At 47.3% G+C, this 60,314-nt stretch overlaps 4 protein-coding genes and 2 non-coding genes across 13 annotated transcripts; 3 read left to right on the top strand and 3 right to left on the bottom strand.

The window, feature by feature from the left end:
- Positions 1-898: 898 nt before the first annotated feature.
- On the bottom strand, positions 899-21,947 carry LOC125717981 (beta-1,4-mannosyl-glycoprotein 4-beta-N-acetylglucosaminyltransferase-like). 5 transcript variants are annotated; one of them, XM_048991422.1, is made up of 6 exons: positions 21,764-21,947; positions 21,037-21,169; positions 20,157-20,180; positions 6,904-7,150; positions 5,341-6,584; positions 899-4,666 (listed from the first exon to the last, which is right to left on the bottom strand). In XM_048991422.1, exons 4-6 carry the CDS (start codon positions 7,147-7,149, stop codon positions 4,558-4,560), a joined length of 1,599 nt encoding a protein of 532 aa, XP_048847379.1. In that variant the 5' UTR covers position 7,150; positions 20,157-20,180; positions 21,037-21,169; positions 21,764-21,947; the 3' UTR covers positions 899-4,557. The 5 variants fall into 5 exon arrangements, with proteins under 5 accessions (XP_048847379.1, XP_048847377.1, XP_048847375.1 ...); XM_048991420.1 differs by lacking the exon at positions 20,157-20,180 and adding an exon at positions 21,458-21,551 and having other exon boundaries at positions 21,764-21,945; XM_048991418.1 differs by lacking the exon at positions 20,157-20,180 and having other exon boundaries at positions 21,764-21,945.
- Positions 21,948-24,354: 2,407 nt separating this feature from the next.
- On the bottom strand, positions 24,355-30,650 carry tab1 (TGF-beta activated kinase 1/MAP3K7 binding protein 1). 2 transcript variants are annotated; one of them, XM_048991984.1, is made up of 11 exons: positions 30,530-30,650; positions 29,630-29,760; positions 29,397-29,550; positions 28,777-28,863; positions 28,429-28,567; positions 28,035-28,151; positions 26,900-27,011; positions 26,425-26,566; positions 26,054-26,267; positions 25,754-25,904; positions 24,355-24,564 (listed from the first exon to the last, which is right to left on the bottom strand). In XM_048991984.1, the coding sequence occupies exons 1-11, from the start codon at positions 30,557-30,559 to the stop codon at positions 24,372-24,374; spliced, it is 1,470 nt and encodes a 489-aa protein (XP_048847941.1). In that variant the 5' UTR covers positions 30,560-30,650; the 3' UTR covers positions 24,355-24,371. The 2 variants fall into 2 exon arrangements, with proteins under 2 accessions (XP_048847941.1, XP_048847940.1); XM_048991983.1 differs by having other exon boundaries at positions 29,630-29,763; positions 30,530-30,638.
- A 1,919-nt stretch (positions 30,651-32,569) lies between these two features.
- LOC125718404 (synaptogyrin-1-like) lies at positions 32,570-46,973 on the bottom strand. Of its 3 annotated transcripts, XR_007384826.1 has the most exons (5): positions 46,448-46,973; positions 37,526-37,763; positions 36,268-36,413; positions 33,618-35,456; positions 32,570-33,541 (listed from the first exon to the last, which is right to left on the bottom strand). XR_007384826.1 is itself a non-coding variant. In XM_048992250.1 (4 exons), exons 1-4 carry the CDS (start codon positions 46,544-46,546, stop codon positions 35,235-35,237), a joined length of 705 nt encoding a protein of 234 aa, XP_048848207.1. In that variant the 5' UTR covers positions 46,547-46,973; the 3' UTR covers positions 32,570-35,234. The 3 variants fall into 3 exon arrangements, 2 of the variants coding, with proteins under 2 accessions (XP_048848207.1, XP_048848208.1); XM_048992250.1 differs by having other exon boundaries at positions 32,570-35,456; XM_048992251.1 differs by lacking the exons at positions 32,570-33,541; positions 33,618-35,456 and adding an exon at positions 35,793-36,147 and having other exon boundaries at positions 46,448-46,972.
- A 1,682-nt stretch (positions 46,974-48,655) lies between these two features.
- On the top strand, positions 48,656-52,878 carry rpl3 (ribosomal protein L3). Its single transcript, XM_048991443.1, has 10 exons — positions 48,656-48,715; positions 49,460-49,652; positions 49,946-50,114; positions 50,521-50,656; positions 51,224-51,410; positions 51,509-51,669; positions 52,022-52,123; positions 52,210-52,305; positions 52,386-52,505; positions 52,766-52,878. Exons 1-10 carry the CDS (start codon positions 48,713-48,715, stop codon positions 52,808-52,810), a joined length of 1,212 nt encoding a protein of 403 aa, XP_048847400.1. The 5' UTR covers positions 48,656-48,712; the 3' UTR covers positions 52,811-52,878.
- Positions 51,039-51,132, top strand: LOC125718548 (small nucleolar RNA U83B). The gene has a single exon (XR_007384849.1). It is a non-coding gene; the product is annotated as a small nucleolar RNA U83B (small nucleolar RNA).
- On the top strand, positions 52,559-52,689 carry LOC125718544 (small nucleolar RNA SNORA54). Its single transcript, XR_007384845.1, has one exon. It is a non-coding gene; the product is annotated as a small nucleolar RNA SNORA54 (small nucleolar RNA).
- Positions 52,879-60,314: the final 7,436 nt, after the last annotated feature.

The raw sequence follows: 60,314 nt of genomic DNA on the forward strand, positions 1-60,314 counted from the left end.
GAGTCATTATGTTTAATTAATTAAAAATGTACGTATAACAGATGGCAATGGTGCAGTTTAGGCTCATTAAAATTATTTACCAGATGCTCAGTTCACTGCCTCAGCGCATCACTGCTCTGTTTCATGTCTACCTGCCGGATGGCACACATTAAAACTCCCCGTTCGCTGATGATCTGCTGACTGTAGAATTTTGCCCCAAGGGAAAATAGTCCATGGCCAATTTCTGGCAAGATTTAACCCCCCCCATGAATCAAACTATGCTATCAGTCTAATTGTTATTTGCTATTCGTGATTCATCAAATCAAATGTAAGACCAGGTGATGATATTGGGTGGCAAGGTGACAACACCCATCTTGAAGGTATAGTGTGCATTACGTTACTTCACCTTTTTTAACATCATCTATGTGAAAATGTGATTATACTGCCATCTAGTGTGGGAAGTGTCTAAAACAGATTTTCGACTGTTTCTATTTCACAGATGAAATGGTTTGTTGTTACCAAATAAAATGTTGCGAAATGTTGACTCTACAACGAACATCATGCAGTTGACCACACGCGCACATACGCGAGCACACGCAAATACAAACATGCACACACCAAGGACTGATAAAGTGCGATGATTTTTCATGTGAGAGGCTGTGCAATATTCCAATACTGTCATTTCCGCTGCTATGTTTGCGATCATACAATTTCTGCTGCTGCAATAATGCGAATTTCCCTTTTTTGGGATTAATAAAGGTCTGTCGTGTCTTAAAAAGCTAATATAGATGAAAAATAATCATAACAAGATGACACTAACCAAAGAACTATTCTTTTTGCTGCAAATGTAACACTAAATACTTCATTGTCAATTAAATGGCCACTGAGCCCTAGGAACAAAACGAAGACACATAAATAATACTGTGAAAAAATGTTAATTTATTACATATATTTTCTGCAAATCATTATTATCAAGGTTAACACACAGCTGGTCCTGGAAAACAGGTTTTTTGCTTGAACTCAGTGATTAGAAACTGGACACTGATGCAGCACAGGACAATTTTACCCATTCTGTGTTAAAAAATTATAGAAATGAAAAAGTATTTCTCTTTTTTCTCCTTTACCATGCGACTGCTGGAGTTGTTTTGACCCCATTATAAAATCCTGGCACAGGCTCCCCCCTTTATTTAGGTTCCTTTGGTCAAAATATACCAGGAAATTTGGTACCATTGTACAGTTTTCACAAGTTGGACTCCGGAAGTCAAACAGAGTAAGAGAAGGATGACTGACCCCCTGTAGGATGCCGGATGATCAGTCTCCATGTGCTTATGTTGGTTTGTTTGGCTCAGTTTTAAGAGGGTAACGTTTGAGCCATAAGCTCTTGGTCTAACCAACCTCAGTTGTATTTTCAGTGACCCAGACACGGCTGAAGAATCACGAGGGACTCATGACGCCACGAGAGTCAGCCGAACCATTTCAGGCTGAAGTGTGGAGCTCACTATGACTGGCTGACGGGCTCTCATTCCCGCTTCCACCCTGGGTGAGTCATAGAAGGGTTTCTGAGGCACAGCAATACATAACGGAGCAACGACTCCCTTAAAGCCATCTTTGAAGTACAGCTGGAGTGCAGCATTGATGCTAGTGGGTACAAGCCACAATATAACAGATGCAAAACAACACCCTAGAGCAGGGTAATTAAACTCATTGCCCAGGGGCTGGCGTAAGCAGACTTTAGAACAAAATCAGTCTCTGGATACTCATCATAAAACAAGTCTAAATCTGTTCATGAGTTGCAGATGTACTTTTTGCAAACACAGATGCACAGCCATGTTGTCTGCAAATCATCTGAAGTGGGTGCAACTTTACATCTCGCATTATGAGACATGAAACCAATTGCTTGAGTAGGCCGGCACACCCAACAGGGTGCTGGATTGAGTGTTAACTCCTTTGTTACCAAGTCAGCCAAAGTTTGACTGGGGAGCCCAAGCACTCTTCATACAGGGAGTAACCATCCTTGAAAATGGGTTTGGCAGACCTGGCAACAAATCGTGCATGTAATTGGAAAGTGTATATGCTCTGCTTCGCTGTTTGTTAAAGGGTGTATTTTCATAGAGCACTTTGCTCCTCTACCAAGTGCACACTGGGACAGCCACACACCCCTTTGTATTCCAGGCTGCTGACATGATCATCCCTCTATAGTGGCAGCATGTGTAATCACAGCTCTCAGTCTACATCACTATAACTGTTTGTATAACTCAGTCTACGTCACTGTGACAGTGTAAATCACTGTCAGTGTAGATCAGTGCATCGTTCCTGTTGGTCTGTCACTGTAGTTTTATTTATTACATCTGTTGGTCTATATCACTGACTGTGTACATCACTGTAACAGTGTTTGTAATTAAGCCTTTCAGTCTATGTCATGGCGACAGTGTGCAGTGTAAATTGCAGTCAGTGTACATCAGTGCATTGTTCTTGTTGGTCTGCATGACTCTGACAATGTACAACATTGCCAGTGTACAGCAGTGCATCGTTCCTGTCAGTCTGGGTCACCGTAGAAGCGTTTGTAATTACATCTGTCAGCCTATAGAACTGTGACAGTGTACATCATTGTTAGTGTACATCAGTGCATTGTTCCTGTCAGTCTGTGTCACCATGACACTGTACATAACGGTCTGTGTACATCAGTGCATTAATCCTGTTGGCCTGTGTCACTGTAACAGTGTTTGTTATTGAATCGGTCACTGTCTTTAATTTTATGTCATTGTGTCTCAGTGTCACCCATTGCTGTAGCTGCTGGTCAATGATCCACAAGGTGTGTAAACTGCCTTTGTTACATAATAATACACTCGTGAAACTAACAGGATCAAAACTATGTATAAATCCTGCCTTTGGACAAACAGCTGTTTCTGAGACTGAATTCTGGCAAGAACTCTGCAAAGGCACCAGGTCACTCTCTGCTGTAAGGTCAAGCATTTACAACACGGCAGCAAAGGGCTCATCTTCTGTAAGCGAAACCCCGAGATCCTCTTCACAAGGAGAGGCTGCTAGGATCTTAAATTCCAAAGTTTCCAAATTCCACGTTCCATTGTGGGTTAAGACATTATTAGTACAAGTCACTATAATCAATTATTTGCTAAATCAACACCATGACAATGGCATCTAACAAGCAGACTGATGCTGATGGACACTTTTGGCGAGACAGTGAAGGACGTTAAGATCCGGTGGTTATTTATGGCTGAACGTGAGACACATAATACACAGGAGTGGAATGTGGTCAGTCGGGACGGTCTTGTTAACCTTGTGTGTTTTCTGCTTGACTTCTCATGTTACATATTTGATTTTTTCCTCTTTGAAAACCCAGGCACGCTTCAACAATAAATTATATCAAGAACAAAATCGCATCACCATACCAAAAAAAAAAAACTGACCCCCTCAAAAAAGACAATACACAAGAAATCTGTATACAATTAGTTGCAAGAACCACGTTCCTCCTAAATATCTTTTTGATTTTTTTTCAGAAATTTGTTCATAAGAAAAAATAAAAAGAGTAAGTAAAGCCATCCAAGCAAATATTTGCTTTTGTGGCACCTGGATTTTTTCATATGAATCAATCTGCGTAATTGGACACTCAGATACACATACAACGGTAACCAGGGAAAAAAAAACAGATAAAAATCAGTGACAAGAGTATTAAACAATAATGGGCGTAAACAACTTTGAAGTCCCAACGTCGAGTTTGCAGTGGCAGACAATGGCGACTAACGTATTGTGTATTTAAGAGAGTAGATGTTGCTTTTCCTCTACTAATTACACTGTTTAAGGTGCATTTATTACTCAGGGGTGTGACAACTGAATGGTTAATTGGTATCATGTTAATCACCCACAGGTTGATTTATGTACCAAACTTTTAAAAATACATTGTGCGATAGGAGTATGTTGTAACGCAATATTTTAGGTGACAAAGGAGCCGTAAACACACTGATCAATCTGTGGTAAAAACAAAGAAAAATAAAGAAACAAAGCTTGAGAATTCACGCTTGATTGCAGAGAGCACGGCCCTCGGCTCAAAGCGGATGAATCCGCCTCACACTGACGATTCTTTGGCAAGAATTTAAAAAACCAGCGATAACTGTATATTGGTCCCAGGTAATTATGTGCATTTATTTACAAGCAATTTCATCTTTTTGCACAAACTTTTTTCTTACTACAATCCCTTTTCATAAAAAAAAAAAAAAAAAAAAAAAATATTCCCAATTTACGACAGTGGTGTGTCCCTGAAACCCCGGCTGTGCCCAGCCTTGGCGATGAAGGCACAGCCTGCTGCCATCGCAGTGGCAAGCTGGGCGCCGTGCCCTCCTGCACAGGGCTGTTTGGATTTCAAGTGGAAACTGCGTAGATGAGCAGCACACTGTGTAACTTCACTGGGAGTCCTGTGACGGGCTCTTCCACTGCGCGCCCCTCTGACACTCGAGGCGGCAGCAGTGTATACTGGGCCGATTACAACCTTCCGCAGACATTCAGTGTGATCTCAGGGCACTACACTGCATTAACTGCAGCCGTGAGCTTGTGAGCCGTCTGTCATTCTCTGCCACGTGCATGAGGAGCTGCAGCCTCGGCTGACCGGGCAGACAGCAATGCATCTTGGGAGGCCATCCATGGAGTCTCCCTCTGGGGGTCTGTGCCTGCTCTGGGGAAACAAGACAACACTTGCAGAATGAGAGTATTTTACTCAAACTTGCCCTGCCCCATATTTCCCTTTTGCTTGCCCCCCCATTCCTCTCAAAGTATCTTATATGCCGAGCATAACTGAGTCTTTACTCTCCCATTGCTGGTTTTGTTGCCGTTATTCTTATGATTAACTTGCAGTGTCCAGTACTGTAATGATTTTGCTTTTCTAATAATACAAAATGTCCCGCATACAAAAAAAGTATGTGAGGTAAGTGGACACTTTGTAGTCAATGTAAGTGAGAGACTACCAAGTAATAATGCATAAAAATATATTTCACTGCACGAAAGTCAAACTCAATGTACAAAAATGTATACTGTTGGTCTTTGACTGGGACAGCAGGAAAAGGTCAAACAACAGTTTGACACAGATGTACGAAGGCAGGACCCCAAAAATAAGGTGATAAGGGATAAGACTTAAGACCTGGGAATATGAGGGAGACTCCTGCTCATCTGGTCCCAGGAATCATCCTGTCTTATCAGGCACTAGCCTGCATTTACAAATAAATCGATGGGCACAGCAAGGCAGAACAAGGAGCAGAATTCAGGGGCCAAAGAGCTGAAAGCCCTTCCTTCACCCAGCTGTATCACAAACTCTTTCACAGGATACCAGACCCCTTCCCTCGTGTCTGTTACCGTTCAGTCAGTGCTCCCTTTTTGGCATATGGGTTCTCCAGCATATAGCGATAGCGGTCATAGTTTTCCAGCAGGTATTTTGGAGCATACATGGGCTCCTTGGCGTCAGAAGGCGGATATTCCTGAACACTGCCGTCGAACCAGCCCCCGGTACGGATCAGCTCCCGGATGTAGTTTAGGTCCCGCTTGTCCTCGAAGTCCCCCCAGCGAGGGAAGTCTCCATTCTGGGCTGAGACGAGCTTATGGAGGATGCCCTCTGGTGTAAAACACCATGAACAGTGCCAGCCAGCAAAGTGGACCGGGCTCCCGATGGACCACTGGACCAGAATGTGACCAGTCTCATTCTCATACTTGCGGAACTCCGGCATGGTGTAATAGTCCCGCCGCCTCAGCTTGATGCCATCACCCTCGTAGACCGCGCCGAGCATTCGCACCGTGCACCCGGACAGCACCTCCAGCGAGCCCAGCTGCTTCCAGAAGAAGCCGTAGAGAGACTTTCGCATGTGGAAGGCGAAGGGCTCTGTCCAGCCATCAAAGAGCTTGAGGAAGAGGATGCCCTCTTGTGCGGGGATCTCGTCTGCATCATTGATGATGAAGACATCATCCGGCCTCAGTCCCCTGACCCGGGACATCCCATTGCGGGTCAAGAAGGTGCGCAAGTAGTCGTCAGCAATCCAGCCGTCCTGCCGCCCACCTTGCGGGAAGTGGTCCAGGAAGATGTAGAGGATCTTATGTCGTACGTAATCATAGGTCCCATTCAGGAGAAGGTGCAAAAACTGCAGAGGCCGCCCCTCACCGTAAGCCGTGAAGTTGGACTCGCACACCAGGAAGAGGTCCACCGCTTGGGCTAGCTCGTGGAAACGGACATGTAGCAGGTCGAACTCGTGGTTGATGTTGATGGCGTTGATGATTCGCCGAGGGACCTCCCTGGGCGTCAGCCTGTCTTTTGTGGGCAAACTGGAGTGGTACACCATCGTGGGGACGCCACAGTAAGGGCCGTGCCACCCATGGCGACACACACACTTGACGAGCCGCTTGCCCCGCTTGGCTTTGCCTGGGAATGTCGGCTCCTGTTCCTGGTGCTGTAACATCCTCCGCTGGCTCGACACCATTTGGTCCTCCTTCGGAGCAGCTGTTTCAGTCCCCTCTCGGAAGCACAGGGCTCCTGCTTTGGTGCGCACAAAGTATGACGCCGTGTCGTCTTGAAGCTTGACAATACGCTGGTGGAGACTCCCAAACAGCTCCTTGGAGTCAAAAAGAGTTACATTTGTAGAGTCATGATTCTTCACCACGGACACCTTATCAGATAGGGGGGGGGCTGGCCTGATTCCAGAAGGAACACTGGGACACCAGGGGTTCGCATCAAAGTTTCTCTGTCCACCCCTGACCAACCCACCCATCATGACAGAGACATCAGAAGACCGGTCATTTTTCATCTCTTCTTGACACAAAAAAAAATATATGAAAACATGAAGATAAATACAAATGTTCGCACTTGATTTCTCTTTTACAGATTATCAAGTCTTGGCCGCGTTAGCATAGTGTTACCAGGTGCTCACTCACCTCTACCTCCATACTTCTCTGGACGTCCATATTGAATGACTCACTGGGCTGAGTGCTGGTCAGGGGAAAGGGCCGGGCTTTCCAGAAGAGGCCGCTGACCATTATGAATGACTTGATGTTGGGGTAGGGAGCGGAGAGTTCCCGCAGCACAGAGACATAGTGCAGGGCCTTGTAGTAGTGCAGGAAAGAGACGACGCACAGGCCCACTGTGCAGAGCAGAAACAGCCTGTGTCGTCGCATTTTCATCCTGTGCAGAGAACAACAAGAGTGCAGTCAGTCAAGTGTCTCCTGATGTTCTGGCTAAATTGTAGCAAAATCATATATATGAAAACACCACATGTATATCCAGTGGTGATTGCTGAATCTTTTGATAAATGAACCCTGCCTGCAATATGAAAGCCACCCGAAACTACCAATGAATGTCGTGGTTTTTGATCCTTCCCCGCCAAATCAGAAGTCAGAGGTCCGCTTGTGTAGTATCCAGAATTCAGTCTTTATTGCAACAATGAAGTTACAACCAAGGCCGGACATGTAAAAGTGTGTCCAGTACTGTTTTACACCAATTTTTATATAAGTTCTTATCATTTAACAATATCTCGTCACCTAAGCGTCATCATTCCTTCAGCCATTCACAATAATTGTTTTTTCCCTTAATCCACACCCCTAGGTGATACGTTTGTCCATCATTTCTTTTACCGTTTGGTCTCTCGGCTGAACATAATGGTGGCGCAAGCAGCTACACTTGTTTTTTTTTAAAAATGCTCAGCCATGAACTTCTGGTGAACTCAGGCGAATCCCTTCCTTCAGTAGTAAACCTTAGCAGTTTCAGCCATTTACACATTGTCTAACCAAAAGGTTGATAATATATTTGTCCTTTAACATAGTGATAAAATATACCTTAATAAAAGTGAATATTCATAGTGTCACGCCCAGCTCGTACGATCCTCGTGGTTGCCACGCCCCCCTGATTATCCACGTGTGCTTCCCTGATTGTACCCAGCTGTGTCTAGTTATTTTGCTCCGGCCTGTCTATTTCAGTCCGTGTCGTACCTCAGTTCCTTGTCTGTCATTGATGTTAAGTAGATGTTCGTGCTTTTGTCCCGTCCTGCCCTGCCCTGCCCGTCCTTATTAAACCCCCAGTTTAGCCCGATTTGTGGCTCCTTGCCTGCTTTCTGCCTGCCTGTACTTTACCCACGCTCACCCATCGTGACACATAGCTACTTTATGTTAGTCCTGAATATAACAGAAACTCAGACTAACAAAAGGTGCAAATACACTCAGTTGATTACATTGTGTTGATTACATTATAATGTTTACATTGTAATGATTACATCATGGATATTTGGCATACTTTTTAATAATATCATAATACTTGTATTCTACGTTATATAGTGCTAAATAATATCCCATATGAACTCAATGCACCACCACGGTCTAGCCCAGACCCAAAGATAGCCCACTGCCAGCTCAGTGCAAGCGGTCTTCGGGAAAAACACAGGGACACGTTTTCAACCTGGGGTAAGCCAAGGAGCTCCGTCTGTGACCTAACATTTATGTGGCCGGAGAAATTCCTGGAGTGCCGAGACCCGGTTGTGCTCTTTCCATCACCGTTGAAGTAACTGGAAGAAACGGGGCTTGGTCACCATTTCACCCGAGATACGCGTTGGGCAACACGACAAACATGTAAACCGGTTCTGTAAGACGCCCGCACCATCCATGGAAAACCCTTCAGGGATGCCATCTTTCCAGTCACCGGAATGCAGCAGAAGCCCTAATTCACCTTCAAAATCAGGATTGTGCGTTACTCTTGGGGCAACTTATCACACAGTTTAGCTGACCAGGTACGTGCCACCTACGATTTTGTGCTGTCGAGCTTCGCTGTAAAAAATAGTCCAGGCAGTCACCACTGTGCCCTACTAGCAATTATAGCATTTCCTTGTATTAAAATCTCCTCATACTACAGAACTGCTAAAAAACTAAGACAATATTTAAGAGGTCATGGTGGCTGTACAAGGGCAACTCGGCTCGCCGACTTCATTTCGTAATACCAGCAAGACACACATAGCGACTGGCAGTAAACGCAGGACGCCGGAGTACACTGGTTATCTGCGACAGCCAACAGCGAGAGGCGTATCGCACACGCACAGTGAACCAGAGCGACTCCTTAAGAACACAGGCAACCAGCCAAGTATTTGGGGAACTTGGCAAATGCCAAATGGGGGGAGGGTGCCACCCTCCCCCCCATCTTCAGCCCTGCCTTCCTGACTAGCATGCATGCATGCATGCATGCATGCATGCAGCATGGAGATAACCAACTGAAGTGGAGTGGCATGCTTCCGGGGAACACCGAAAACAGGCAGAGTGTCTCAGGATGGAGGAGGCTCACTTCTGCTTTAACACAGCTGGTGAAATAAGGCACCCTTCTTTTCTTGCCGTTCTGAAACAAGGAATCACAGTGCTTTCATCCTTTTTTCTTTATTTTTTTTTTTATTAATTGCCTTTGGGCAATTTAAACGGTCTTCAGCTAGAGCAGTATTTCCCAACCCAATCCCCAAACTGTGGGCTTCTGGCAGGGAGGAGAAACACTGACAGGGTGGGAAACGCCGCTCCAGGGCACTTAAAGCACAGATTTGTAGCAGAAAAACTCAGAATCCATTCCTTTCATACTCATGTCTTTAGGGATTCATTTTTACAGTCCACAAGCGAGTGTAAAGCTTTGCATACCAGGGGTGTAACAGACAAAATATTATCAAAACTGCAAACACAAACTAAGGCAATGTGTCTGCACAACAAAACATGCAAATACAACATTTGCACATTGTAAAAGTAAACATGCAAATTTGAAGAAAACAATAAATTGTCTGGCAAAGTCTCTACTATAGAGTATAATAATTTATAATAATAATAAATTTTTTTATCCCAGTCTGAATTTCTTGGAAAAAGCACCTTAAATGCCATAGGAAGACTGATTTTGCCTTGTATTAGTCGTACATGCACTCGGATGTTGTCGTCTCATAGGAGTTAGCATGGATGCGTAACACATCTAAGTTCCGTATAAATGGAACCAACAGACAATCTTGGTCTTATCAACCAGGCATACTCTCTCTCCAGTGCAGGTGTCATTTATTGGGAAGCCAAAACGTTCCCAAAACTACCGATTTAAGTGATTAGGGAAGGTCAGCAATAGTAACTGACTTACAGTAACAATTAGCATAGCGTTTTCCCAGGCGCAACATCTACCTGTAAATTTAGGTTCTACCCGGGTCAATGAATGTATTCTTCATTTGTTCCATTATGAGTACTGAACCAAAAATGATTTACAGCGAATGTGTACCATTACAGCCCAATTTCATACAATTATGGATTGAAACAGACATAGAAATCGGGTCTTTTAAACTGTATAACCAACTTGCAGTATAAAACAAATGCAACCTACCACAAAATAATAATGAGAAATATAATAAATCATTCAGAAATAAGTCTAGCAGCATACCAAATGCAAACCAAAGTCATAACATTTAATATGTTAATAGGTGATTGGAATTTTTAAACAAATCACTTTCTTTTTAGGTAAAAGAAACTGAGCTCCAGGAGGACTTGCTGTTGTTTAGAGAGACAGGATGACAAAAGACGTGTCTTCTGATACAAACGATAACAAGATTGGCCTGCAAAACCTGCAAGGTTTTGTTCAACTCCACGTCACGGTGATTTGCAAGGGTAAACCAGAGCAAAACCTCTGATTGTTTGATAACAGGTATGCATTCAAAGAGAAGCAGGACCATAAAGAGGAACCACAAGTTCCTCATGGTCAAGCCAGAGAAAAATTTTCAACAGCTGGGTGTCTGCATGTGTTCAAAAGTGGATCCCAACTGTGTCGCAAAGTCAGTGAGAAGGAACCGAAGAGATGGAATTCAGAGCGATGCAGAATAAAGTTCCCAGTGCTAATGAAGCAAAGCATTTCTCAGCCTCTCTTCGTACTGCTCCACGGAACTCTGATTACTTGTGATTACAAGTAATTTCTTGCCTGCACCTGTGTCCTTTTCACCAGCCGTCTGCCTGCTCATCCCCGTGCGAACACAAATCGCCAGAGCGCGACCTCAGCCTGAACAAAGCGATCTGGAGTAAAAAAATGGATCCCACCTTTTGCAGCAGAGCCGAGACACCAGCCTGCGGACCACATTCCGCAGGATGTGCCGGCCGGTCACAGCTCTTCCGAGGACAGCATCCCCGTGTGTCAGCATGGGGGCCCAGGCGCAGAGCGGCCTCTCAGCATCCGCGCGCTGCCTTGGTCACAACACACAATGCGTCCCATTCTGCAAGTCTGGTCCTGCTCCCGCCTCTCAGATGTCACACTTTCTCAGATTCTCTCTATGCATACAATAGCTTCCTTCTCTGGCAGGCTGGCTAGATACAACCTCTCCCCGCCCCCAGACACCCCTCCCTTCCACGTTGCCCTCGTAGGTTCTCCCAAGCATAGCCTACTTTTCTTGAGGCACAATCAGATGCAGAAAGGAAGCCACACACACACACACACACACACACACACAGATTTTGAAAGCACAAAAAAACGAGAGTAGGAGCAAACTTGAGCTCCGCTGTCATACCTGGCAAACAGGTACAGGCATATCCCACTTGGTCTCAGACACAGAAGTTAGTTCGCCACATGACCTGAACTTTCGCGTCACTTGGTAAACTGGACGGCCTTGGGCGGCGTGAAGCCGCTCTTTTGCTTAATGAAGCGCGACCAAAGCCCGATCTGCCTGTCCACACATTTGGCTGACAAAGAAAGGTTGTAGGTTTATCCACGCAAAACACACCACTAAGCAAGGACAAAACATCTGACACACGCGCACGGGGAAGCATCAACTGGGGCACGCAAGCCGCTTGACACAAAATGACAGTGTTGACTGGAAAAACACAGTGAGCCATCTAGTGATGACGGTAGTCATGGATAAAGGGGATATGAACTGTCAATGAGTCTGGCTCTCATCCAGCTGCAAGTATTGTGCGATTAAGGAAACGAGGTTCTTTTTATGAGAGGTTCAGTGGAATCCCTTAGCCTTGTGCCGTTTGACCTAAATATAGGCCTGAAGATTTGCTGTGGAAATCGGCATGTTGCATTTCGGAATCTGGAACCAGTTTTTCTCCTATTTGGCATAAGACAGACATACATTTATTGACTCCTCTCTCCTGCCTGCAGTTTCTGCATCATTGGCATTAAGCCATTTCAGCCCCACCCTGTCCAACCCCAGGAGGAGGAATGCCGCAGATCAACCTGCTTCTTGCATGCATGATTGTGCTTGTTGTCCTAACTGGAGATGCAACCTGGGACAAATGCCATGAAGATGATGCAAATCTTGGAACACATGAGGGACAATACAATGGCATGTGGCTTGCTGGGGTGAGCCTCTATGCCTGTGATCAGAAGGTTGTCGGTTTGAGTCCAGCCTTGGCACATCTGCGGGTCCTTGAGCAAGACCCTTAACCTCCAGCTCCCTAGGTGCTCCTATGGGTGTCTGCCCTTCGTAGCCAAGTTGCTCTCATTCACAGAGAGCAAATCAGGGGAGGCGTGAGATCAATAAAAGGTATCAATTATTATTATTAACACTATTATGACAGGACAAACCACATGATTCATGCGTGTTTGGGGGCTGCAACAGTACTACAACAAAAGCAGACCCATGTGAAACAAAGCAATTTCAGTCTGCACAACATCCCAGCCTAGTCTGTATCTCTCACTCCATTGTCAATTATCCATCCCAGTGGGTCTCAACCTAGTGACCATATGTTGAACTAAAAACTTGTACAACTGATCTTTTCTAACCTGACAGCTAACCTAGTAAAAGAAAACTTCATATATCAGACTGCTAAAAACACTGCACTTTTGTCTTGGCATAAAAACACACAGTCCACAGATGGGTTGGCCATGTTATGATGGGAGCCAGGACTCGTCCATAAGCAAAAGAAATCATATCTTGTACCAGAAAACTGGCAAGTAATGTTGAGCCATCCGAAATCTTTCCTGATGGTTAGTTGCTAGGAGGAAGGTGAAAACACTCCAAACGTACGTAAATGGCTGAATTAAATTACCTGAGCTTTTCAAAGACGCATGCAGGTATATAAGACAAAGGAGGAAGTCAGTTAATCCGGTGGCCATTCCAGAAAGAATTCCTTCAAAACAAAGGAAAGTGGACCCCATTGAACCATGAGATGAATGTCGACTACTCCTTGTAGACAATGCAACCCTAAACCCTTAAGCACTGCCGATACAGCATATTTCAGCTGAGACTGTAATTAAGGTAAGGTTTCACATACACAGGAAACCCAAAAGGTTCCTGCAGACCAGCATTTCCATCTGATTTATTTTCTGCATCATGGCTGGTCAACCAGTCTTTCTGGAGATCTACAAGAGCAGCTTAGGGGCAGCATTAAGGAAGCAACGTTAGGCAGCCCGGCTGAGCACCAACAGATACTCCTGCGGTCCGTGACTTTAATATCGTTCCAGAGGAATACAAAACAGTGGGACAAATGGAGCTATTTTGTTTTTTTGTTGTCAGCGTTTCCTTGTCCTGAACCAAGTTCACCCTGTGAGTTATTGTATGGCTGAACTTTTATAATGAATATTATGATGGGGTCCAGAGCATGTATGAAAATGACACGACGTCCTGAATTGAAAAGCTAAATCCGTAAAAAACACTAATGACTGCATTACACCAGCAAAGCGCTCCTGTGACATGAATACTTCAGCGGGAGAGAACGTGTCGGGAGAGAATGTACAGCTTCGAAAAGATAAGGAATCTCTGTGTCTGTGACCAGAACGTTGCTGGTTCAAGCCCAATCTCAGCACGTCTGTGGGTCTTTGAGCAAGGCCCCTAACCCCCAGCTCCCTGCTATGGAGGGCAGCTCTCCACAGCCTGCTCGCTCTCACCTACAGAGAGCAAGTTGAGGGAGGCCTAAAGAGAGAGAATTTCCCCACGGGGATCAGTAAAGAATCAATTTTCATGTTTTTAAGACTCTGCATTGTTAGATCCTGGTTTAATCCTAATTTTGCAGGCAGAAGGCTACACTGCGAGGCAAGCTGCTTTCAGGCTCAAAGTTTCTAAGACAGCAGTACACAAGAACAAGGTGAAGCAGGAGACACTGGGAACGACCAGAAACCAGTCAGGTAGACGGCAGAAGCAATGTACTAATGCCAGAGATAACTCATCTGACAGTTGCTCATGAATCAGAGGATGACATCAAGTGACCTTCCAAAGGAATGGTAAACATTATGTGCAGGTGTGAAGTGCACTGCTAGGACATCAGTGCATCGTTCGCATCAAGCTCCTAGAAGCAGGACTGAAGTCCTGTAAAGCAAGGAAGAAGCCCTTCATCAAAGAGAAGCAGGGAAGAGTCAGGCTGGAGTTTGCAAAAAAAATAAATTCACCCACACACACATACCTTTTTTTTCTTCAAATAAGATATAGGATGACAATACTGAATATCAAGCAGCAAACATTTTCAATAGAAGCCAACAGCATTCCTTCTTGGTTGTCAACAGCACGAGAGCTTCGGTGGTGAGATTAAATACCACGATTAAAATCAAACAATTAAAAATTACTGTGTCCCGCGGAGAAGCTGACGGAGGGGAAAGGCCAGGAATCATCGTTACTTGGTTCGTTTCATTTTAAAAACTTGACAGACGAATTTTGTAACTGGCAGTTTGTTTCACTATAGAGAAAGCTAAAGCCTTAAAATGGGGAATTTTTCCAGTTAAGTGCACTTTCAGTGGCTGTCAGGCTTCTGTTTTCAGAAGCCTTTTGCAGTTTTTCTGTCCTTAAACACTCACCTTCTGTCATAAACTGAGACAGAGAAGAGTCTGCTGGTAGATACGCTGCCCGTAGCAGCTTTACTTAGATTCATGCAACATTGATACAGGCAGAATTTATTTTTGTCTTTAGTCTGAGGCTTCTGTCTGGATACATTTCTACAATGAACAGCTGTAGTGGTATATTTGGGGGGTGGGTGGTAACCCTGTGTTTGCATTTCATTTTTTTTTTTGCCATAACTCCATTTTGAATGGGTCTGATATCTCACACAGCTTTGACTCGAAGGCAAATTAAATATTGGGGTGGGGGTCGTCCCCAGAAGTGTCAATTCACACCCAAAAAGATAAGAGAGACAGAGAGGAACAGCCCAAATCCATAAAACCACAGGGGCTGCTTCTAAGCTTTGGCTAGTTAATGATCATTTTTCAGAAGAGTGGTGCAGGTCTGGTCCAGTGGGGGCAGCTGAGCTAAGCTGCCTTCCCAGCCACAGAGAAGGTCCACTGCCTTTTGTGGTCCCGTCCCGTTTTCTTAGCAGTACACTGGATGCTTACCGATACCAGTTCCAAGTCCAGCATCAGAAAGGGGTTAGGACATGCAGCATCAGAAGTAGCACTTCATCTGGGGGAAAGAGTAATGTGGGATTTCTACATTCCACTAGCAAGCGAGATATAATCTTTTCATCCTTATGACGCCTCATTGGTGCTGTACTGGACTTTTGAGGTTCAAAGCTTAATGCATAAGACGCACAGATACGGCTGATCCACAATATGATCATCAGAACTAGAGAGACACTGAAACAGCAAGCCAACTATCCAGCACTACAGAACTATAAAAGGACTGGCGGAGGGGCACCCAAACAGGCAGGAACCTGCGACCAGACCGGGGAAACACAGAAAGGCTTGGTGGCAGAACAGTGCCCCCACCTTCTGAAAACTGACATGTGCCAGGCGGAGAACCAACAGGAGTCTCAACAGCAAGTTGCTGCCAGTCCTGAACACCGGCGCCATTTTCGACCTTCCGGTTCAGCAGACATGCCAGGTGCAGGGAAGAGAACCTGGGTGAGGCCTTCACTGGGCAGATGAAATGCAGTGCACAGGTGCAGTGTGAGCTGCCAGGACCTTAACTACACCAGTGCTGTCCCAGCGCACAGACTTGCACCAAGTACAGCTGGACACACATCGCCAACGACCAGAGGCGATTCTAAGGACACTGGGGGCCCCCCCGAGGTAAAAAGAAAAAAACCCCAATGCCCCCACAGTAAAATGTATTACCTTAGTGAAAGTGTAAATTAATATCAACAAAAAGAATTGAAGAAGTCCTTTGTTTTCACTTTTACGAAAAACAGAACACACAAATAAAGCGGATTTGTCAATGCTGGACCATTTGCTTTCATGCACAGATGCATACATAAACGCACAAGCAAACCAGCTGCTCTAGATCTGGGTGCGGGGAAAACACTATATGATTACCTGCTCCACTTTAAAAAAAAAAAGAGTAAATAATTTAATGGGAAGCATTTATCACTACGCTACCCACATAAAGCAGAGCAGTCCAATGAACCGGCGAGTAACAATAACAGTCCCGTTTTTTCGACCTTCCATTTTGACACATGAATTCGAAGCTTCGTACCACCTGTGAGCCGAGATGCCCTCAGGAGCTCCCTTATCTCCCCAGGGTGATGTGAGCTCTCCACTCCTGTGAAGCTTTGTACCACCTGTGAGCCGAGATGCCCTCAGGAGCTCCCTTATCTCCCCAGGGTGATGTGAGCTCTCCACTCCTGTGAAGCTTTGTACCACCTGTGAGCCGAGATGCCCTCAGGAGCTCCCTTATCTCCCCAGGGTGATGTGAGCTCTCCACTCCTGTGAAGCTTCGTACCACCTGTGAGCCGAGATGCCCTCAGGAGCTCCCTCATCTCCCCAAATCCCCAGGGTGGTGTGAGCTCTCCACTCCTGTGAAGCTTCGTACCACCTGTGACTTCTACTTCAGAGCCAACTGACAAGTGTCGACTCGCCTACTGACAACCAGAGAAAGTGAACTGCATTTTGACTCATGAGAAACGTACTATGGTGTTCAAATTTCTGGTCTCTAATACATCTGTGATTATGCAATGATGCACTGTTAACTTCTGCACTTTGGCACATTCTGTGAATTCTAACCCATGTTACAATGCTGCTACTCAGTGTTACGTCAGGTTACACGGCTGCGATAGTTAACCTAGTAGTATACTTTATTGTGCACAGACCTCAATCTCTACTACACTCACACTTGCTCATTTTATATCAATAATTATATTCTCCATTACTTATTTTAATGTTTTCTATTTTATTATTTTACCTTATTTTAATCACTGAATTGTTGTTTGGATTTTGTTTCCATTTTATTATTGCTACTACACCGGACCGGAGTACCTCATTTCATTCCCTTTATGTACAACATGTTTTGGAATATATATATATATAAAAAATCCTCTTTCTTATCCTGCAGGTTGCTATTTGGATGCTATCAATGTTCAAAATGTCAGTCTCACTGATATATGAAGTTGCTTACTGCTGCATGATATCACGATACAATTCCAATTACATGATGCATGCGGCAAATATTAAGGAGTTGTGACATCAAAATGCTGGTATTCTCTATCAACCTGGCATAGCCTTAGGTTTATGGAATCCAGTTAGTGGAGTACGCCACATGGCACCGGTTTGGAACATGATGGAAGCGATAAGCACTGAAGTGGCGGTGAAGAAAAGGACAGCTCAGCAACCACAAGCATCTTTTAGCAGAGGAGATATCATGGATAAAGAGTGAAAAACATGTCAGTAGCACACTTAAAAATGACACGTTTGTTAAACATAAGAGCACACCGGACTTATACAGATTACTAACTTTTGGGCATCATAATATGTTTCTCATTAAAATTTTAGTCTTACTACTAATCAGAGGCGCAGTGACTGGACCGGCACAGCAGGCAATGCTCTGGGGCAGCTGATTACATAGTACCTTCCAATGACAAATCTGCTTTATTTGTGCATTCTATTTTTCACAAAAGAGAAAACAAAAGGACTTATTAAATGTTCTTTGTTGACATTATTAATTTACAGTTCACAGTAAAATAAGTTTTACTATACTGGGGGAGGGGGGAGTAGGAAGGCCCCCTGGCCTTTTTTTCCCAGGGCCCCCCAGAGTCCTTGAAATCTCCTCTGTTACTCATCTGCTCACCAAATTGTGGACTTAAGTAAAGGTCCATTTAGTACCGAAAAGTCAGTGCTTAGACTGGACACCTGTCTGCTAAAGCCCTGGGGATTACTGACCATGTGCCTCTTAACCTCGATGTGACATCGACGCGATATAATGGTTCATTAGTTAGGTTCATTGTGGACCGCCGCACACCACAAAGTGCTTGGGGATTCGAATCCCAGCCCTTCTGTGTGTCTTGTGTGGATTTGCACATCCTTTCTGTGTTAACAGAAGTGATCAGTCTTATATGAGCTACTATACATTTACACAGGTATCTTATTATGCAAGTAAAATAATTCAAATTATAGTTGACAAATAGTTTAAATTTTGGACTTGCTCCCAAGTTGCGACAAAAAAGGAGAGAGAGGTTGTTTTCTCCTAAAGATCTTCTCCGGAAAGTAGATGTCAAAACACCTCACCTCACTCTCCCAGCCACTGAATACCGCTCGTCAGCTCCAGTACTTCCAGATCTGGCCTTACAAATACTGCACTGGTTTTGCCGTTTTCATCCTCTAGCTGTACTGGACTGGAGGGATGATCTGCCTGGGGGGCGGGGCCAAAGCCTGGGACCACCAATGCTATTGGCTCTCTCTAGAATAAAAGAACTGGCTGACTGTGGAAGAGAGAAGAGAAGAAAGAAAAATGCAGCATCTTACCACACCCACTAGTGAAGCTACGATATGTGTGAGGGTTGTGTGCAGGTTGTTGCAGCTACCTCCATTAGCTGTAAGCGGCTTGTGTTATTGTCTTACCCTGGGCCGGAAGAGATGTTCACATCAGTCAACATTAAGAGGCCTCCCAAACCATGCTTTTAGAGAACATTGCTGAAGGCCAATTCACACTCTACAAAGGATACAAGCCGTGCAGAGTGGCGTTAATTTAGTCATCGGGGGGGGTGCACTGTGTGTGGCACAGACGTTGGGACTTGTGGACTTCTCGCACGTCGGTGCGCATCAACTGCACATGTGCATGGAAATTAACTAGTGGCTTGTACTGTAGTAGGTGGCAGAAACATTTGCGACCACTGTACAGTTACTCAGTCAAGGACGGTTTTCAGTAGGTAGCTGTACAGTATGACGGGTGGAATAATCTATACAGCACCAATCAAATGTATGGACATACCTACTGAAAATCATTTCTTTTTCAACAAAATAATGACCCTAAGTATCCCTCGTGGTTATGGAGTAAATATTATCTTGTGAACAAGGACAGAGGTGAAGTGCTGCGACAGATGACCTAGCCCCCCACCTAATCCCTACAAAGCTGGTTTGGGATGAGCTGGATCGAAGAGTAAGACCAAGGTAGCCAACTCGTACAGAGAATTTGTGGAAACTCCTTCAGGACTACCGGAGAAGCATCTACAGGTGGCTACATCTGGAAGCTAGTAATGCTGTCAATGAAGCAAACGCCATTTTGAAGATGTTGAGATGTTGAACACTTCTCAAGGTTGGTGCAATATGCGATTTGTATTACTTCCTTGCCTGGAGGCCTTTTGCCATTGTTAGGACTGTTAACCCAGACCGACGGATATATCCTACATGCCTCTTGTTACAGGTCCTGCACTCTTCTCAAATGAGCCTAACCCATGTGATATTTACCACATACTGTACACTCAGCAGTTCATACTTCCCCACAGCCACACCTCCTGGACAGGGTCATGGTGAACTGGCAGCCTGTCTCAGGAAGCGAAGGGCTCGGAACAAAGAACGCTCTGCTTGAGACGTGCTCAGTTCATTGTAGGACACACACACACACACACACACACACACACTACACTATGGGCACCTTGGAGACACAGATTCACATGAATGCATGTTTTTGAACTGCAAGAGGAAGGCAAAACATTCAAAGAATGCCCATGCACACTCTACTCACACGACAGAGAGCCATGAGTGGTAACTGGTGGCAAAATCCCAGAGGTGCAGGCTTACACTGCATCCCCGGTGAGATCCACACCTTATTCTCAAATTCCCTTACTTTAACCCTAACTTTTTTTCACCACTGCATAAACAAATGTCTCCTAATTACAACAAAGTCCGCATAATGAACTGTGAAATCATGACATGAATCAGGTTGTCAGTTTAGCTCTGTGTCAATACCCTGTACCAATAAAAATTTACACCGGCCTTCTAAACAAAGATTCTGACGGAATTCAAATCCTGGTCAATGCATTGTTAAAGTAAAAAAAAAAAAAAAAAGCAAAGCAAATACCTTTCATAGGTAGAGCCCGTGGGTCTGGAGTAAAATGAGAGGTTCGGGTGGCCCACGAGAGAGAGAAAGAGGAAGCAGACAGAAACAGATCGTGAGAACTGTTCTCTTCGCGTGTAACCCTTTTTACTTAGTCTTACACTACATCGGTTGTCTTAATCTCTTAAGTAAATGATTAACTCTGCGTTCAGGAAAGAGCACACTGAAGATTGCATAGGAGTCGTCTTTACGATGAGTCTCTCAAGCATGACCTTCTGCCCCTCTGCTGCACGGATAGGCTACCAAGTTTCAATAGGTATCGTTATGATTAACAGTCTCATTACCTATCCGAGTGTGACATTTCACAAAATACTCTCATGGTGCTTCTAACCATCACAAAAACTCCTACTGTACTTTTAATCGCAGATTATTAATAAACAAAAGCCATTCCAGGAGAATAAAGAGGTTTGAAAGTTGCTCACATGAGCTTCATTCTGTCAAATCGCGCAAAAATGGTTAGATCCAATGTTTTATAATACACCGCAGTTCCACAGAAACCGGTCTAAGAATTAAACAAGGATCCGGAAGTCTTACAGATAAACACACAAACAACGCGCCCACATCACTACAGCTCAAGTGTAGTAACAGGGTCACCGTGGAGCCGGTGCATGCGGCCAAAAGTGATTAAAGGCACTGGGCGGATTTCTACTAGAAATTCAAAATGTTAAGTAAATTACACCGACCGATACCCATTATATTTCTGCCTAATGATACAAAAAATGTCCAGAATTAACCTGTCATTGGCATATCTTTAACATAGCTTATACTATGTTTTTGGTTCCCAATACAAAATTTTGCCGGGATACCAGCGACGCCAAATCTCCCACTTCAGGAAGGATCTTACCCATCGCTTGGTCTTTATCAGATGATCACTGCAGACACGTCCCCGCCGGCAAGAAGAGGCGATCACATCCCCGTTTCGGGGTCTCGCACCGGTGCTGCCTGCTCCGCTCCCACGCGGCGCTCTTCTCGCTTCTCTGCATGGTTAAAGCATGCAGGGATGAAGGCAGAGGTAGACGGCAGCTCCTGCGATTTGTCACCCGGTGCGCTCTTTACGATAACGGATCGCGGCGAATAAACGCGAGCAGTTCCGCTCCTTCATAAGGCGCATTCCCCAGAACCGGCGCACAAAAACATTTGCGCCTAGACTTAAGAGACCACTGAGCTCCCAAAAAGCTTCGCCCGTGACACGATGCTTGTGCCGCTTTTACAATTCATCGCCCCCACCCAGGCATAATTTTCCTCTTATCTGTGCGCCTATGTACCGTTCGCTTGTAAACTCATCCCCGCTGCCTTCTGCGCCGAAGTGACGCCCTTTCCGCTCATATTACATGCAGACCCCCCCTTCTTCCTTTGAGTCTGAAAAAGGAGAAAGAAGGGGGACGAGGAGGGTAGAGGGGCGCAAGAAAGGACAGCTCCACCATGCTCACCAAAAGGACGAGGAAAAACTGGTGGAAAGCTGCGATAAATTCTTACACCACGAAACACTTATTTCTGTAGTCTGCTGTTACATAAAACGCGTTCAACACTAGAGCGTAAACGAAGCAAAACGCTTTTAATTAAAACATTACCTTTCCTTCGTTTACGTGCGCCGCAGCCCAGCTGTTTCGGTAAAAAAGAAGCGATTTTTAGTCCTTTAATAAACTGCAAGCTTTCCACGTGTCAAACAAGCTTTGGGTTTGAGAGACTGCAAACGGCAGCCGGATGCTCATCTGGACCGTAGGCAGTGACACCTGCTGCAATCATCAAACCCGCAGCGAGAGATAAGTACAAAGGGAAGAAGACCCTTATAGTTTCATATGATTGCGGCTAAACGGTTTGAATTACACTTGTTGACAAAAAAAGTTAAGCACCCAGAATGTTCCGATTTGGAAGTTACTTGCTGCATGTGCAGCCCAGCGATAAGTATGTAAATTATTCGATTTGCAAGGAGCTGGCACGTCTAGTGGGAGGCATGGTGGTGCAGTGGTTAGCACTGTTGCCTCACACCTCTGGGACCTCTGGGTTCGAGTCTCCGCCTGGGTTACATGTGGAGTTTGCATGTTCTCCCCATGTCGTCGTGGGGTTTCCTCCGGGTACTCCGGTTTCCCCCCACAGCCCCTCTACCCTCCTCGAGGCTGATTGGACTTGCTAAATTGCTTGTAGGAATGCATGTGTGAGTGAATGGTGTATGAGTGTGCCCTGCGATGGGCTGGCCCCCCATCCTGGGTTGTTCCCTGTCTCGTGCCCATTGCTTCCGGGATAGGCTCCGGACCCCTCGCAACCCAGTAGGATAAGCGGTTTGGAAAATGGATGGATGGATGGCATGTCTAGTCAGCAGACACAGAGGATGCCCCGTAGACACATTAGACAGCATTACCAGACCTTGATGGAGTTTGATAGAGGTCACATTGTGGGTTTGCATGAGGTTGGGTGGTCGTATCGTGCAATTGGGGGGGCATGCAGATGTCACAGTTGCCCTATGTTGGAACCAAGGGGAATGTGAGGTCACCCACACACGTGGTGAAGGTTCTGGTCACCCTTGACAGACAGACAGAGATTGTCGTATTGTATGCCAAGCATTACAGAACCACATGACATCTGCCGCTGCCATCCGGACACAGGTATTGGACACTCTACAACACCCAGTGTCATCCTGCACCATATCTCGATGACTGGCATCAGTCGGACGACAGGCTCTCAGTCCCATGTGTAGGCCGCCGTTAACACGAGCACAGAGACCTCTGTGTTTGGAGCGGTGCCGTAACCGGGAGGCATGGACTTATGGTGACGTCATACCATGTTTAGCAATTAATCTCGGTTCTGCATTAACACAAATGTGTGTGAATGGCGGTGCAGAGGGGAGAGGAGCAACCCTACCAATGTTGTGGAGAGACACACCTACGTCACCTACGTTACTCCTAGCATTATGGTGTGGGGAGCCATAGGGTATGACATCGTGGTGCGGGGAGCCATAGGGTATGACATCATGGTTTGGGGAGCAATAGGGTATGACATCATGGTTTGGGGAGCTATAGGGTATGACATCGTGGTGCGGGGAGCCATAGGGTATGACATCGTGGTGCGGGGACCCATAGGGTATGACATCGTGGTGCGGGGACCCATAGGGTATGACATCGTGGTGTGGGAGCCATAGGGTATGACATCATGGTTTGGGGAGCCATAGGGTATGACTTCAGGTCTCTCTGGTAGTGATTCGGGGGACCCTGATAGCACAGCGCTACGTCAGTGACATCCTGTGTTCACATGTGTTACCCCTCCTGAGACAGCACCCTGGTACAGTCTTTCAACAAGACAACACCCGTCCACACGGTCTAAGGACCGCCTGCATCATGTTGAGGTCCTCCCATGGCCAGCCGTGTCCTCTGATCTTTCCCCAATCGAACGTGTGGGATCAGCTTGGACGTCAGACCCAGTGCCAATCTGCAGGATCTTGAGGGCCAATTAAAACAGCTGTGGGCCGACTTGCCACAGGAGAGGATACAACGGCTGTATGACTCCCTTCCGCACTGTATCGCCTCACGTATCCAGGCCTGGGGGGGGTGCCACACCCTACTGGCATGGGACCAGCAATGTGCCCATACTGCCAACTCTGTTGTCTGTTTGGTATGATATTATAATCATTATCATACAGTCACATGACCTCTCACCACATGCAGATACATTTCATTTCCACCACTCCGTCTGGGTGCCTAACTTTTCCTTGTCACTGAGTTTATATTATTCCAAAAACACTTTAACAAGAACGAAATACCTTATCGGCGTAAAACACCTAGAGCCCAGAGAGAAGCTAAAAGCTTCCCATTCAGGGCAAGAAAAGCAAAAGGCTTTTAATGAAAGAAACTTGGCACTTCTTGCAGTTTATTTTCCTGACTGCTGACATTTAAACACACAGCAAACAGATAACAAGACAATCTTCAGCATGAAATAAATGCTCTGACTCCAGTCGGGATCCACCTTAATGATAAGATGCCCTTCCCGCCTCACCCTCTCGAACCTTGGGCTGCGGATGGTCCCTTCGCTGTCGCCACACTCCTGTGAGACCTCACTCGTCCTCCGCCGTCGTCCATCCCCATGTTCGTTCCTGTCTCATTCACTCTTGCTGGCCAAACCCCCCCCCCCCCCCCCCCCCGGGTTCAGTCCCCGTGCCCCTCACCCCACCCCACCCGCCAGCCCCTTCTAGCTCTCGCAGTGCTCGCCCCCCCATAGCTTGTAGAACTGGGTGAAGTCCACATAGGGCGGCACGCGGCCGGTCTCGTCGGGCTGGGCGGCCTGGCGGCCCCTCTGCCTGAACAGGCTGCCGTCCCCCGAGCTGGAGCTGGAGCTCTGGGTGTGGGTGTTGGTGGACTGTAGGGTGGCTGTGGGACTCTGCCTGCAAAAGCGATACAAACGGAAGCATCGGCGCACTTCTCCAAGTCACCCGCTCACAACAACTGCAAAACGTTACTAACGTAGTGATGGGATCCAACCTCGCGTCCAGCGTGAACTCATGAGATTACAGAAAGCCTCAGGTTAGGATAGGAAGAGTTTCCCAATTCGTTATTACAGAAACAAATCCCAACTTCAGGAAATCCTAAATACTTAATCCAACATCGGTTATCAACTTTTGTGTCCGTTACCTAGCAACCGGCACTACTTATCTGGTGAAGCTATTTCGTAACCCACTAACATTGCATTTTCAAAATGAGCATCCATACTTAAAATGAATAACAACACAGGTCTACAATTTTTTTTTCCATGTGCCAAGGTTTTTTGAATTAATATGGAGTATTTTGAGGCTGCTGAATTGCAAAATCCAATTACTTTTGCTGAATTGGTTCTAGTTTTTGAGATAATGGACATCCATGAAAATAATGCATTTCCCCCAATGAGACTTGTGTGCGATAACAAATGCAATAACTTTTGGTCGGTCTTTTGACTCTTTAGCAGTGTAAGCCAGAATTCAACTGTGAATTTGCAGAGGAAAGAAGTCGGCTACAGTATAAGTTTGTCAACCCAGTCTTGGTTTATACCCAAAAAGTTCTGTCATCAAGAAGAGCCTGCATCACCAGTCCTGATGTATTCTGCTACGGCCTGGAAGAGTTTTGTCTCTGTTGTGAAGAGCTACTTGGGTAATCACAGAGCAGACAAGCATGAAGAACTGGCGCACGATATGCTTGCTAACTTCAGAAATTTGGGAGTTAATATTAGCATAAAGATCCGGACACCTGCAGGACACCTGAAAATAACACTGCAGCACATCACTGGCCCCGACGGGCACCGTAAACTTCCTGTATGAAAGCAAAACCAGCTGACTGTCCCTTTCCAACCTACATCTGGCATTCTCGGTTTCACACTCCTTTTGACCCTGAAGGTTCCTCTGACTGAGAAGCTGGTCTTACGTTGCGTTTGCTGCTTCTTTTGACAAGCTTCCTCTAGTTATTTTCAAGACAGTGGCTGTTTTTATCAACAGATATGCTTTAGCTGTCGATAAAACTGCAGCTATGTGGTTCATATAAACATAAATGACGAAGGAAACGAGAGACGGCCGGGCTAAGCGGACGTGCCGGCAGGGTGCGTACCCAGTGGGCGTGCCTCCGTCCAGCGTTGAGGCGGTGTTGGTCCCGTTCGTGAGAGTCCCCTGGGAGGGCATCACCAGGGACAGCGTAACACTGGTTTTGCTGGTGCTTTGGCTGTTGGAGTAGGGCACTGATACCGGGTAGATCCGGCCCCCTAGTGGCCAACACACACAGAGACAGAAAGACGCTCAGTCTCTGCCAAGAAGAGGAGCGGCGACCAAAACTCGGAGGCAGGGTGTCAGCAAAAAGCAGACGCAGTGGCAGGCTGCCCCCCCCCCCCCCCCCCCTCGCTCAGTGATTTACCCTGGGTGGGGGTGAGGGCGCTGTCGGGCAGGGCGTAGTTCAGCGTGCGCACCAGCAGGGTCATGTCCTCGTGCCGCGAGCAGTGTGCCCCCCGCTGGCGTCCACTGGCAAAGGCGTCGTGGTGAAGCCGCCGTACCCGCTCCACTGCACACTGAGCCGCCTGCTCCAGGCTGTTCTGTTGGGCCAGCTCGGCCGCCACAATGGCCACGATCTCCTGTAGGGGGCGCAGGGGTGCAGGTCATAGTGATGAAAGCACCAATAGATCCAGACTGCACTTGTGTGGCTCCCTAATACAGGCTTCACGACGCCAGTCATCCAACCAGGGGATCCGAAACTTTGACAAGGAGGGGGCGGAGCCCCATGGAACACACCTGATTGGCTTGTTCAGGGCCATGTGCCGCCTCCAGGGCTTTGATAAGTCCCTCAGACATGAGCAGGAGGAACCCATTAACTCCCTCCAATGACTGCACATGGATCTCTGGCTCAGCTATGATTGGTTTGCTCTTAGCTGTGCTGAAAAACAAGCAGGATACCTGTTAGAAGAGGATAAAAGGAGTTCTACACAGAATATGTGCTCCTACTTAAAACAAACATACAGGAGAGATGTCACTCTTCCCCCATTTTCTCAAAGCCAAGAAGCTGATTGCACTTACAGTAGATGTAATACTACACTCTCCCAGATCCCTTGAGATTTATGTGCTAACAGAATAAATAAATACAAATAAGTCATGCGTCAAAGATCTGGCGGATTCCTGCTGCTCTCATCGTAAGCATGACTTGGGACCAGTTGTCCCTACAGTTACCAGCGATGAACGAACTGGGTGTTTTTCCTGTGGTGCCCCTCACCTCAGCAGCTCGATATCTGTGTAGTTAAACTTGACCCTGTAATCTCCAATCCTCCGAGTGCTGCTCTGGCCAGCAACTAGCCCAGCCTGGCGCAGACGTGACGAGTCGAGCCCTGAGGACCGCAAACGGGATTGATTGAGGAAGCCTCCTTCACAGATTAACTTTCCTGGAAAAGACCTACACTAAATCCCAATTTAATCTAATAAATCTGGGGAAACTGCAAGTACTGAGCATGAAGATGAAACAGCACGAGTTAAGCGATGGCTTTGGTCTAATGAAGTGAACGTTCATAGAGGAATCTTGGGTAGTCACACGGTCAAGACAAAAAAATGTTATGAGGACCGTAAATGCAAAGTCCATACCTGTTTTCTTCTTAAAGTCCTAATATTTTGCATTTAATATTTTTACTTGTCTTTGGGGCAATCTGCTTTTCAGACGGAAACAAAAGCTACTACTGGAAAGCCTTTCCCATCAGAAACAGGCGTTCCCAGTAGGTGGCAGCACTGACTGTCACAGAGCAGGTCAACCAAGAGCGAGCAGTACTTGGTATTTTAAAAACAACGCTATTCCGACATTTTGAAATCTTCAAGATAAAAGTTTACACAGCGGGGTGGGTGGGGGCCCGGCTAGCTTTGTCACCAGCATTGCAAAACACCAGAATATGCTGTATTACAGTCATACTGCCCAATCCAAGTAACTTTTTACAAAGGTTACCCATTTGGATACACTGCTTGCATTTGTATTTCTGTAACACATCTGCCCCCTGCTGGTCTGGTGGAATATCACATACACTGCCGTACACATACGCCAACTGCAACAGTCTGCGTCCATAGACAATAGCAGTAAGTTTATTATTATTATTCATATCTCCAGGAAAAGGTAGGGCTGTTTATAAAGGGCTTCAATTAGCGCAGCATCTGTAAGGCAACGGACAGCTAACGGTACAAGTGACATAGTGCATGGGTACCCAGCACCCCGAAGTGTTCTAGACTAAACAGGAACATACTGCAGATATCATAACGGCATGCGGGCAAGTGACGCATGAACTGGGTGTTTCTCCTCCCACGTCGCATGTGACTCAAGCAGATGATGCAAAGCCGATGGTTCTGCTACGGCCACGTGGTGGTTAACTCACCCAGCTGGGAGAGTCGGAGGAGCTCGTCTTCGTTATCCGTGGTGTGGGCCCGGCCAATCTCCATCACCTGGTTCTGACCGTCGCTGGAAGATCTGCACAGCAGAGCCCGGTTGGTACCTGACCCATAAGCGCAGCGAGTTACGACACACGCACACAAAGCCGGGGCCTGAGGCGGCGTCCGTGGCGAGGAAAACGGTTGGCTACGGAATCAGCCAATGAACACACACGCGCTTCTGGATGTGGGCAAGATCATACGACCAACAGCCACCAACACGCAAAGGACGGCCACATTAACGGCACATACAGCTTGAACGCGGGGAAACTCAGCGTAGCGTTTGTGGCCCAGTCAGGGGCCCGGCTTGGACGCGTCGGGGGCCGATGGAGTTACACGCACCTACGTTGGCTACGTAGAGCTTGTGGTTGAGAATTAGGGCCACCACGGCAGTAGCTCCGCCCGACACCTCCTGCTTCAGCATGTCCAACTTCTCCAACAGTTTCTGATTCTGTGGGGACAACTGGTGCAAGGGCACCCCCTGCAGAGCGGGCAGGACAAAGCAGAAAGATGCTATTTCAAGCTGTCGCGTTTTTTTTCTTTTTTGACATTAAAGTTTAAAGATGAAGACGCCTGCTGCGTCACCTGGAGGACGAGGCAGGCTTGGGCACACACACTGGAAGCACGTGAGGGAACCTCTGCACGTCTGTCTGCTATTTCTCTCTCATCTCGGGGACCTGGCAGACTCACCTCTGGCAGCTGCGACTGCAGGTGTGCCCTCTCGGCCAAGGCGTCGTCGATCGTCTCGAAGTAGCTTTTCTCCACGACGTCGAATGCCTGCAGGTCGGGCCAGGGAGGGAGAACCAAAGACTTAAAGGAGGCTCCTCAACTCCATCAGCGGACGCAACAAAAGCAGATACCACGTCCCACATGCCTTAAACAAAATATATCATCAGGCTACATCGCACCCACTGCAGTTTCCAGGCAAACCTGATTCTAAAAGTATTTAAAAACTGAGTTACAGGTCACTGGGCATTCTCTGAAAGCTCAACCTTTCTGTACTCATTAACGCCCCTGTCGAATCCCTGACAAGTACATATGCTTGTAATGTGCGATTTACCTCACTTGTACGTCACTCTGGACGTGTCTGCTAAATAAATAAAAGTAAAGTTATACCTGGTAATCATACTGTAGGGTACAGCACCTGAAACCTTGGTAGTCTGTTTGCTTTGTGTACCTTGTCCACTGCATAATTGCATAATTGCCTATTTATCCAGCACAAAGCAGGGCAGCATTAAAGTGTGTGCGTGTGTTGATGGGGACGGGGGGGAGATAAGAAACAACAGCAATGTGAGAGGTCCCTTTCCGACCTGCAGGAGGAGCCGCCTGACGTCAGCATCCGAGTGGCTGGTGGTCAGCTGGCCTAGCAGCAGCTCAGCAGGCAGCCGCTGGTTCACAAAACTGGCCACAGCGCTGCCTTCGAAGCCGTTGAAGACCCCGTACAGGTAACAGCCATCCTCCCCCCTAAAAAGGGGCAGGCGCATGGCAGGTTACCAGCATTCCCAACAAGCGGGCGTCCACAGCAAACGGGAGGGCGGCCCACCTGAACCTGAAGTGGCCGTCTTCGTTGGGGTGACCCTGCGTGCTCTTCCCATCCGGACCGTAGATGCTATTGGCGACTGCCCCCACGCCAGACAGGTGGCACAGCGGGAGGTCATCAGTCCAGCTCTGCTGCTGCTGGCACGGTGAGAGAACAACATGCCATCGGGCATTTATACAAGCCGACAACATCTGCGGTCTAGTCATGGAGGACGGCAAGGCAGCGGCCTGATCAACGACTAAGCAGACCTTCATCCTACCCTCATCCTTACAAGCCGGCCTGGCCGACGGGCTAGTCAGGTATACGACGCTCAGGATAGATACGGAGCTGCAATCGATTATCACAGGCATGCTGCTACCTATTAAGATAGACCAAACCAGGCAATCAGATGGGCTAATCCAAATAGGAAACCCCGATGTTCCCAACTTAATTCTTTTTAAAAAAAAAATTATAATTCCAACGACCCAAGTAGCATTACGACACAGGTAAAATACTGCACCTCTCAAAGTAACAAAGGTATAAGGTAGATGCGCTTCAATTAACTTATGCAATATAATAACAGCGAGCAGAGGAAGAGTACTAAGGATCTACTAATGACATCTTGGGGGCAGGAACGGTAAGCTGGCCCTAAACTCAGCCCTAAAAAGTAACATGACACCAAAGGAGCCGACCGCAAACTCTGTCGGACTCTAAACGACATAATAAAGATCTAAACACAGCTGATCGCTTCACTTTCTTCTGGCTACGTATAAAACACCACAATCCCACGCCATAATAATAACCCTTACACCATGCAAGCAGAATGCGAGAGAAATTAAGGAGAGGTGCACGGATCTCTATTATATGTGTGTGTGTAAACGGACTGTTTACTGCCTGTAAAGCGATTTCCGAGTTGTTGCTTACGCTGTGCATCAGGCTCCTCCGTTGCGCCATCTTGAGCGGAACAGCGGAGCGGAGCACCGCCCCGCCGCAGTCTGCGCTTCCACTTCCTCCGGCTCCGTATCACACAGCACACGCTGCAGTGCTGCCATCTGCTGGTCGCAGTCGGCGCCTCCACTTCCTCCGGGTATGTATGACATAGCACACGCTGCAGTGCCGCTGTCTGCGTGGCGCCATCTGCTGGCCCTCAACCGGCATATTACACCCACGTATCAATATTTTCCGCCAGCGTCGCAGTTCTGATTAGAGATCGTCGACCTCTCCGTACGGGACTCCTCTGTGTTTAGCTCAGCTTTTTGGTCTGACAGCAGAGGTGCCCTAGATTTCTGGCCCCTGTGAGACCAACTCAGACCAGTTACGGATCCAAATTTTTAATTGTCCTAACTCCTCCCTCCTATATGGGGGCCCTGTCCTCAGAATTTGCCAGTGATGAGCCCCGATTACGATGATTCCAGCCAGTCATAAGTACATTTGTGCTACCATCTGTTCATCCGGGTTCCATGCAGGGAAGTAGCAAAAAATCCTTTAATTTGCCATTTGCACAAGTATGAGTGTAATGGAATTCTTCTCTATGCTGAACTTTGGGGGGAGGGGGAATCATAGTGCAGGGTCAGTCAATGTACAGTGCCCCTGGAGCTGGGGGTTAAGGGTTAAAGGTCCACTGAGGTCGAGCCTCAAACCGACGACCTTCCGATCACAGACACAGGGGCTTAGCCCGCTGAGGCCCCTGGCCTTTAAATATTTTAGCTTTAAGTATGTGGATATTGTAACACACTTTCTGCACTAATGGGCCCATGAAAACATACCAGTTGAGTCCCCCCCCCTCCCTAGGCCGGGGGCCGGTGCCTCGCTGGTAGGCCTTGCCAGGGTGTTATAACACTTTTACCCCATGACAGTGTCTCCTTACTTTTTTTGATGGTTGGCAAGGTGACCCAGGAGGGCGACACTGTTGCCCCGCACCACAAGGCCTGGTAGTATGCCCCCCCCCCCCAGCCCCTCACCCTGAGTGGGTGGCTTCCCTCCAGAAACACAGCTATGTGAAGTAGCCTCCACAGATGTCTGTAGTGTGTCCCAGAGATGGATGGGCATCCTGTCCATCTGTCCCCCCTCCCAGCCAGAAAATCCACACACAGCCTGCTGAAGCTTTCACTATATCCCATAATTCATTTAATATTTCCATATATTGAAACTAAATATGGGTCAATTTTTTAATTATGTGAATACATTTCACTGGCTCCCTGCGATGACCTGCCCCCCATCCATTGTGCCCCCAGCCCTCCGCCCCCAGCTGTCTGGGACCAGGAGAAAGAGCTAGAAGCTGGATGGATGGAATATCTGGGTAATGTTTTATACGCAACTGCAGTCCTAACCTACCACCGTCATCTATCCGCAGCACACTAACTTTTGGCAAGTGCTTGTAAATTGGTCGGCAGGTAAAAATGTTCTTTAAGCCACCAGGCAAGTCTGTCGTACTTCACATGAAGATCCTGCCTTATCAGACACATTGCGGAGGCTTTTAACCAAGCTGGGAGGTTAAGAAGAACATCAGAAATTATCTTTGTCGAAGAGCACTTTCATTACTGGTGCAAGGCAGGTAATTAGTTGTGAATTGCATTTGCTTTTGTGGTGTCTTGTGTGTGGAATGTTGTGCAGAGCTTAATGAAACAGGTGTGAGCCTTAGCGCAGGCATTAGGGAAACAAGGCTAGGAGCACGAAGCGGCCCCTTAATTAGGCTCGGAATCATCTCCTTCTGGCCATGGGGACCTGCCTGTTTCGTCACTGTGGCCGGGCCACTGTGCAGATGGTCTCACACGTGCTTTACAGATCGGGGGGGCAGAGTGAGGTGCTGAGAGTCGCCGTGTCACTGAGGTCTCTGCCGTTCCTGGTAATCTGCAAGCCACATGTTTAGCCTGGCTCACTGCATTCTCTCTCAGCACAGTGACATCAGAGCACTGACAAAGAAGCAGGAAGCCGGACGTGGAGTAAGCAAGTCCACTGAGTAAGTAAACTGATTAATTTAATCAATAAAAATAAATCACAGCACTTTCATTATGTCATAACACGTCAAAGTAACACAACCCTACACATGTCTATTCAATCGGTACTTTGAGCATAATGTTTTTTTCTTTTTAAAATCATTATTCCAAAATATTTATTTCATACAGAGGACGGATATATTTCCTGGTTCAGAGCACATCACCATACCATAATATACTGAATAAAAGCCAGAAATAAATGACCTTTTATTCACATTAAACACTATTCTACTGTTAAGTATTACTTGGTATATTTTTAATATTACAGAGGGATGTAAAGAGTGTTTTAATAGGGATTATGCTTGGGATTTAAATAATACGCCTGATATATTTTTATAATTACCCATTTAGAAAATTATATACAGACATTTTTACAACAAAATAAAAAGTTCAGCATACATAATTTATCTGTATATTTAAATTTCTGCTGACAATAATAATTTAATTGAATTTGAGATTATAGTCTTTATTTTTCAGCCAAGTGTCTTCACGAAACACAGTTAAACCATAAAAAAATAAACACAAAATAAATGTCAGTAAATACCATCTTCAGTTCTTGGACTGAAAGAGAACTAATTAACGCTTATTTAGATGAATCTGCTGGTACAGTACTTCTGCACTGCTAATCACCATGCGAGGTTCCACAAGCTACATTAAGGGCGCAGTTACTAATGTAGAACCAGTGTTGGTTGTAGTCGATTGGCAGTGGAAACATCCACTTATCTGTCAGCTGTGTTTGTCAACTTTGCATTGTAGTGCCACCTTGTCACCTCCAGGTGGTGCCATATTGTCATAAAGCAGTGCTTCTCAAACTGGTCCTCTGGGACCCACAGACGGTCCACGTTTTATTAAACTGGGAGGGAGCTGGGAGGGAGCAAAAATGTGGACTATTTGGGAGGGAGCTGGGAGGGAGCAAAAATGTGGACTGTCTGACAGGGAGCTGGGAGGGAGCAAAAATGTGGACTATTTGGGAGGGAGCTGGGAGGGAGCAAAAATGTGGACTGTCTGACAGGGACCTTGGAGGGAGCAAAAATGTGGACTGTCTGGCAGGGAGCTGGGAGGGAGCAAAAATGTCTGTCTGGGGGTCCCTGAAGACTGGGTTGAGAAACACTGTCCTAAAAGGTGCACTGATAGAAAATTCCAAGCCATCTGTTAGGCAGAACTGCTGCCTGTTCTTAGCTTCCGCTTTTAAGTGACATACTGAGGTTAAGAATGCTGCTGAGCCATTCAGACTGGCATTAAGAGCGCCCCGCTTCTGACGGAGCACAGCTCCAAGCCCTCAGCCCTCCCTCTTGGTAAGTCCCGTGGGCTCAGACACAGACGGAAATGACCACAGGGCATGGACACCGATGCTAAACTTCGGCCAACTTTCAAATATGTCTTTCTGTTAAGCCACCTACTTAAGTCCCTGTAGGTTTCAGTACCAGTGATGTCTGGCCTGTTGACCTGTAACTTAGTCTCAAAGTAAAAATTAGCAAACAGCACCATGGAATATAGTACGTGATTTAGGTCCGGTAAACCCTGCATCTCCCTGCTTACAGTGGTAAAACCCTCAATAGCCGATTCATTAGGTACGCCTGGCTCGTACTGAGCAGAAACCACTTTTGCCTCCAGCACCACTTTGTGGGTGAAGTTGTGTGATCAGAGCCACCTTTCTGTACAGCACTGTTGCACTAAGCTGTTATTTCTGCAGTGGTGCTTATAAGCTGCACACTGCACACACTGTAATGCAGAAGAATCCCAGGAAGGCAGTGGTATCTGAGACCCTAGAACCTCCACATCCGGCACCAACAATCACATCGTGTTCAAAGTCCCTTAGATCAGACATGCTTGCTGCTCTAAGCCTGAGCCGAATGGTGACTCAGCCTCTTGACCTCGGCTGCGTTCTGTACGTATTCAGTTCGCCGTACCTGTCAAACTGCCCTCTGCGTGTGTCGTGGTTCACGTTGACCCTCCTGGGTTCCCGTCCTACTGAATGCATTGATAATAAGTTGCCACGGCTTGTGAACGTGCCTGGCTGCTAACTATCCTGCCTGTTTGAAATTTACACGCACCAGACTTTTATGTAAAGGGGGAGACTGCCGCAAACCTGAAATGACTGAAGTAGCCGCAAAGCTCGCTATCCTGTGAGCCTGGGCACAAGATCAATATGGAAACGCAGTAAAGCCAGTATGTATGCAAGTAAATGCAGTAAACCGAGACTCCTGTAATAAACTGGCCAAATAAATCAGTTCCCAATCCTGTAGCTTTGAATAACAGCCAGCAGGATTACCCTAACCCAACCCTGGATAAGCGCGATCATTCGAACCGGAAGACAGAGGGCCTCAGTAGACTGCTGTCCACCAGACACCTGGAGAACACGGCTATGTCTTAGTGGCAGGAACACTTGGTGAGTATGAACACCGTCGCGTCCGGGAGGCCAAACTTCGGCGTCAGCCCCACCTCCAAACCCCGTCAAATGGCACGGCACCAAACTCACTCAGCTGCGCATGATGAAGACAACCAACACTGATCTCCCCCGTTAAAGGCAACCTGGTAAGCTGTCATCCATGTCGCCCAGGTAGATGCCCCCGAATGGATTACCCAGAAACACCCCCCATCCCCAATGCCCACCCTCAGCCCTGCCCCCTGGCTCAGTAGTCCTGACTATGGTACCCCCCATCGAAGGCCCCCTCCGAGCCCGGCTGCTGGTAGGATCCGGTGCTGTCCTGACCGCCCAGGTCACTCCCCGTGTAAGAGCTATAGGGGGCGCCAGCAGCACCTGGTTCTTGGCTGGGGTCGGCGTAGTCTTGGGAGAAGAGGGCAGAGTCAGCTCCTAGCTTATATCGCTGGTATGCCAGGAAAGCCTGCCCCGCCTTCAGTGTGGGATGGGGGGGGGGGGGGGGGGGCGTGGCCAATGAAACAGGTATAGTGGAAGGTGGGGCGGGTGAATGAGAAGGGTTGTACATTGGATGAGAGTTTTAAGATTAATTATAAAGGTATGAAGGAGGGGGGTGAGAAGTATAGGAAAATGGGGAGGAAGGAGAGAGAGAGAGAGAGAGAGAGAGAGAGAGAGAGAGAGAGAAGGAGAATTAGTCTGATTAGCAGAGGTAATAAAACCTGTTAGTCAGCATCAAAGTTCAGATGAGAGCGTTTCACCGCAGTTCCACAAAGCCGACGTTTTCAGTACAATTACACAGTAAGTCAGCACGTCCAGATTTCAAAGTTTTTAATACACATACATTAAAACAATCTACAAAAACAAGCAAAATGCTGGCTGTCTTGCACGTAAAATGTGAATTGATAATAAAATGTCTTTGAACTCTGTCTAACACCAATCAAAGACAGACAGGGGTGTGAGGCAATACATCCCAAAATCTAGGGGTGGATGTGAGAGAGTTAGTGCCTGACTAGCGGGGGCTGGGAGGTAAACTGTCTGCTGTACTCTTCCTCAAAAGACACTCTCTTTAGTCTTTCCAAGGACAGAAGGCCCACAGGAAACAGGAAGCCACGCAGGTCAGTGGAGCGCCCCCTGCTGTACAGGCCTGCCGAGTGCAATCTCAGCATCTGTGCATAAGTGAGACACTAAGGATAGAGGTCTGTGCATTCCTGTCAAAAAAAACTAATTAAAGACCGAGTCAGGAAGACAAGGTGCTGCTTAAGGACGAGATGGTGGACGATACAGACCCAGGTGAAGATGGAGAAGAAGGAGAAAGTGATGGCGGCCCGTGCGGCATCGGCGCCCTCCCGCAGCGGGTTGTCCTGGCGTTTGGCGGCCTGCCACTGGTTGGTCAGGAAGCAGAAACCGACGAACCACATGAAGGACCAGAAGGCTTCAAGGCGGAAGTGGAGAGAGATGAAGGAGAATCAAATGGAAGTTTCTCTTCTTCCGAAAAACCCCTCAGAATATTTACTGTTCTTATTTTCAGTTATGGTAGCACAAGTAACTCTAATACTAAAACTAATCCTACGCCTAATCCTAAACCTAACACTAAACCTAATCCTAATCCCTCACTCCATGTGGAATGCAGTCAGGATTCTGCTACATTTCCCTCTCTATTCTACTCTTCATAGATACAAAATATCTGAGGGCGCTTTTCCGCCACACCGACTATCATACTTTTGGTACTTTTGCTTTTCCATTGACTTCCATTCAAGTTCCAGTACCGAAAGTGCCAAACCGGCTGGGGTACTTCAGTACGGTACTTTGGGGTGGGACTTGAAACGCTTTCTTTGTTAATTGGCTAAGCCTGCTGCTGAAACAATACAATCGCTGCCTTGAAAACAGTTACAGTTAAGAACCTCAAAAAAGTCCATCCATCTGTCTTCTAATCACTTAGAAGGGCTGGGGGGGGGGGCACCAAGAGCCTGACCCAGGCCGCACAGGGTGGGGCTACATGCTGCTCGGATGCCAGTCATTCCCTGGCAACACACTGGCACACTAAGGCCAGTGAGCCTGACTGCATAAACTTTCAGAGGAATCCCATACGACAGAGGGAGAGCATGCAGACTCCACACACAGGTGGGATTCGAACTCGAAACGCTGGGGGCAACAACACTGCTCCCTGAGCCAGTAAAATTAGCAAAATCTTACTAAAGATCATGTACGTTATTAACCAGGAAATATAATGTGGCTGACGAGGTCTCAGGTGTCAGAAGAAGCGTCTCGTTATAGCAAACAGCTCAGTAGGTCAGCAGGTTAAACCTGAATATTTCAGGCACTATAGAGCCCCCCCCCCCCTTGCTTTAAATCAAATTCTTCATCTGACCATCTGCCACAGTCCCGACAGAAGTTTGAGGTCGGTTTTACGTGTTTTTGTAAAAAGTGTTAGCATTAGCGTTGGTGTTCTCAGTCAGACCAGACCATGTGACGTAGCTTCCAGACCATGTGACGTAGCTTCCAGACCATGTGACATAGCTTTCTGCACACAGCCCCCAGCCTCACCAGACACGCCAACGTCGGCCAGCACGGCCTTCTTGCGGTCCTTGACACTGCTGATCTGCGGGAAGTACGCGTCCAGCACCAGGAAGGCGGCGCAGCAGAGGAAGGCCAGCGTTCCCATGGCGACGGCGTAGTTGCAGGCGTTCTGGTTGCGGTTGAAGATGCAGTGCTCCTCGAGTTCCTCGGGCCGGTTCACATAGCCTTCATTGGCGATGGAGCCGAAGATCACGATGGTGAAAAGCTGCGGGGCACAGACAACGTGGCCATCAGTGCACCTGGAGAGAGGAACAGGCAGTTTGCAATGGCTGGCCAATCAGTCCTCCCTGACTGGCCCTTCATGGCACCAGCAGCCCGTCCTTCATGCCGACCAGTTTCAGCTCTGGCTGCTCCGCGTCGTTCGGCCCGAATGTCGTGCCTCGGTGCCAAGCATCCCGTCAGTCACCGCCAGCACAACCGCAATCCCAGTACAGGCAGACCCATACGCTACCGGGAGGATTAGAGGCACCCAAGTGGGACAAAGGGGGAACGGGGGCGGCGCCTGGCCCAGCCTGCAGCATGAGCAGCTGTCTGCTGCATCTGTTACTGTGCAGTCTGCGAGATGGACAGAGCGAGAGAGAGCGAGGGTTAGGGAGTATGCCCACAGCAGAGAGAAACAGACACACAGCAAGTCGGAGGGTCCTACCAGGACGTTTCCATCAGCCAGTCTAGTGCACGTTCTTGTTTGCTGAGGATACCGACCACGGACGAGGAGCTAACGCAGCCCACGGCCGCATGCTGTGTGTTACGCGTGTGCAAGTCACTTCTCACCGACGCCGTGAGGCGTGAGAGTCCTGCCTCGGGCAGCCGCACGCGCCCACGCCTCGCTCCGCACCCCAGCGGTGTCCTGGGCCTCCTGCCCGTGAGGGGTGGGAGGCAGGCCAGAGGGGGCTCCGTCCACTGCAGCACTAAACCACTCTGGCTATGATGACCAAACCACCCTTCCCAGGTTTGTCGTTACCATGGTGACCTCACATGCCTACTGCCCGTTTCAGGATCTAGTTAGTCATCTTCAGTCATTGTTTCCAAATAACCAAACTAATCCCATCCGACCAACTGCTTACATCACCATCAACCTCGAGCACTCCAGCAATCCCTCCTCCACCAATGGGAAAGCTGTTTGCACACAATACCTAATCCCATCAAACTGACCACTCTCATTATTTTTCAAAATGCATTTCGGGAGAATACAACAAACACTGTAAATAGCTCTGTGTAAGTGGCTCCTTTGCAAAGTCGTAGGCAGTCAAAGAAAATGATCCTCATGTTAGTGTGGAACCATGATATTAAATCTGTCAAAGTCTTCTGGCTTAGTCATTTCAAAACCTGCTCTAAAGTCACCCCATTATCGGCAGCAACCATCCGGTACACCTATGTATTTGTTGACCTCATATTGGCCCACTGGAAGCCCGAGGTTGGTGGAGCGCAGTAATATATCAAATACCGCATCTCTGATTATGCGCAACGCTAATGAAATTAGTCAAATCAATCACACTAAGAAATGCAACCAAATGAACCACAATTCATTTATAACACTGTCAGTCCTGCTACATTGCGTAATATCACATCACAAATCTGTTCTAACATGACTGATATATTAGTACCCAAGTCCAATACAACATGGAATTGCATTTGTAGCTCCACGGTTTTTAGTCGGAGAGAAAAGCACTACAGAAACGACAATGTGATACGGTCTTAGCAAGAAACACTATTTGCACGCAAAAGCAGCTATCCACGTGAGTGACAATGATGTCCATTTCCTGAACAAATCATTCTTTTGAACAGGTTCTTCTCAGTGAATAGGTCGAACCTGTTTTCAAATCTAATGAAATTGAATATCCATGTATTGCACAAATCAAAGTCTTAGATTCTGAGAATGTAAAAGTATTTGACAAGTCAACATAGAAAAACACAACATTAATTCACTTACATTTGCTTTTCGTAGACTGTCTGCAGCCATGTTACCTTCAGTGCCCCTCCGCATACCGTAATCTGTTGTATTTATGCTGCGTGCATGCCCGACCGCATGGTGCCCCTCCGCATACCATAATCTGTTGTATTTATGCTGCGTGCATGCCCGACCGCATGGTGCCCCTCCGCATACCGTAATCTGTTGTATTTATGCTGCGTGCATGCCCGACCGCATGGTGCCCCTCCGCATACCGTAATCTGTTGTATTTATGCTGCGTGCATGCCCGACCGCATGGTGCCCCTCCGCATACCGTAATCTGTTGTATTTATGCTGCGTGCATGCCAACCGCATGGTGCCCCTATGCATACCATAATCTGTTGTATTTATGCTGCGTGCATGCCCGACCGCATGGTGCCCCTCTGCATACCGTAATCTGTTGTATTTATGCTGCATGCATGCCCAACCGCATGGTGGCTGTGACTCACTGTATCCCTACTAATGATGGCCAAAACGATGCTTCATGAACCGTTTGCTGTGTTTTTTGACCACACTAGATGATGTTCTCTGTTCAGAAAAGGGCGGAGAACATGCCCTGAAGTAAACCAAGAGTAGGGATCAGAAAATACGGTTCATGAAGACACACACCTATCCTGCCTAGGATTACAGTAGGATTGGCACATAGTGTAACACACACACCATGCCTCTGTTCATCTAATCCAGCTAGTTCAAGTACCAGGAATAGTTTTGCACCCTCATTGTGTTGCTTGGAACTTTAGAAATTAACTGTTTGCATTATAAAAGGAGAAAAACACAGGCAACACTGCAGCAGGACCCGGGGGTCACTGTCTGCCCCGAACCCAGTGGGAAGTGTAACAGCCAGCACACCTGCCCACGGCCCTGTCAGCTCCCAGATTCACGCTCCTTCCGGGGGCTGAACACTATGACCTTGCGGTGCCCTGGTGGTGTTCGTTTATTCCGAGGAAGGTGACAGGAACACATGCAAACTGCTGACGCCTTCCCGGCAAGAAACACACTCCCGGCTCATGTTTAATCCCAAAATAATTAGTCTCTGAGACTTTGGCAACGGATCACATTCATCATTCGCACTTCAAAAAACCCACAAAATAATACAAAGAGCGTTAGCTGTTTTCTACACTATGCATCACACTCCTCCTCTGCGTTAATATCCTATTATAAACACAGTCAGTGTTGAACAAAAAAAACTGGTAGAAGGCAGCTGACACTGCGAGTAAGAGCCCCGAATCACATTCTAGACCTAATCACTGAGCTCCTATCCCCTTAAAAAGGAAACAGAGGTGCTTGTTTTCCCCAAATGTCCCTGCCAAATGTCTCCCAGCTCCTCGCCTTTGCCTCGGCCACGTCTTTCCATCTCTTAGCTCCACCCACCCTATCCCACGTTCATTATGTGGCACGAAGAAGTGCACGGAAAGTGGCACGAAAATCACTTTTACTATTTCCCCTCTCAAAGGATATGAGCACTTTAACACTCCAGTTTTTAGTCAGAGGGCTCCCGCTAAGACATTTTAATGATAATGGCAAACATGTGACATATTTGCAGCCTCCTGCTGCTGCCATTTTTAAACGAGTACCTGGAAGCTCTGACTAGCCGCCACTGCTCTCAGCGCCACCTTCTGCACGCTTGGAACACGACAGCCACAGGCCGCCCTCTGCTATCACCCTTAATTATTTCAACCCACAATTAGCGGCTCTGCCTCAATGAGGTTCTCAGGTTCCTTTAACATGCTGATGATTGTTCTACGCCCCCTGCTTCTTTTAGAGGACGTGCATGCAGGAATCAGAGTTGCACCACGCAGAGAGCGTACCTTCCTTTATATGTATTTATTCTAAGCCCACAGGAAGGGCGACAGCACAAAAATCCAAAGGCTGACTCCACGTTTGAGCTCACGGTTCCTTTCCAAACAAACAACAACCATGATCCAGCAGTCTGCCACAGAGATGCATACAGACCCAGTAATGCTACAATCGCCGCCATGCTGCCCCGACGCACGATGCTTAGTCCATCTCCGCATCCAGGACTAAGCCCACGTGGGGACCTAGACTGATGATCTTCTGCTGCGGAGGCATTCTCTGCGCTCTTGAAGTATTACGGCGTGCAGAGAGGAGACTTAACCAGAACTACCTGCTGTGCAGCTCCAGGACTTTCTCTGTCTATAGTTTTGCATAATCTGCTATGAATGGGAATAGGTGACCCCTTACTCTGCATCTACAACATGATCAAGACATTTTTCTCCTCACTATCAGCACCTGACCTCTCTGACCACGGCCATGTTCTCCAGCGTGTTCTGGAGGTCCACATGCATTCGCAGGCTACTTGGCAGATATAACCCCACCATCGTGCCCCTGCGTCTGCCCTGGGGCCTCCGCGCAGCGGGACGTCCCTGATGGAGCTCCTCCGAGAGCCGACAGGGTTCAGGGAGTCTGAAGATTCTAGAAAGCGGACTCAGCTGAGCCCTCGGGATCCGGAGCAGCGGTGGCCCAGCTTCAAGGTCCATCCAGATCTCGACGCTCACTCCGGCATGGACAGCGGATCCGGCGAGTCCAGCTACCATGCGTGAATAACCATATCAAGCAGTTATATTCACAGCTGTGTATTTCCAGCATTACCTACAGCAGAGGACGTGGGGGAGGAGAGGACTGCAGCCTGGGCAGCAAATTGCGGCATCATTGGATGACTTAGCTGTCACTTAGTCTCCGGACCTCCTGAGGGCCCACAGAACAGCAGTCACTGCACTGATCCGCCTGTCACTCTCACATTCCCTCTTAACGTCACTGGTGAACAGAATCCTGACGTACTTAAACTCCAGCACTAGGGGCAGGCTCCCTCGCCCCCACCTGGAAGGAACAATCTAGTATCATGGCCTCAGATTGTGAGCCAGTTCTCCACCAACGTAAGCTGGCCAGGATCAGTCAGAAGTGGTGGAGGAATCTTGTGGTCTCGCCACCCTCAGCACAGAAGGTAGGGGTCAAGAACGATCCCACTTCGGCCACAGACATGATGGGGAAGGACCCAGATGGATCAGGCCTTGGCGACAAACAACGAATGACTCTTTCAGCTACTTCAGTCACGCATTCTGGGTGCTATAAGTGTGTGTGTGTGACTCACAATCAGATTCCCTTCCTCCCTCCTTCCATCTTCTACATTCTCTCTCCCCCTCTCTCTCTTTTTCTCTCCCCCATTCTCTCCCTCCCCCCTGTCCCTCCCTCCTTCCCTCTCTCTCCGTCTCACTAAGCACAAGGTCACAGAGATTAAAATGGTGGCAGGACAGGGAGGGCAGGTAGACAAACACACAGTAAGGCAGAAAAATGTGACGGGAACCGGCAGTGAGAGTGACCCGAAAAAGCCAGCTGACATGACAGGACGTGCCTTTGCAGTCTGACACATCACGCCGGATCACGCGTTGGTCCCACTTCGCTCACGGAAGCCGTGTTGGGCTGCGCTCCCCTTACCCACACGTGCAGTGTTAAGTGTCCTTACAGCATCCTGCACTGGAGTCCTTTGACTGGAGTCAAAATGCATTACATTTCTGTCATGTGATCTATATAGCAAATCCTGTAAAACATGAACTGTACCCAGAAGGTCAATGTCCTGCCACCCTGTTCTCGTAACAGAGAAACAAGCGTGTGTGTCTGAGAGAGAGAGATATATAGAAATAATACATAATATTTCAAGGTGCAAAACTATGTTTAGCTTTGAAATCAGGTCATGTAGGAAAATCACTGGACAACAGCGTCTCCCCGTCCAGCAAGCAGAGAGCCTGTATCATACAGCCAACGACCTTCCCAAGCATTAACGTCACAACTGTGAGTTTACAAAGCAGCACCAAGCCTGTGTGCAGGAGTTCAGTCCCTAAATAAAAAAAATAAAATAAATAATAATAATAATAATAATCATAATCGAGCTTTTATTGTCCCCATGGGGAAATCCCAAGAGTGTTACAATATACTGCTGTGCAAAGGGAAAACAATTTTAAAATCGAATTATGAATGAAATCGGTTCTCCTCAGCTCTGTTTTATCTTGCGACGATATAATCTTTCTTCAGTTATGCTCAGTTTTGAATAAAACTGCGTGTGAGAATTAACTGAACTATAAAATCCACACTAAAAAGAACAGGGCAAAGATCCTTCTTCTCGGCTTCAGTGCAGTTTGTATGGCAGGATCAGACCCTGCGCACCCTAAGGGACAGTGACCTCATGGTTCAAGACTGAAGGGGATGACAGTGCCATTAATCCAAGGTGTGCACAGATAGCCATTCAGACAGGGATGCAAAGGGAAGGAAGAACCAGACCGGCATGCAGGCACAGCAGCGGGTTAACCAGGCGACGACATCACAGCGTAACACGTGAGCAGACAGCAGGGAGATTAGATAGCAGGTGCAGTACTAGCTTTTGGGGCCTGCAGTGTTGTTGCTCAGATGCGGTATCACCTCATGACAGGGAGGACATGTGCGGCGTCACTCCCAGTCTCCGTTGCCATGGCACCTGCGATCCCATATTACGGTTAATTCTGGGCCCTAAGTGGCCCGTGAGCAGAAATCCCCTTTGCAACCAAGCGAATTAGAGTCACGTAGAACCAACATAGGCGAGGAGAGAAACACTGAGCAAAGGACAGACCGGGCAGCAACGGGAAGGCCTGGAGAAAGCTGGACCATCTCCACAGCAAGGTGGGTGGCTTGTATTCATCATGGACCCTTCAGAGCTGAGATACTGGCTGAATACCATTCGTCTCTGAGGGACCACGAGCCAAAGCACAGTGTATGTGATCCATTACCCTGAAGACAGCAAGCTCTGCTTTTACGTAACACAAAGTCACTCTCTCTCACTGAATATCCAGTGAGAAATCAGCAGTGAAGGTAGATCTAAGCACAGACCCTGCAAATGCAGCTCCTGCTCAGAAGCAGCATGGCCTGGGGCGAAGATGGAATACCTGGTTCTGTTGGGGGGGATGATGTCACTTCCTTCAGCAGAAAGGGGCTCAGTGTCCTAGCCTGCCAAGCAAGACTATTTGTGTGACCACATGTAATTCAAGCAATGCTGGTCACTACCACATTCAGTCAGAGCATTACTGTGCTGCCAGTTCCTGAACAACGTCCTTCACCGATGCCTTTATCCTGACACAGACTGATTAATACAGGGGTACACACTGCTGGACATGGACGCGAACGAGTGGTCTTCCTCGCTCTGGAATGCTTAACTAAGGAAGGTAGGTATAGCACAGCAACTAACCAACGCCATGCAGGAGTGTGGATGTACACGTGCGTAAATAGTGACAGGATGAAACAGACGCGGAGCTTAAGGGCAGGAAAAGTGCAGGACAATGATTTTTATTTGGTGCCACTGAAATTCAATCTTGCTCGAGACTTCACTGTGTGGGCATTACGACTCGGCTGAGGTATCTCATTAAAGGTCATTGAATACCTCGGGCGTAATGAGTGTACAAAATGTAATTGGGGGCATTTTCTGGCAGGCGACCAGCGATGTGGGAAAGCAAAACACGCTACGGTCCGTGTTTCATCAATGCAACGCAACAGTTCCCTGAAAACCACTGTTAAGGATGCAGGACAAAGCACTTGGCAATCCCACACATCGCTGACGCTTAATACTCGTATTTGCATTTCTAAGGCGTTAGAAGTATAAGATTATGCGGGTCATTGAGATGTAATAGATTTTAATTAAACCACGAGCCAAAATAAGTCTTACACTGAGTCCGTTTCTGATTTTTGCAAAAACAAAAAGACATAAGGCACATTTTTAAAAATGCAACCTGAATGGAAAAAAACAAGCTGTGTACGATAAGCAGGATAAGGCAGGACGGGATTTTGTATAGAAACCAACTTAAAAGTATCCCGTCCACTTTGCAAAACTGGGGATACTTTAAAGTCCCGCTTCACGCACAAACAGACCGCAGGGATTATAGGGCCTTTCGATGGTGATTAAGTCAGATATTCCGGTCATTTCACAGAATGTGAGCGAAACAGCTGCTACACATATATATATATATATATATATATATATATATATATATATATATATATATATAAAGCATTTAATAATTCAATTCCGTGAATACCGTCAGGTACATGTTACCTATTAATACGAGCAGCGGGTCCTATTTAAGAAACAAAACACTAAGTAGCAAGCAGAGGAGTCTGCAGATGCCGTCTTTGGGCTGGTAATGTACAATCAGTGCAAACAGGGCATGTAAATGCTGCATATACACATCCCAATCGCTTGTTGCAATAATAAAAATTAGTGTGCACATTACACAAGCGTCAGAGCAGCCGTCCATTTCATACAAGAGAGAAATCAACAGATTGGAGCGGCTTTAACCTTGACGCAAAGAGGCTCCGTCGGAGCGCTGACACAGAGCCAGGGCGGGGGGGGGAGCCGGGCGCAGATGCACCCCCCTATGTGGGAATTTCGTTGGCGTTTGCATCACATTTCGTGTAATTTAAATTCGAAAAGCACGAGAAGTGTTTTCATGTGCGTTTTCAGACTAGGCTGGTTATGCAAAAGCAGGGCTAAGATGTAAATGTGCCGCTTCGGCTGACGCGCATTGGGGTTTTTTTTTCCTGCGCTTCTGCTTAGTGTAAAATCCTACGGGGATGCAGCTCACCTTTAATTTAATCGGGGGAGGAGGATGGGGAGGGATCGCAACAAGAAAAGCCATCGTGACCGCTGTGGATGCATTAATAAAAGTGCCATTTGTGGCATGAACAGGCAGACGCTGAAAGCCCTCCGATCGGCTCACCTGCCCATGTCCGCCACGCACCCGTAAAAGCAGCACCTGTGTCGTGAGAAAACAGGGCGCTGCAAATCCTGCGCCTTAACACATGCCCAGCCTCCACGACGGGCTTATCCTACCAGGTCGATACTGGTAAATCGCCTGCGCGTTTCTTTTTTATTTAACTGTGATTGTAAAAGCGCCTGTACTCACCCAGGACACCATCCGAAGTATAGTATACGGCTGCCGGAAAAACGTGAGTGGATCGAAGGCTCCGCCAGCCTTGCCAGCTCCGTACGCCATCCCCTCCATCTTCAGATGCTTGTTTTCCGCCCGTCGGTAGGTCTGAAATTAAGCCTCAAATAACGACCTGGCTGTGGCCGACCGACCTCACTTTTCTCTCCCTGTGTCGCCACCTGAGAATCTGAAAACGTAGCTGACGGGCGGCTCCCCTCTCAACCACTTAAATCCAGTCGCTCTGTTTCTACTGTATCTCACCGTTCAATCTCCGTGGTTCAATCTCTGTCTGAGTTTATTGTGATAGCCTCTCTCTCCTTCCCTCCCCTCCCTCTCTCTATCCTCCCTCTCTCTCCTTCTTTCTTCCTCTTTCTCCTGATCTCCGTCTCTCGTCTTCGTGTGTCGATCTCTCGCTCACTCGTCGCTTTCTCCCTTTCCTTCTCCATCCCTGCATACTTCTCTGCCCTCTTTTCTGCTCCTTCCTTCCTCTCCTTATTCCTCGTCTTGTGTCCCCCGCCCCCCCCCCCTTCTCCACATCTCCCCAGTTTCCCCATATCTTCCTTTCTCCCTGGCACTCTACTCCTCTCACCTCCTATAAAGGACAACAGGAAATTAAAAATTTTAATTATTAACCCCAATTATTTATGTCTGACATGCTCATATATGTTTAAATAACATTTGAATTAATTTTGAATGAAGTTTTCTTAAAATATAGCATTACATTTACCCGTGGTTTAATTTGCTACTATCGAAGCTGATGCTGTTTCTCCTGTGAAGCATTAAAATGCATTATTATTAGTTATACATTTTGATTCCGCTAAGTGGATAATACTGTTTTAGAAGTTGTCACGTTTCTGTGCTTTCTCGCATGACAGTGCAATGTAGTTGGGTTCAGCAAGATGCGACGCATAAGGAGGATGGTTTATAGGAGTATATCGCAGGGGACTGATGGTTAGGTCAGGCGGCGCTGAGGTCGCGTAACTACAAGCGGCACAGGAAGTATATACAGACACTGTGAACCTAAAAACAGACGAGTCAGACTCTGATAGGTAGATGACATTCTATAGAAAAGGAGAGGGCTGTGCATTACAGTGGCTAATGCCAGTTGGTGGGGCGGGCAGGCTGGTGTATTAAACCCTTATTGGTAAATTGTGGCACATGAGGGTTGGGGGGGGGGGGACTAATTAGGTTTTGGGGGAAGAAGCAGTTATGGAGTCTGGTAAACCTGCCCCAGAGGCTGTGGTAGCTTTTCCCAGATGGCAGGGGGACTGAGGGGGTCATGTGTCCCAGGCATTGTGAGTACTGCGTTTGTGGTAAATGCGACAGGGCTGGTCAGGACGCTCTCTGTAGTCCCCCGACTTTCCTGAGCCCCCACAGGAAGTAGAGGCGCTGCTGTGATTTCACGGTTAAGGACGAGGTGTTGAGAGTCCAGATGAGGTCATCGCATATGCCACGCAGGGCTCTTCGCTGTCTCCACCGTGGGCCTGGTGATGGGCCGTGTCCATCGGTCGGCATGGGTCCTCCTAAAGTCACCAACCATCTCCTTCAGCCTTTCCACATTTTTGCTCCAGTCTGAAAGCAGTAGCACCTCCTCTCCGCAGGCTGATTCATCAATGGGGCCGACGAGGCCCAACACTGTGTTGTCACCAACAAACCCGATAATGTGGTCTGAGCTGCACCTGGAACTACATAATGAGTCAGCAGTGTGAACAGCAGTGGGCTGAAATGAGCCCTAGAGGGGGGTCAGTGCTCAGTTTGGAGGTGGATGTGCTGGTCCGGACTGTGGCGTCTCAGCTAGGGAGTCCGGGATCCAGTTATCAGGGAGAGGTGTTAAGGTCCAGCACGCTCTGCTTTCCTGTGAGCTTTTAGGGATGATTGCATTGTATTAGATATTGAGCAGAAGACATTGAACGGCAGCCCGACATCAGAGTGTGCTATGAGTTTGCCAGAATGCACTGCCACATGTCTCTGGTGTCTAGGAAGTGACCATGAGTTTTGAATCGAGATTCAGAGCTCGTCTTTTTAATTTATTTTTAAAACATTTTAAATCAATAGAGTATAAGGTTTCATTTGTGAAACAGCGACCACAACTGGCAGTATCAGCAGGTGCAGACTAGCCCTTCGCAAGCGGCTATCTTCACGTGTCAAACGTGACGTATGGCGTCATGCGTCCGAACGTCCCGTTATAAATAACAAAGACCGCCTTCTTGGTCTTTCTCTTTCAGCCGGATTGGAGACAATATGGTGGGTATTGATGTCTTGTTTTCTCACCTGTAATCCTTTCGAAATTGAAATCATCCTAAAAGACATCGTCCTGTCATTGACATAATAAGGTTTATCAGAGTCTAATACGATCAGCTGTGGTTATATTTTTATTTGATTGCGTCTGTTGAATATGTAACTTACAGCTACAGCTAGTTTCTTTTAATCGATTCTTAATTTGATATTTAACAGGTCTGTTTAGCATGGCTGAGTAGCATTTGTCATATGTATGTTGATATGTAATTGCTTAAATTGTTCTGCAGTTTGTTTAAATGTGGAATATGCTAACTATGCTTTCACAACGTGACCAGGCCGTAAGATCGCTGTTGATTTGGCGTAACCTATTTCACGTGGCAGACTAACTCTGCAGTCTATCTGTAAATGCATGCGGTTTTTGATTTGATGACTTGTGCAAGTCTTCTGTGAGTTTAATAGAAATGATCGGTGCTCTCGGCCTTTGCTGGGTGTCTTACGATTAGCATAGCCGCTGAGGCCCGCTTTGCTCGGCCAGTCTACGGACTACGATTGTGTATTAAGTCGGTATTTTTGTATATTCCTACATTTTGTATAACGCGAAACAGACTTAATGTTCAGAGAATGAGTTTCGGCGGGCAGGCCGGTCTGTACTGCGTCTTCCGTGCGGCGCGAGGACTGAGCCGGAGCGATCACGTGGCTCCCCGGGTAACGCCGATGGGTGACGCCGTGTGAAATCTTGTCTCTTTGCAGTCCCACCGTAAGTTTTCGGCGCCTCGCCACGGGTCCCTGGGGTTCCTTCCCCGCAAAAGAAGCCGACGTCACCGTGGCAAGGTGAAGAGCTTCCCCCGCGATGACTCCAGCAAGCCCGTCCACCTTACCGCTTTCCTGGGCTACAAGGCGGGCATGACCCACATCGTGCGCGAGGTCGACAGACCGGGGTCCAGTAAGTGCATGTTGGTTTTATTCACTGAAATCGGGTATTGAGGAGCTTGCATGTGATACTGTAACTGTACTTAAGGTTCTTGGGGTTTGACAACCAGAATAGCAGAAATATCCTGAAATTTGATCCATGCTGCACCTTTCCTATGATGATAATCTCGACGGGCGGACAGACTGGGCCCTAATGCCCCATGTTGAACGTCGAATTCTGAGAATTCTTGCCAATAACACCTTAGCATTGGCTTGTCAGTCATGGTGGGTCATTCATATGACTTGTCCACTTTCACCCCCCTTTAGAGGTAAACAAGAAGGAGGTGGTGGAGGCAGTGACGGTGGTGGAGACGCCTCCTATGGTCATCGTGGGTGTTGTGGGGTACGTCCAGACCCCACGTGGCCTGAGGTCTTTGAAGACTATCTTTGCTGAGCACATCAGTGATGAGTGCAAGCGGCGCTTCTACAAGAACTGGTGAGATGGTTTTGTCATGTCGCTTATCCTAGCACCCATGAGACCACACTGTTAGCTAGTAGCATTAGCCATTCAGGCTCTGTGGACCCCCCACAGTGGGCGCTTGTGGATTTTGACCAGGGCAACGCTGTTCAGGGTTTGGTGACACTGACCTTGTGGCAATCCCATGGCAGCTCCGCTCGGGCGCCCGGCGTCCTGATGAGCTCCAGGCTCCGCTGGCCGGTGGAAAGGGCTCCCTAGAAGCCGCGCCATGAGCCCAAACCCCATCGCCTCGGCTGCCTCGTGCCCCCTTAACGTGGAGGGAGAGCAGCCGCGCTCAGCCTCTCTCCGCTGGCCCTCCGTGGCCATGAGGGAGCTGTGCCGACCTCTCCCCCTTCCCCAACTGGACCTCCCTTCCCAATGGCAGGTACAAGTCCAAGAAGAAGGCCTTCACCAAGTACTGCAAGAAGTGGCAGGACGAAGAGGGCAAGAAGCAGCTGGAGAAGGACTTTGCCTCCATGAAGAAGTACTGCCAGGTCATCCGTGTCATTGCCCACACCCAGGTGAGATGAGTGACACGGCCATCTTTACAGGCTGTGTCTGAGTTCAGGGGCTGCATCCTTCAGAGGACTGTATGTAGCCTGTGTAAGCTGCACCCTTTGAAGGTTCGCACAATGAATCTTGGGACCTTGACAAGACACTAGTGAATTTCTAGGCTGCATTTGAAGGAGCCTTTGGAATGGGGAGGCCTTGTCACGATGCTGTAATATATTTGGTCTTTGGATTCAGCCTCGGAAGGATGCAGCCCCTGATTTCGAACGCAGCTACAGAGCCCTTCTGGAAGCCCCTCGTGTGCTTGCAGGAATTGATGCTCTTGCTAAGCATGTTGAGTGGCCCCCCACAGCAGCTTGGGGTCCTGAGGGCCACCTTTGATTTTGGGGTAGAGGTGTCAGTGATGAGACCACGGAACAATGCGTCAGGCGTGGCGCCCGAATCAGCATGAGGATACCGTCCATGCTGCCTTCCTTCTGAGAACACGCCCCCAGTTAGATTCGAGTGCTTGTCGAGTAGGTGGGGTGGCTCCTAGCGGCAGTCCCGGGGTCACTGGTGACCTTCTGCTCTCTTCCCAGATGCGCCTGCTGCCCTTGAGGCAGAAGAAGTCTCATCTGATGGAAGTGCAGCTCAACGGGGGATCCATCTCTGACAAGGTGGACTGGGCCCGGGAGAAGCTGGAGCAGGCCGTGCCTGTCAGCAATGTCTTCGGCCAGGACGAGATGATCGATGTCATTGGTGTCACAAAGGGTCACGGTTACAAAGGTGAGTATCTGAATCTTGTGTTTGACCCCCAATAGTCTGTGTTGCTTGGGGTAGATTTTCTAGGCAGAGACCGTCTCTAATATTTATAATCCCTAAAGGTGTCACCAGCCGTTGGCACACCAAGAAGCTCCCCCGCAAGACCCACCGTGGTCTGCGCAAGGTGGCCTGTATTGGGGCCTGGCACCCGGCCCGCGTGGCCTTCTCAGTGGCCCGTGCCGGTCAGAAGGGATACCACCACCGCACCGAAATCAACAAGAAGGTAAGGCTTAGTGACGGGCCTGCTGTTTGGCAGGCTGTGCTGTGCATTTTTGTCCCCGTCGCATTTTCTGTTGAACTGGCACGTTGAGCTGGTCTGCAGTAGAGCTGCATGATGTGCAGTATAACATGCAATGTTGATAGTGATGTGCAAGCGTTTGTCACATTGCATGACCCTTGATAGCTAGTTTAAGACAAGTTGGGTTAAAACATTTTTACTGTTAACGAAGCTTATTCATGGACAGTGTGATTCTTTTTGTGAGGAATCTAGAAATCAACGGAAATGTCTTTGGCCTATAACCTGCCTGGATCATGCAATCCACGGTTTCAACAACAATGTTTCAAAATCTCTCCAGATCTACAAAATTGGCCAGGGTTACCACACCAAGGATGGCAAGCTGGTGAAGAACAATGCTTCCACAGATTATGACATCTCCAACAAGAGCATCAACCCACTGGTGAGTAATCTAGGCATGAAGCAGCAGTGAGCCATTTGTCAGTCGGCATTGTGGTTTGGAATCTGACCTTAAATCTCCATCCATAGGGTGGATTTGTTCACTACGGTGAGGTGACCAACGACTTTGTCATGCTGAAGGGTTGTGTTGTTGGGACCAAGAAGAGGGTGCTCACTCTGCGCAAGGTAATGCATCTCACTCCTTTTGCCATCAGCACTGCTTGTAAGTGCCCTCTACCCTTTACTGAACTCTCTTCTCCTTTTAGTCCCTTCTGGTGCAGACGAGTCGTCGTGCCCAGGAGAAGATTGACCTCAAGTTCATCGACACAACATCCAAGTTTGGACATGGTCGCTTCCAGACCTTGGAGGAAAAGAAGGCCTTCATGGTAAGTGACCTTGGAGGACCCTGCCCGTTGAGACTGCTTTGCATTATGGGATTCTGCACTGTTCGTAACCTGCTTTCAGACCTTAGTCTGACTTTGGGTTCCATTCCAGTGCTATATAAATCCCAGTGAGGCAGGGGAGTCGTGTGTCTTGCACGATCTCCCTGTTCACTCTCTGGGAACATGGAGCACATTCGCCTTCTGTGCGTCGGCCTTTTGAGTGTAGAGCACAAATGTTTGCTTACTCTGCTTTTGTCTTGCAGGGAGTGCTCAAGAAGGACCGCATTGCCAAGGAGGAGACGGCCTAAGATCAGCTTGCGTCTACTTGATTTGCGCTGTTGTGGAGCTATGCAGCTTAATAAAAACTTATCTTGAAGTTTCTCTTGTCGTTCTTAAGTATGGAATTTCTTGGTGTGCCAGTCATTCCCAGAAATTGGTATTATGTTTACCTTTGAAACAAGTATTTAGCCTGCAAGTTGGGTCCTTCACATGGTGCTTCCCATTAATTGATTCTGTTGGTACTGTCATTCAAACATGTATTGTGCTCTACAATGGTCAGAGTACTGTTTTGAAGTTTTCTGTCATAACTAATGCATCAAATACCTTTTGACTAAACTCAACCAGCAAGGAACTTCACAGGTCTTCAGCGGAAGTAACTATTTTGCTTAATCATTCAGGCCTGCCATTTTAAAACTGCTGAAACCATTTGTTATGGTAGGTTTCGGAATAGTTTGAACTGGTGTGAAATTGTCCATCAGTGGCCTTGAATCTATATGCAGTGACCACTGTCAACCTTTCTGATGTGCTGGTGTCTTGACATTTGTTCAGCGTTGGTACTTAATGCTGATAATGCAGAAATGATGCTGAAAGAATTTGGCTCCAGAAAGGTGTATCAGGTTACAAATGGTAAGGCTTTCTGACCCTTAGTTGTGTGGTTTTTTTTTTTTTAATATATAAATGGAGCACTGATTTGTGTGTCAATGGTCAGTTATGGTGAGCTGTGTGGGCTGTTATTGCTGTTGGGGTCATGGCCTACCGCCTTCTCTGAACAATGGTGCCCCCCCCCCCAATTGTCGTCACATTGTTCTGTTCCAAAAAACAAGCATTTTTTGGTACAATGTATGCCCGACTGGTTTTATGTTTCATAGTGAAGGTCTTAAACTAATTTGGTGCTGAAATTATACTGACGTCCCCGATTTATCTTCCTTTCCTGGGATTCCTGGCATTCAGTGTGACCTGAAAATCTATGATCTGGAACAGGAGGTACGGCATGATCCGTACGGCTTTGCAGCACATCCAGGAAATAGCCATGTTTGTTGGAAGCCCTTTGTGTTTTAGTGAATGTCAGAGCTTCTGATGGGCAGTTGGCTTTGCAGGCCTGATTGTCCACGTCACATCCAACTGTGATTTGATTTGGATGTCACCTTCCAGGTCCCCCCCCCCCCCCCCTCGTGCAGCCGTGTAACAGGTGGTGGGAGATCCCTGCAGCTTGTTAACCTCTAAACAGTTTGTGCGAACAGATGGACTTGCGCTTTCCGGTGCAGCTAAACGGCTGGATTTGTGCCACTTCGGAACACCGTGTTTGAAGGACGATGGCTCCTTAGGGGTAGCCTGAAAGGAATCCAACTGTTCGTCAATGTGCACCTTGAGATCTTGCCTGCATCAGCGTGGTAGGAGGTCAAATGTAATGAGAAGGTCGATAATTTATACAGCAGGCTGCTAATTCAGAGTGTTCGCAAGGTACTCTTATAAGAAGCGTCAATGCTGAATATTAAGTATATTTGGGGGTGTTTGAGGTTGGTGCTTTTGCTGAATGTCGTACATGTAATTTTGTCTCAATCTTGTAATTTGGTTTTATTAAACTTCTGAATTTTCGTTTATTTGCAGTACCAATTGACCCGGATTTGGACCCAGTTAATGCAGAAGTTTAGGTAACAGTGAGTCAGGGTTTAAGACAAAACACCACGACTCGTAACAGGGAAAGTGCTTACGGACTGTGGATCAGTTACCACAAGCCTGCTAGGATATGTCGCACATCTGCAGCAGCAGCTGTCCATCTCTGAAGTTCAGCCTTTTCTTAAATGCTTGTTTCCTTCACTTTGCTTCAAGAAGACCAGCTGAAAGGTCACAGGATAGCAGTTATTCAACAAATAATTAAACTGGGTGCTAGTATCATCAAGCACGAAACCCTGAACAGCTTTGCCCTGGTCAAAATCCACAAGCCCCAGTGTGGGGGTCCACAGTGATCGGCTAAATAAAGAAAGAGCCTGATTTCTTAACTCTTTTTTTAAGTATTCTGTTTACCCTGGGGAGCCTGCATGCTCTGTAGTAGGATGAAGAAGAGGATGTGTTATTTTTTATGTCTGTGTCTTGGAGGGACGTGCAGTGATCCTCGAAAGCGGGTAGGATCAAAGAGGTCGCAGTGTACAGGGGGTTAGAGTCTCACTGGTCAAGGTCCCAGTGGGGCTGCCAGATGGATGGATGGCTTATTGTATATCTCTAAGGGGAAATTTGCTTACCTTCAGCAGGTAACGGGCATTTTCTACTGCATGCGCCAAAGTTTACCCTTGATATCAATAAAGTGCATCTATTGATCTGTGTTTCTCAGTCTAAAGTATCCAGGTGAAGACGCTATAAAACATTGATGAGGAATCTCACGGTTCCCCACCAGACAGTGCGAGAAGATTGCCTTTAGAGCAGAGCGTATTTCAATTGTTACCCTACAGTTAAGCAAGGAGGCGGGACAAAGGTACAAGCATGTCGAACTGCATAAAACAATCCTGACCGATTCTCAGGAACAAGCCGTATGGCATCATACCCACAGGGGGCAGTACAGAGCAATTAATTCTTTATGTAATTCACTCCAGCGGTGCCACTCGTGGTAATATATTATACAGTTCAACTGCTGTTTACATAATTTAACTATTTTGCTCTCTCCGTATTGTGGAACCACTAGCAGTAATTAAAGCTCTAATTAGTCTCTTGAATTGGAACTGGGACAAAGACCAGGCCCTGTTTCCTTTCCCTGCTGAAATGTGCTGCCACAAATGCCTGCTGCTCACCACACGTAAAGAACATAATGGCTGTAGTAGGGAGACCTGAGTATGTTTTAGGCAACATGTGCGGCCACACCGGAGCAAGCATGCTGGGTGGGAGAACCGCAATGCCAGGCTGGAGAACCTGTGGACAGATTGAGAAGAGTGGGCAGATTGTCCCGATCACAGCCATCTAAGGACTTTGGAAGTCCTATTACTGCCGTCAAACTTCTCCCATTATTGAGTGATTTTTCAGAATCCTGTCAGGCTGGGTGTACAGCTACAGCTGTGTGTGTGTGTGTGTGGAGGGTTATAGCTCTGGATTGATATATATATATATATATATATATATATATATATATATATATATATATATATATATATATATATATATATATATATATATATATATGAAAAGCTCCATTGCCTGGGTAACAGTTACCATGGTGATCCCCTGAGTTTTTGGTTTCTGGTTATTGCCAAGATGACCATGGATGGGGGGGGGGGGGGGCGGGCTCTCCCTTCTGTCCCCAGTGAGCCCAGTCCCTTAACCTGTGTGACAAAACAGATATTATGGTGAGATCATCCTCCAAACTACAACAAGCCCATTAAGAGCCCCGTGTTTGTTCTTTGGGTTCTTGTGGTACAGTTAGGGGGAAAAAGCCACTATGATGACATAAATGCAAATGTGGGTGTGTGGAGAATCTGGCAGGTCCTCAGACACATACAAAGTCTGCATGAAACGAAGCAGAACTCTCTAAAACAGACACCACCCCCCGCACCCCATTAAAGAGATCTGTGGGTCTGACCCATTGAAATTATATATATGCAGCCCTCAGCACTGACATTAGCAAAATAATGCAGAAGCAGTGATTCAGTGCCTAGTGATTCAGTGCCCTGTGCTTCAGTGACCTGTGCTTTGGCGTCCTGTCCTTCGGTGTCCTGTGCTTCAGTGTTGTGTGCTTTGGTATCCTGTCCTTCGGTGTCCTGTGCTTCAGTGTTGTGTGCTTTGGTATCCTGTCCTTCGGTGTCCTGTGCTTCAGTGTTGTGTGCTTTGGTATCCTGTCCTTCGGTGTCCTGTGCTTCAGTGTTGTGTGCTTTGGTATCCTGTCCTTCGGTGTCCTGTGCTTCAGTGTTGTGTGCTTTGGTATCCTGTCCTTCGGTGTCCTGTGCTTCAGTGTTGTGTGCTTTGGTATCCTGTCCTTCGGTGTCCTGTGCTTCAGTGTTGTGTGCTTTGGTATCCTGTCCTTCGGTGTCCTGTGCTTCAGTGTTGTGTGCTTTGGTATCCTGTCCTTCGATGTCCTGTGCTTCAGTGTTGTGTGCTTTGGTGCCCTGTCCTTCGGTGTCCTGTGCTTCAGTGCCCTGTCATTTGGTGCCATGTACTTCGGTGCCCAGTGCCATGTGCTTCAGTACTCTGTGCTCTGTTGTCCTGTCCTTTGGTACCCTGAGCTTCGGCACCCTATGCTTGTGCCCTGTGATTCTCACTTATGAAGCACCTCGCTAGGTAACGAACTTCCTCCTCAGGGCGGCAAGGACAGGCGGCCAGAGGAAACCCTCACACATCACGCTGGGCTGCAGCTGCTCCTGTAGCATTAGTATTCTGCTCCAGCTCTCATCTCCGGGGTCGTCCTCAGCGCCACAGCTTCTCAGGGGCCTTGCATATACACACCTGTTACCAGCAGGGGGAGTGTGTGCAATTGTTTTCTCCCTTCAACCATTCCACTGGCAAGCTCTCTTATACCACACTCATGGTTTCCTTCTGACACAAATTGCATTCGAAGCAATTCTGCAGGATTTCAGCTGCATGGATTATGACACCTCATGTCAGGGCTGATTGTATATCTGATTGTGCCTGATAATACTTTTGAAAATCACTTAAATAATTGTTGTGATTAGAATTGACAGGTGATCACATTCGTCACAATCGCTTGGCGCCTCATTGCTAAAGCTTTGGCAGCATACTTCAGTTTTGCTTTGACGGAATTTATCTCTTAAACTTTTATTCTTCATTTCTGACTGAGTGTGATATCTGTGAACATCAATCGATGAATAAACTATTTTTAAAAGCCTCACATTTTCCAAGGGCACATTTATGCAACTGCTTGGTGGAGAAATGCAGATAAATGTTTCTGCAGTTTGTATTCCGAGCCAGAAGGGGGCAGCATGTTGCTCAACCCACAAGCATCCCACCCCCCTCCACCGATCACACAGCACTGCAGAGAGATACACTAGGCTTTGATCATTACACTGGGAAAAACCTGAGAGTCAGAGATGGAGATGGAGAGAAAGCTATAGCCAGCTATAGGATTGTTTTCCACAATTATTCAAATATCTATTGTGAGTTGCATTATGGTCCATCTCATGTTCCTGTCTGTTCTGTTAGATCTTTTGGCGTTGTTGTATCATGCTGCTGGAACACCTTTGAAAGCGGGCGGAGAAATCCCAGGGGAGAAAGGGAACACAGCAAAAGGCAGGAGCGGGCAGCCGCTCTGTGTCGTAGCGTGCCTGCCATGAAAGAAAGCACCTCCCAACACTCACTTAGAGCTCGCAAACGCTGAGATCGTCACAGCTGTACGTCCTGGACCAATCCTTCATAAAACAAGAGTGCGCAGCATCCGCCCTGGACTACTGCAGCCTCAGTATTTAACATTAATTTACTCATCTGCATGCGAATAACGATCTGTGAGCAACTTGTGAATCAGTCTGTTGCACTTTCCATTTTTATACTTTCAGAGCCGTGTGTGCCTGATTTTGTTACGCGGGGGGGGGGGGGGGGGGGGGGGGTACTTATCTTTCCAAGGGCATTTCTGACCAGTCTTCACTCTCATTCCTCTGCCCACCCCCACCCCCACCATGATCCTCCCCTCCACATCCTGCATGGTGATTTGTAGCTCTGACAGTGTCCTGTCTGTTAGCTCCTAACAGTCAGGGTTAAGGTCCGTCGCTATCAAGGTGTCGATTGGATGTCAGTGATGTCAGTGCTGGCGTGTCCCTCAGCGGCCTTTGTGACGAACGAGAGAGGTGGAATGGATGAGTGGAAGGAATAAGGGGAAATAGGAGAGGACGAGAGATTAAGAGAGTACAAACGTGAGAAAGGGAGATGGCGGGATTGGAGCGGGTGCACTGCAAGCCCAGAAGACTCACAGAAGAAGAGAGAGAGAACCGTGTGTGATGGAAAGCAAATTAAGTATGCGTGTTTTGCTAAGATGGTGTGAAAACGACTCATTTAACAGGAAAGAGCAGCGGCACAGAGAGACAAACACAGAAATACTATCGGTTACCTAGCCCCAAATTAGTTAAACCGTTACTAACCTTTAGTACAATTTGACCACACTGACACTGGCTGGCTTTGGCTTCACTGGTAACACTTCTTTATGATGTTCATTGCTCAGCAGCTCTTCACAGGAACTTGATGAAATCTTGGATATTATTTCTGGACTTTGAGTCTTAGATTGACTCGGCCGTCTGTATGGTTTCTCAGATCTATACTCATCGTCTCAGTATCCTCTATGTGTCCAAACATTTCACGCATCAGGTTCACATTGGACCTATCCTCAGAGAAACGGCGAGATGGGAGTTTTGGGCCAGTGGGCAGGCATCTGATACATTTATGCCACGGAGTTTTCGGATTTCTCCACCTTCTGAATTTACTTACCCATTATACTATACTTCTTAGTCTTTACAGGGCAGGAAGCATGGAAGGACATGGAGAGCTACATCTCTGAGCTCTCGGGTGGCTGTGCCTCGGGGACGACTCGTTAACGACATCAGCGCATTTACAAAGCTAATGAATGTCACCCACGTCCCTGATGTGTGTCTCCATCGCCCCGCGTCGACTCCTCGGCTCTCCTTTCCTCCTCACCACAAAATGGTCCCCAGATAAAAGGGCTTGGTGAGACCCAGTGGGAGATATTCTGAAAAAAAAGTTCAGATTAAATCCTATTTTTTTCAGAGGCACTACATACTCCACAGCAAGATCTAGTCGGGATGCCATTTTAACCGCCGAAACAATGACTATTGAAGACTCCACACTGTTAAATTAATGACAATGCACCCTGCATAGCTGGAAAACATGCACACGCTTTTGAGCACGTAACAGCACTCTAGTGTGTGAAAATGCCACCTCTTTCAGACACGAGGCTTTGAGTCGGCTTGTTGTGAAGCTTTCGTTTTTACCCTCCACCTTTCTCTGCAAATCCAAGTCAAATTACTGAAGATCTGGCTGAAAAAGAAAAGCTGTGATATTCTTTGGCAGGCAAAGTATTGGGAGAAAAAAATGTGCAGGTATTCGGCTACAAAGCGACAGGTCTTACCTCCCCTAGCGCCGGTCCTGCCGTCTTTGACTTTTCTGTAAGGGTTCATGACCAAAGGGTCCCCTGAGTGATCTGGGTATTATATCCAAACCTGCCGTACTTCTCATGAAAAAACCACACTGAATGCACAGCTCAGAGAAAACACACAGGAAATGCTTTAAGGAAACATTTTTTCCAAAAAAAAAAAAAAAAACAACCGTGTATTTAAATGTATTATCTCAGCACATGGACTTGATTTCATATATTGACAGTAATGTATACAGTAAGCATATCCAAAGGTTTCAGCTCTGAACTCTTCTGAGAATCAAGAGCAAACTTGTTTCATGGATCGACCTTTGGATAACATTTACAGTGACTGTAACTAGATAGCTGCTGTCAGTTCTCCACCGCCAGAGGTTAGACGCCTCATATTCATAGTTCCTTGTAGGAATCTCATTTGAAGAGACTTAGGGTGCTTTCATCTT

Source organism: Brienomyrus brachyistius, chromosome 22 (genome assembly GCF_023856365.1).
Source record: "Brienomyrus brachyistius isolate T26 chromosome 22, BBRACH_0.4, whole genome shotgun sequence".
Taxonomy (NCBI): domain Eukaryota; kingdom Metazoa; phylum Chordata; class Actinopteri; order Osteoglossiformes; family Mormyridae; genus Brienomyrus; species Brienomyrus brachyistius.

Coding starts and splice junctions, on each gene's coding strand:
- LOC125717981 (XM_048991417.1), bottom strand. CDS start 11,144: ATGCTGACACACGGGGATGCTGTCCTCGGAAGAGCTGTGACCGGCCGG. Junction 6,585..6,903: donor AGAGAAGTATGGAGGTAGAG/GTGAGTGAGCAC, acceptor TTTGACTCCAAG/GAGCTGTTTGGGAGTCTCCA. Junction 4,667..5,340: donor AAGGGAGCACTGACTGAACG/GTAACAGACACG, acceptor TTGTTTCCCCAG/AGCAGGCACAGACCCCCAGA.
- tab1 (XM_048991983.1), bottom strand. CDS start 30,559: ATGGCGCAACGGAGGAGCCTGATGCACAGC. Junction 28,568..28,776: donor TGCAGTCGCAGCTGCCAGAG/GTGAGTCTGCCA, acceptor CCCGCTCTGCAG/GGGGTGCCCTTGCACCAGTT. Junction 28,152..28,428: donor GCTCTACGTAGCCAACGTAG/GTGCGTGTAACT, acceptor CTTATGGGTCAG/GTACCAACCGGGCTCTGCTG.
- LOC125718404 (XM_048992250.1), bottom strand. CDS start 46,546: ATGGAGGGGATGGCGTACGGAGCTGGCAAGGCTGGCGGAGCCTTCGAT. Junction 37,764..46,447: donor TACTTCGGATGGTGTCCTGG/GTGAGTACAGGC, acceptor TGTGCCCCGCAG/CTTTTCACCATCGTGATCTT. Junction 36,414..37,525: donor GGCCGACGTTGGCGTGTCTG/GTGAGGCTGGGG, acceptor TCCGCCTTGAAG/CCTTCTGGTCCTTCATGTGG.
- rpl3 (XM_048991443.1), top strand. Junction 51,411..51,508: donor AAAGGGTCACGGTTACAAAG/GTGAGTATCTGA, acceptor TAATCCCTAAAG/GTGTCACCAGCCGTTGGCAC. Junction 52,506..52,765: donor AGGAAAAGAAGGCCTTCATG/GTAAGTGACCTT, acceptor TTTGTCTTGCAG/GGAGTGCTCAAGAAGGACCG.